Raw genomic sequence first — 72,089 nt, forward strand, 5'->3', positions numbered from 1 at the left:
CTTTGATAAATTTGGACAAATATGTACACTTGTATAAACAATCAATGTACAGAACATTTCTATGTTCCCCCAAAATTCCCTTGTTTCAGTCAACAAATCTCCCCAAACACACCCTTCCCTGGTTAGTCATTAATATGCTTACTGCCATTATAAATTAATGTTGCCCTTTGTGTTTGACTTCTTTTATTCAGCATACTGCTTGTAATAGTCATACATCTTCTGTGAATAAATAGTGTGTTATTTTTATTAGTAGTTGTGTTACACAATTGTGTTACACAATTAGTAGATGTGTAAGGATATGCCATAATGCTTTTTATCCATTCACTTGTTAATAGGCATTTACATTGTTTCCAGTTTGGTGTTGTTATGAATAAAGCTGCTATGAACATTTACCTGCAAGTCTTTGTCTGGACATATGCTTTTTTTTTTTTTTTTTTTTTTTTTTTTGCGGTACGCGGGCCTCTCACTGTGGCGGCCTCTCCCGTTGCGGAGCACAGGCTCCGGACGCGCAGGCTCAGCAGCCATGGCTCACGGGCCCAGCCACTCCACGACATGCGGGATCCCCCCAGACCGGGGCACGAACCCGTGTCCCCTGCATCGGCAGGTGGACTCTCAACCACTGCACCACCAGGGAAGCCCTGGACATATGCTTTTATTTCCCTTAGGTAAATCTAGGATTGGAATTACTGGGTTGTAGGGTTGATGCATATTTACATTATTAAAAAATGCCAAATAGTTTTCCAAAGTGGTTCTACCATTTCATATTGCTACTAGGTATGTATGAGAGTTAATGTTGCTCTTTTTAATTTTAGTCATTACAGTGGATGAGTAGTGGTACCTTATTGAGATTTCTATTTGCATTTCCCTGATGACTACTGATGGCGAACATCATTCCATGAGCTTAGTGGACATTTGTATATTGTATTTGTGGACAGTCTGTTCAAATTTTTGCCCATTTATAACTGGGTTGTTATTCTGCTTATTAAGTTTTAAGGGTTTTTCACATATAGTTGATACAAGTCCTTTGCCATGTATGTGTATTGGAGGTGAGTGTGCTTGCACCATTTTCCAACTGAATACAACTTCCACAAGTGTTATATACTAATGTTTTCTGTCAAGGGATCTGATATAAGGGTCTCTAACTGTCAGTGTCCTATAAAATCTAGGGAGTTTCCCAGGAAGAAAAGCAGTATAAAATGTTTCTCATCTAGTGGTTTTGTTCTTTCAAAATTTATATCTCTCCAGTTTCTGTCTGCTTCTGGTATCATCTGGTACCATCAAGTAGATTTTTTGTTTGTTTCTCTATTTTATCTGCAGTGTATATATATATATATTTTAAGGGATTCTGCCATTACCAGAATCAGAACTCTAAATAAACTTATAAATATCTTATGAATTCTATTTATATTCATGTTTTTAAATCTTACACTCAGGAGTGTGTCTTTTATTTTAGTCATATCTAATTTTAAGTTTTTTAATCATATACTATCTCTATAAATGTTTTCTATCTCAGCAGTTAAATTGTTATTTTTCATATTTTATAATTCTGTTACTACTTTAAATGGATTTTTGTGATGTTTATTTCTAGCTTTTTCAGCCAAAGTGGAAAAACATACTTATATTTTTACTGTTATGTTCAGTTGTCTTTACCATGTAATTCTAGTGAATTTTGGATCTTTTACAAGTGTGTCTTTCTAAGTACAGAATTATAGAATCTACAAACAAAAAATTATTTGCCTTATTCTAATGTAAATATGTTATTTTATTTTTCATTCATATTGCTTTTGCCAAAACTTCAAAGAATTCTTAATGAATTATCATATTAGTTAGCATCTCCATGAAATTCCAGTCTTTAACTGAAATGGTTTTACTGTTAACCATATCAGAAAACATTTTTCTTTTTTTTGGTAAATAATTGTTATTGAATTATTTTCTTTCTAACTCCATGTCACTTGTGTATTATTATTGTATTTTTACTGCTAAATTTTATAGGTTTTCTCATCATCCTGCTGATATATTTATATAATTTTGTTCTTTTTTCATAATTAGTTATTCCCTGTATTAAAAGATCACCATCAGAAACTTTAGGTATAAACTACTGACTGAGGCAAGGTACACTGTTAAAATGATTAAACTCATGCAGACATTATAGAATTAACAGAAAATTCTCAGGATGTTGATCCAGAATTTGCCAGAGATAACTACTTTATACATATGTTTTAATCCATTTTATATATGGTAGTGTGTACCTGTCAATCCCATATTCCTAATTTATGCCCCACCTTTGGTAACCATAAATTTGTTTTCCACGTCAGTGACTACTTTATATTTTTAATTAATGAAATCAACCACTTAAAAAAAGAATATTCTAAAGAACTTTCTATGGATTATTCAAGAATATTTTTGTAAGAAGTCTTAAAGTAACAGAGCTCTGGGGATCTAATGTACAGCATGATGACTGTAGTTAATAATACTGTGCCGTATACTTGAACTTTCCTAACAGAGTAGACTTTAGTGCTCTTACCACACACGCACACACAAAAGGTAACTATGTGAGGTGATGGATGTGTTAATTAACCTGATTTGCTCGGTTAATTTTATGATGTTATGGATTAGGTTAAAGGATTTCTTATCATCATCCTCCTTAAATTTCCTGCTTTGTTACAAAGTGTTATTATTTTAATAAATGCCTGGATTTGACTTGCTTTTATTAGTTTATACATTTTCACCCATTATCATAAGTGACATGAGCTTTAACTATTTTTTTAAATTCTTTGTTACGTTTTATGTTAAATTTAAACTGGGTTGTGATATGAAATGGGAAACTTTCTTCTGCATCTAATATGTGAAATAGTACAAATAACCTTAACGTTATTTATTTTTATCTAGCTTTATTGAGATGTAATTCACATACCCTACAATTCACCTAATTAAAGAATAAACTTCAATGGCTTTCAGTGTATTTACAGGGTTGTGGGACCATCATCACAGTTTTTTCTCTAAATATTATCTCTCTTTTTCCAGGTTCATGAATCCAAGGAAGCCAAATTCTGAGGATTCACTACCCCCTCTCTTACTCCATTTTGAGCTCCCGGCCTCTCTCACAGCTCTTTGTTATATTTTCCAGACTATGGAGGAGGAAACCCATGCCAGTTCCCACTTCAGATTCTCAACAGAGCTGTCTACCTGGCTTATTACTGGTACTGTGTAGATTTCACAGCTTTCTGTCTTAAGGGAGGCAAGTAGCTTAGAGTTGGAAGTGGATTGTTAATGTAAGCAAAGCACCCAGGATTAAGAACATAGATCTCAATTCACCTGCTGACTCTTTACTGCATGCCTCAAGAATTACACAATATTAATACCCATCATCTAAAATTTCACTATTTTATTCCTGTAATATTAAGTTCCAGAAATAAGTGTGGCTTTGATAATGTTTAAGAATATAGTTAGGCATTCCATGCTCTTTATGGGTATTTGGGTTTTTTCCTCTTTTTTTTCTTAATTTATTGCAGAATATAATATGTGAAAATACAAGAATTGAAACATATACAGACATATTTATGTTCAACAAAATCTGAATATATTAAACTGTGAATATATTGATGACCACCCACAGGATTACTCAATATTTAAATCAACAGTCTTGGAATCCATTACTGAATTCAGCCTAATTACATTCAAATTCAATATAACATTTTCTATTTGATTGAGATTCAAATTAGAGGAGACATAATTCATATCAAAGTCAATTAGAAGCTTTGCAGAAACCAGCTCAGAATATGCTGTTCCAACAAAAAGAGCCCTGGCAGTCTACCTGACAATGTGCCAAAGAGTAATTTAGAATTAGCACAACTAGATATTTACTACTACCGTGTAAAGGACTTATCAAAGACTGAAGAACAGACAGTATATTTAAGTCTCTGTAAGCGAATAACTAAGATTTCTGTTACTAGTTTGCACATTATAAAAGCAGAAAGATACCTCAAATTTGTTTTGAATTGTTAATTGTGTGTCTTTAGTGCTCACTGATCTTTAATGTTTCTAGTGGTCATTTATGTGCATATAAGGCTTTCCAATACGATGTCAGCTACACAATGTTTAATATTTTCCCAGGTAAGCAAATACTAGTAAACAGAAATATATTTTTAAAAAACTCACAAACATTAATCTTGTTTGGGGGAATGTGCTGTGAATACAGAAATAGACAGGTGTGTTAGTGTGTGTGCACATATGAGTCTGTATATACAGGTTAGTGGAGAGTCACTGGATGTGAGAATGCAGACCTATTAATAAAATATCTACCAGGGTAGAAAGAGCCTTGCTTCACTTGCCAGATAATCTGTTTTAAAAATGTATAGCTGAGCTAAGGTTTTGACTGCAGCAGCTCTTTTCATATATAGAGATACTGTTTGTTATAAAATAAAATAAAACCTCTAGTTTAGTAGTCTAGCTAGTCAACCACTAGTTGTTCATGGAGAACAAACCATCACTAAAATTACGAGTTAGTGCTGAAAATGTAATGTATCATCATTAATATGACACCTACATTTAGGTGGAACAGAAGTAAAATAAGAATACCAATAATGAATGTGTTTCCTAACTTACTGACAAGGAAAACAAAATTGGGGATAAGTATTAAAGGAGAAATAATCTTTATAAACCTGATAGACAAACATTTATTTTTCTATTAAAGTTTGTAGTTAATAGTGACAGAGATATCTGAAATTTCAGTTTGCAAAATCGGGAGAATGTGAATCATGAATGCTCATCCAACAGTGTGTATCTCAATCTGTGTTTTGAGAGCATTTGTTCTGTGAGACACTCTTTGAAAAAAGGTTAGTAGATACATAAGCTCGTGAATCAAACTTCCTGCCCACCCTCTTATTCATGTTCTTGATTTACATTTGTATAATGCAGACTGTAAGAAAGCTTACAGAAAAAAAATCTATTTAGCATCCCTTAATCACGTTTTAATCAATCAGCTTACATTTGATAGAACAAGTGTCACACAGACACATTTTTTGAAATATTATGATTGCAAAATTCTATAGCTTTATTACTTGTCATGTTTTGATTTTATGTGTTGAAAAAAATGGTGAAAGACATAAATATTTAACCATCAGTGAAATGGTAAATTGAGGGAAAGGGACATCAGACAATCCAACTTTCCTGATAAAGTGTCACATATTCTACATATTGTTTTGTAACAAATGATTTAATGCAAGTTCTCCTCTATTTTAGGAAGTCAGTTGTTTTATTCTAGAAGCTTTTAAAGAAGATTGTGTATAGCATTATTATAATATGTAGTACAACTTAATATAATACTTTAATGTGAAAAATAACACATCAATATTTTGAAGTATATACAAATACACACGACTTAATATTTTATAATTAATACCCATTGATTCATCAATCAGGTTAATTAATACAATTTATCATGACAGTATCTGAAAAGTTCTCTGTCCTCCCTCACTGATTGAGTTCCCCTCCATTCCTTTGTTAGAGTTAATCACTACAATGAGTTTTGATTTGTCATTTATTGGACACTTTTTTTTTTAACATCTTTATTGGGGTATAATTGCTTTACAATGGTGTGTTAGTTTCTGCTTTATAACAAATTGAATCAGCTATACGTATACATATATCCCCATATCTCCTCCCTCTTACTTCTCCTTCCCACCCTCCCTATCCCACGCCTCTAGGTGGTCACAAAGCACAGAGCTGATCTCCCTGTCCTATGCAGCTGCTTCCCACTAGCTGTCTATTTTACATTTGGTAGTGTCTATATGTCCATGCCACTCTCTCACTTTATCCCAGCTTAACCTTCCCCCTACCCGTGTCCTCAAGTCCATTCTCTATGTCTGCATCTTTATGCCTGTTCTGCCCCTAGGTTTGTCAGAACCTTTTTTTTTTTTTTTTAGATTCCATATATATGTGTTAGCATATGGTATTTGTTCTTCTCTTTCTGACTTATTTCATTCTGTATAACAAACTCTAGGTCCATCCTCCTCACTACAGATAACTCAATTTAGTTTCTTTTTATGGCTGAATAATATTCCATTGTATATATGTGCCACATCTTCTTTTTCCATTCATCTGTTGATGGACACTTAGGATGCTTCCATGTCCTGGCTACTGTAAATAGAGCTGCAATGAACATTGTGGTACATGTCTCTTTTTGATTATGGTTTTCTCAAGGCATATACCCAGTAGTGGGATTGCTGGGTCGTATGGTAGTTCCAGTTTTAGTTTTTAAAGTAACCTCCATACTGTTCTCCATAGTGGCCGTATCAATTTACATTCCCACCAACAGTGCAAGAGGGTTCCCTTTTCTCCACACCCTCTCCAGCATTTATTGTTTGTAAGTTTTTTGATGATGGCCATTCTGACTGGTGTGAGGTGATATCTCATTGTAAAAAAGTTCTAAGATACACTATGAAAAGGACATTTTTATAAAGATAATCTGCCAACCACTACATTAATAAATGTGGGCAGGGATATGGAGTGTTCTGATTGTCCTATTTTAGATCTTTCAGTGGAAATCAGAGAAAGAATAAAGGAAGCATGGATGCTAGAGATACAAGAGACATCCAATTCTCCCACTTAATCTGAGACAAGAGTGTATTCATTTAAAAAAAATTGCATAAATAGAAATGGTTCAGTCATTCTAAAAAGTGAAATATAGAACTCAAGGAAGGCTCTTTCTGATTATTACAACACCAAAGTTTCCCATATTCTTTCTGTAAGTAAATTATTATAACTTAATTATTTGGCAGTATGTTAATGAAATCAGGGTCATGGTGATATGCTACTTTTTCTATCTTAGGGAACCTAGAAGATGAACAGAATATGGGCTTCTTATAACAAGTGAGGCATTTCCCTGTAATTGTCAGGAAAATCTTAACTACTGTTGAAACCATAGTCCACTCACTATAAACTAATCAGTCTGTCAACATCTGTTAGTCCTTTAAATACATTTATATACATCCTTAAAATAGTTTGTATGTGCATCTTTAAAAGTTTTCTCTGTTATTTAAATGGCCATTATTTTGGTCTCTCTCTGAAACAGTCTATACAGTAAAGATTTTGAATTTTCTATGGCAGTCTATGCAGATTAATCACTATAATCAACAACAAAATCAACAAAAATTAACATCTTTTAGAATATTAAAAACTAAATTTAATCCATATCTGGGACTTTTATGTCTCTATAAAGTAGCATGAAATTCCAAAATATTTATTATGTTTTAGGGTATTTTCACTAATTCTACTTGAAATTCACATGATTCTGAACCCCAGAAAGGCAAAACCAAATATACATAATATTTAAAAAATTAAAGTCTGTATTTCATTTCCAAAACCTTGCCATTAAAATGAGTTTTAAAACCACTTATTACCTTTGAAGATTATTATTAGCCATCTACCAAATTAGTATGCAAAATGATAATACAAGGGAGGGCTTCCCTGGTGGCGCAGTGGTTGAGAGTCCGCCTGCCGATGCAGGGGACACGGGTTCGTGCACCAGTCCGGGAAGATCCCTCATGCCGCGGAGCGGCAGGGCCCGTGAGCCATGGCTGCTGAGCCTGCGCGTCCGGAGCCTGTGTTCCACAACGGGAGAGGCCACAACAGTGAGAGGCCCGCGTACCGCAAAAAAAAAAAAAAAAAAAAAAAAAAAAAAAAAAAAAAGATAATACAAGGGAAATTGATTTTGTTGTTTTTTAAATCAGGAATTAAAGTTTTCTCAGATTTCCTAGGGGGAAAACATAGTATTTGAAATCTCCTTATTAAGAAAGTTCAAAATCTTCCCTGTGGTAGTCCTCACAAACTGAGTGTAAAAAAGCTAATAACCACTATTACGGTAAAGTTTGTTTTGAAAGGACTAAAAAGGGAAAATTAAGGAAAAAAAAGTAAATATAAAACAATCTTTACTGCACAGAAATTTCGAAGTTAAAACAACACTCATCTATATCTACCTGTTCATTTCAATCAGTAATTATTTCAGTGGGAGAACTGAAATCTCTTATAAATTAAAAAAAATCTTCTAGGAATGGCTTATGATCATGATGACCTTGGGAGAAATGGCATATTTTTCTCATTTATTTTATCCTCATAAATTTAGTTACCTTTTCCTATATTTTTTAACCCACATGTTAGAAAGCGGACTGATCTGAATATTAATAACTTTGGTATTGAACACTTTTGGTAACATAGCACTTCATACTTAACAAAGAGCATTAATATAAATTGACTTAATGGTAGAACATATTTTTTTGTGGTAGATATTATCCCCATGATTCCTGCAGAGAAAGAAGAGCTGCAGTCTTGTTGAGTGAATCCATAGCTAGGATGGACTTAAATGAGTCAAGTTTACCTTAATTTATGAATGCCCAAATACACTTCATTGGCAGGAGTTTGACATATTAGACCATGGTCTCATTCAGGAGTAAACACATGTAGATTTTAATTCTGCTTGCACTGTCTTTGGCTGCGTGATCTTGCACGAGCCACTTACCCACACTGTGTTTCTGTTCTCTGGAGGAGCAGGATAGCAAAGCTGTAACAGCACAAACCTTAAAGCCAATCTGTCTGGATTTGAGTCCTAATTCTGTTGCCTTTTGCCCGGTTGACTTTGTGAAGTTTACTTAACCTCTTAAGCATCAATTTTCTCACCTGTAAAATAAAGCAAATAAAAGTATTAACTTGTCAGGACATTATGAGGATTAAAATGAATAAATGTAAAGTACTTAAAAACTTTGCCTGGTACTCTGTAAGAGCTATATTTGCACTTGCTAAATAAGTAGGCCAGATGCTTTGCACAAGTATTTTTAATTCTTATGAAAGTCTGACAGAGTCAATAGAATTTGCTTTTTCCAAGTAAGAAACTAAAGCTTAGGACTTCAAGAATTTACTGAAGGATATTCATTTAGTAAGTGGTAGAGCTGGGCTTTTAGCTCACGTCGGTTGCACTCCAAAGCCTGTGCTTTTTTCCATTATATGATCCATAGCCTCAGCAAGATCACTTTCTCATGGGAAAAACAAAAAGAGATAGGGTGCAACTAAAATACGATAAAATGTGTATCTGAATCTATTGTCTCAAATGTTAGCACTGCAAAGTGATATGGGATATTGAGAAATAAATAGTAAATAAACAAATGAGATAATATTTGAGTTATTTGTAGAAAAATAAATAGTCCTTAATCAGTGAAAAAGTGGCAGCTATATCTTACCAGTACAGAATTGCTTGTAAACTATTTTTCCATTGACTCAATATCTCAGAGGTGATTAAGGAGTGCTTGGGTTTCAGTGTGGAAGAAGTTCAGGGTACGTGAAAAGGATGATTTTTCTGTGTTTATCTTACAAATTTGTGAGGGGTATACTCCATGTAAAAGTGCTTTCCACGTTTCAAGCTGCATAAAATGACATTTTAAATTAGGGAAAACTAGCAGTCCAAGATGCTAAATCAATGTTTCCATTTTCACCAGGCTGTGTTTGAAAAGCTAACATTTGGAGCTACATTTGTGGTAAAACACTAACTATTAAAGACACATTTGATCAGCATCGTCGGTTTCTTCTTCCAAAAATCATATGCCTAAATTTTAGTATCAACCCACAGGAAGTCAAGTCTTATTATACTTTTCCAAATCTTAAGAAATTGCACTTGGATAACTTTGTGTACTTTATGATACCATGGCAGTTATATTGTAATATGAGTAATGTGCTTTCTCTTGGGCATTTCAAAATATTTTATGATAATATGTTGGTTTAACTTCTGGTTTTTCAGACTTCAATTTTATTAAGGTTCAGTTAACACTAAGATTAAAACAATTGTTGTCAGCCTATTCATGTATTTACTTAATCATTAAATACCCATTAGGTGCTTGTGACTGTTTGAGGGGCGTAGGGTATACCAGAGAACAAAATTGACAAAGCTGCTCTTTCAGAGTTTTCAATATAATGAGGGAAGAGGAAAAATAACAGAGGTGATAAATAGATGTATGTTAGAAGATGTTAGAAAATGATACAAGTTGTGAAAAAAATTAAGACACATAAGAGGAATTAGAAGAGCTGGTTAAAGGAGAAAGAGAGGTTGTAGTTTGAAATAGACAAGATAAGATTCACTGAAAAGGTGATATTTGAACTAAAACTTGAGGGGATGGTAGTCATGTAAATGTTTCGTAGAAGGCTTTCAGGAAGAGGTAACTAACAATGAAAGGTCTACAGTCATGTCGGAAGAACAGCTAGAAGCTAAATCCAGCTGAAGGAACTTAGGTAATGGGTATAAAAGTAGGGGATGATGTCAGAGGAGGAAAAAGGGACTGGATTATGTAGGGACTTGCAGGCATTTGCAGACTGGCTTTTACGATGAGATGGGAAGCCATTTTCAGGGGTTCACCAGAAAAGTGACATGATCTGATTTGTATTTTAAAGAGATGATCCTGGCAGCTGTGTTGAAAATAACCTATAGAGATCAAGAGCAGAAGCAGAGAACTGTTAGGCAGTTATATTCTAAAGAGAAACAACTGGCTTTTCACTCTCCCATATCTTCTTCTTGACTCTTTTTCTGGTTATCAATGTGACCTTGAGCAAATCACATCTCTCTGGGCATACATTTCCTTATTTATAAAAAGAGAAAATTTGTTCAAAGAGATTTTAACTCTCTTTCCAGCTCTGCCAATATGTGAACCATAAATCTGCACATTTTCATAAAAACCAATTTCCTTCAGTACTCAAGCAAGTACTGATTATTTTAAAGATCTTTGTTTAATTTTTTGGCAAGCAATCATTGATTTTCGATCAATAAAAACTTGAGAAATTGCTGAGAACCTATTTCTAATTTGACAAATACTTGCTAAGTTGAAATAATTTATCTGCTAAAAACTAGTCCCTGAGGGAACACAGGAAGGAAACAAAGAATACCTGCCATCTAGCAGCCATCAGACTGCAGCCATTCTGGACGGTGAGCCCTGAGGAAACTCAGGATGTGAAAACACAGGATACTGGCCCCAGGTAGCCAAGGTGCATATCAAAGGAATGATGTCAGTGAGCCCAGACTCTTGCCATACAGAGAAAAGTGCTAAATTCCTTAACTTGAAATACCTACTTTTTTTTTTTTAACAGTAATCTTTTGTTCCTCCTACCTGCCCTTTGTTGCAAAACTCCTATATATCCTGGCTCCCTAACTTGCCTCCTTGGAGCGGTTTTCTCAGGGTTACTTGAGATGCTGCCTCCTAGGCTTGAAGTCCTCAGTATGTCCACCAAATAAAACATAACTCTCAAAAAATAAACAAATAAAAATAAAAATAAATAAAAACTAGTATCATGTTTGTGGCTATTTTGCCAAAGGAAGAGAGGAAAGAGAAAAGCCAATTTGATGGTCAATGAAGAAACTTGAAAGAGCTCAGAAAAAGTAATAAAATGAACGTAAAATTAAAGCAGTAAATTAATTTCCTATAGGTAAAAAAAGACTTAGAGCAGATTCAAAAAAAGGAAATGTTAAAAATCTACATTTTAAAGGATTCAGGATCTATATAAACATTTTAGTATTAGAAATGATTCCAGAACCTGAGAGGTTACTGGGCTTTTTATTATAACAGTACTACATGCTTTACAAATTTATGGAATGTGTTACATATTTGTTTTATAATTTCTTAATTAATGTTAGAATATTCAGTAAGTCTTTGTAATTTTTTCAATAGGACCTATATGAAAAATAAGGTGACATCTGTCTTTGAGTTAAAAAAAATCCTATTATGTAAATTAAGTAAAGTTTTAAATGTACAAATTGTTGAACGTGTTGGATATTTCTCAGAAATCTAATGAAATCAAACATCTATTTGAGTAAAGAAAAAAAAAGTTTAGAAGAAATAGCCTAGGTGTTAGCTCAGGATCTGGGCCAGACAGATTTTAGCTTAAGTTATGATTCTAAGACTTACTTACTCTGTGACCTTAAAAAAACTTTTCTTTTCTTTGAAATTCCATTTCCCTCTAAGTTGATATAATAGTATTAAATGACATAATGTATTAAAGTGCTTAACAAAGTAGCCAAAAGACGCTGGAAAATGTTTCCTATTATACTTACTATTAACTCATTGAGATTCCTTCTTGACTTTCGTTGTTGCCTTTATTTCCACGGAAACTGGATCCTGGAAGAGATAAAAAAATTGCATGTAATTTGGTTCTGTGCATTACAAGGCTTATTCTGACCCCATAGGTGACAACTTAAATGAAGGTTTTTCCTATCACACATTGCTCTTGTCCAACAGTGGTGATGAGGAGTGCCTCTTTGCTCCCCTTTGTCATGTTAATGACATGTCATGAGTCTGAACAAATTTTTAAAATTATTTTTTCCTGCTAAATACTCAGGCTGAAGGTGTCCATGGACAAAAAGAGCTTAGAAGACTAATGTAATAATTTATATGAGATATGAAGATTTGGACCAGAGAAGTAGCAGGTGGGGAGATGAGAAGTGTTTGAATTCTTGGTATATTTCAAAGGCAGAACCAATATAGATTGCTGATTGATCAGGTTGAGGGGTAGAAGATAAACAGCACCTAGGAATGACACCAAGATTATTGGCCTGAGCAGGAAGAAGAGTAGAGTCACCATTAACTGAGATTGAAAAAAAAAAAAAAAAAAGAGCTACTAAAGAATCTTAGTGGTAGGATTAGATACTAGGCACTAAGTTTTAGATATTTTCATTTTGAGACATCCATTAGATACCTATGTGGAAATTACGGTAAGCATAAATCTGTAAAGCATGTTATGTTACAATGTAAAACCAGTAACAGCTCAAACTCTGGACATCTTTTCCATTGCCCTCAAATTTTAATTGGCCCAAATACTTTAAAATATAGAGTTCAGAGGAAAGGACTTGATTGAAGATGTAAATTGCAAATCATTACAATAAAGGTGGTATTTTTAAAAATGAGACTGGATGAGATCACTTTGCGATACAAACTGAAGTATATAAAAAAAGGAAAGGTCTGAAGGATTGAGCCCTGGGCACATGAAGCGTAGATATTTAAAAAGATTAAAAGAAAAACTTAATCAGATGCTTCAAAAATTATTTCTTTTGTTTACTGTTTGCTTCTAAAGATATTTTCCAAACTTAAGAGATAAAAAAACACTGATCAAAATGGAATATAGCATTCAATTCTTATTATTATTATTTTTTTGCGGTATGCGGGCCTCTCACTGCTGTGGCCTCCCCCGTTGCGGAGCACAGGCTCCGGACGCGCAGGCTCCGCAGCCATGGCCCACGGGCCCAGCCGCTCCGCGGCACATGGGATCCTCCCAGACCGGGGCACGAACCCGTATCCCCTGCATCGGCAGGCGGACTCCCAACCACTGCGCCACCAGGGAGGCCCTCAATTCTTATTTTTATACTCAGATATTACGTGTAGAACACATGTGGGTACTTTTTTGCACTTCTTTTTAAATTTTTTACATAGATATTTGTAGTAGTACTGAAGTAGCCATGATTCCCCACTGACTTTCTTTCAATACTGACCATAAAAGGACATAGAAATTAGCATTATTATGATGAAATTTAAACTAAAATTTCTCATAGGTTGAGACCTATGAAATACAATGATCATTGCAACAGTAAGCTTTTCTATCTCTTGGAGAAAGTTTTAAGTTGACACTTTAAAAAATATTTTATAGCATTCTGAAAAACACCTCCTTGGACATTTAAGACTGTCTTGTTCTTCATAACCTTTTGTGGTCATAGTCCTCAGTATTGAGAGAGATGGAGAGCACCTAACATTTATTCTACATGGACTATTTAGCAAGTTCTTGTACAGACACGACATCCTATGTCACAGCAACAACCCTATGTCTTGGTTTTACTTTCCACTTTATAGACGACAACGAGACAAATAGAGATGTTTAAAACATACAGAAGTCACATATCCAGTAAGTGCTGAGCAGAGATTTGAGCTCAGTTCTGCCACATTTCATGTGAATTCCACTCTGCCTTTGCTACTCTAAAAGTGATCCATGGACCAGCAACATTGGCATCACCTGAGAGCTTGGGAGAAACGCACAATCTTGGGTACTATCTGAGACCTACTGAATCAGAATTTGCATTTTAACAAGTTCTCTAGGTGATTTACATGCATATTAAATTTTAAAAAGCTATGCCTCGTGGCCTTTTACCACTACCAATAGCGTTTGTGTATTTGAAGGTCCTATGCTGGTCACTATTGAGATATTCTGAAATTTGCAGTACACTTCAAAATCAAGCTGATAAAATTCACCAGAAGACCTGATTATTAAGTATATACATATATAGTCACAGACACACAAACATGGACACATACACAGACACACACACCTTATGGAAGAGGAGAGATGAAGAAAGAGACAGACAGAGAGACAGAGACAGAGAGATAGAAACAGAGAGAGATAGAGAGAAGACCTTACTGGAAAATATAACAAAAATATAGATAACAGCATAGGAAAATTGATTTAACAATTTTTATAGAATTAAGTTATGCAATTCATTGCAATCAGAACAACCTGCAAACAACTTCCTAACACTCTTCCCACATGCAAGAAATGCAAGACCCACATACCACGAGAAGAGAAAATACAAAAAATTGTGAGTGTAGTTGCTTCTGTTTTCCCAGATTACTGGTTGCCACACTATTTGTTATTAAAACTCCAAAAATATTGAAAGCCTCCAGGCATCATTTACTCTGCATCTGGAAAGAGCCTCCAGTGTCAAAGTATTAAACATATTTGTCACTTCAAAGTCATTGTTCTGTGTTGTTTGCATGTTTTTAATAAAGCAATAAACCTTGTAGAAATGATGAGAAAAGTTTCTGTGCGGGACATAGGAAGCATTAAGCTAGGCCCTAGAAACTCATACCTAAAGAGAGTGTTTTGCTTTTTTTTTTTAACTGACGTATAGTGGATTTACAATGTTGTGTTAGTTTCAGGTGTAGAGAAAAGTGATTCAGTTATACATATATAGGCATATTCTTTTTAGTATTCTTTTCCATTATAGGTTATTACAAGATACTGAGTATAGTTCTCTGTGCTATACAGTAGGTCCTTGTTGGTTATCTATTTTATAAAGGGTGTTTTGATCATAAAAACAACTGGAGACTGGTACTGCTGCAGTATGCTTTCTGCAGCAGATTTCTTGCTCTTTGAGTTCCCTTTTATTTCTTTGTATTCTATTTCTGAAATATTTTATTTTATAACTTTGAGATTTTAAAAAAATAGTTGTATGTATCATTTTTGGAAAATATTCAAAAGTGTGGATCCATAATCCTGACACACTGTATATGCTGATGTGTGGATATGCCAGGCACTGGGCATGAAGCCACTGGCAACAAGTTTCCCCTTAAGCTTAAGTCCAAGTCCTACAGGGCAGTTGGTTGAGGTTAAGGTGACACTCAGGTGATGTAATTGAAACTGACTGCACTGCTGGGCATTGTCGTAGTCAGGGAGGACTGATCGAAAAAAAAGTCAGGCTTTATTTTGTTTACTGCCTGATATGACATGTTGACTAGCAGGTTGTCCTATGGAATCAATCTTCCTAATTCTAGCTGTGTCACTCTGAGCAAGATAGTTGACCTTTCTGTGTCTTGTTTTCTTCATCATTCAAGTGGGAATAATATATATATATATATATATATATATATATATATATATATATATATACATTACAAAAAAATATATGAAATCTGAGATTTCAGTTAAGGGTAGGAAAGATGTTTTTCACAAGGAGAGTTTAAATGGGCATGATGACAAGTATTAGAGTCATTTTAGCTTGTACCCTGCCATGTACAGCTCATTCAGAAAACTGGTTCAGGGGGTCACTAAATCTATATATTTGTTTTTAAAATAAAGAGCATATGTATCAAGGAAAAATAAAACCCATAACCAAATTAAAAGGAAAGTGATAAGAAATATTTATAACATACATAAGAGCAAAAATTTGTAGCAAGAGTATGTCAGTCATTTGCAAAGTAACTTTAAAAAGGCAGAGAATTCAATAAAAAAATGGACAAATTATTTGCATAAGCACTTCACACACACACAAAGAAAACTAAAAGTTAAATACATAAAAATACTCAACTTCCTTAGTAATCAGTGAAATGTAAATTAAAATATCAGTGATATACAATAGCTTCAATCAGATTGGCAAAATTAAATGCTTGATAACACTCAAGGTTGCTATAAACTCATTTATTGTACTGAAAGGTGTACAGCTACTTGGGAGAACAATTTGATATTATGTAATAAATTGAAGATTCTAAATTTCACTTCCTATTGTTTAAGTTTGAGATAGATTTCAACAGTGTGCTGAAATATACTTGTTAATTACACCATTGTTCATCAATAGAAAAAACATTTTTTAACATTATTTTTATCCAGCTAAGTATTATACAAATATGTCAGTCTGGGTCCAATCAGGGGAAAGAAACCACACAATAGGTAAGACAAGAGAAGTTTAATGTAAAGAATTATTAAACTGTGATTTAAAAAGTAACTGTAAAGTACAAGGAAACTCTAAATGGTACCCTAGGGCTGAAAGATAGTACCCAAGGAAAGACAAACTTGGAGTGTTTCAGACCTTGGAAAAGTATAGCTCATCCCACTGGATAATAGAGAAGTTGATTGGGTTGCTGGGCAAACAGGCAACAACCCTTCAGAGTGCAGGCAGGGAGCAGGCAACAGACCTGTGTGTGTGTGTGTGTGTGTGTGTGTGTGTGTGTGTGGTAGAGGGGGTGGGAACCCTCTGGGCTACAACTGAGTTGAAGAGGGAATAGGGGGGGACCCGGAGGAAGATGGCGGAAGAGTAAGACGCGGAGATCACCTTCCTCCCCACAGATACATCAGAAATTCATCTACACGTGGAACAACTCCTACAGAACACCTACTGAACGCTGACAGAAGACCTCAGACCCCCAAAAGGCAAGAAACTCCCCACATACCTGGGTAGGGCAAAAGAAAAAAAGAATAAACAGAGACAATAGGATAGGGACGGGACCTGCACCAGTGGGAGGGAGCCGTGAAGGAGGGAAGGTTTCCACACACTACAAGCCCCTTCGCGGGCGGAGACTGCAGGTGGCGGAGGGGGAAAGCTTCGGAGTAGCGGAGGAGAGCACAGCAACAGGGGTGTGGAGGGCAAAGCGGAGAGATTCCGGCACAGAGGATCGGTGCCCTCAGGCACACACCAGCCCGAGAGGCTTGTCTGCTTGGCCGCCGGGGCGGGCGGGGCTGGGAGCTGAAGCTCGGGTATCGGCTTTCAGTCGGAGCGCAGGGAGAGGACTGGGGCTGGAGGCAGGAAGAGAGCCTGAAGGGGTTAGTGCTCCACGGCTAGCCCGGAGGGAGTCCGGGGAAAGGGTCTGGAGCTGCCGAAGAGGCAAGAGACTTTTTTCCCTTTTGTTTCCTGGCGCGCGAGGAGAGGGCATTAAGAGGGCTGCTTGGGGAAGCGCCGGAGACAGGCGCGAGCCGCGGGTAAGGCGCGGACCTCGGAGACAGGTGTGGGATGCTGGGGCTGCTGCTGCCGCCGCCACAAGGCCTGTGTGCGAGCGCGGGTCACTGTCCGCCCCGCCTTCCGGGGGGTCTGTGCACCCCGCCACAGCCGGGGTCCCGGGACCCGGGGACGGCTTTCCCGGAAAAGCGCACGGAGCGCCGCGGGCTGCTGCAACGTCACGCCGGCCCCTGCCGCCGCAGGCCCGCCCCACACTGCGTGCCCCTCCCTCCCCTCTGCCTGAGTGAGCCAGAGCCCCCGAATCAGCGGCTCCTTTAAACCCGTCCTGTCTGAGCGAAGAACAGACGCCCTCCGGCGACCTACGCGCAGAGGCGGGGCCAGGTCCAAGGCTGAGACCCGGGAGCTGTGAGAGCAGAGACAGGGAAATCTCTCTGTGCAGCCTCGGAGGCAGCGGATTAAAGCTCCACGGTCCATTTGATGTGCCCTGCGTCTGTGGAGTGCATAAATGGACAGCGAATCATCCCAAATTGAGGAAGTGGACTTTGAGGACAAGATTTAAGACTCTCCCCCCTTTTCCTCTTTTTACAACGAATTATCCCAAATTAAGGAGGTGGACTTAGAGAGCAAGATTTCAGACTTCTCGCCCTTTTCCTCTTTTTACAACGAATTATCCCAAATTGAGGAGGTGGACTTGGAGAGCAAGATTTTTGATTTTTCCCCCTGCTCTCTTTTTGTGAATGTGTATGTGTAATCTTCTGTGTAAGATTCTCTCTGTATAGCTTTGCTTCCACCATATGTCCCAGGGTTCTATCTGTCCGTTTTTTTTCAATAATTACTTTTTAATTTTAATAACACTACTATATTTCATACTTTATTCTATTTTACTTTACCTGCTTTTTCTTTTTTTCCTACCTTCCCTTCCTCCCTCCCTCCTTCCGCTCCTCCTTTCCTTCTTTTTCTTTCCTCCCTCCCTCCCTCCCACCCTTCTTCTTTCCACTTTCTTTTTCTTTCCTCCCTCCCTCCCTCCCTCCTGTCTTTCTTTCTTTCTTTCCTTCCTCCCTCCCTCCCTTCTTCCATTCACTCTTCCTTTTGCTTTCATTCCTCCGTCCCTCCCTCCTCTCTTTCTTTCTTTCTTTCCATCCTTCCTCCCTCCCTCCCTCCTTTCTTTCTTTCTTCCTTCCTTCCCTCCTTTCTTCCCTTCTTCCTTTCTTTCCCTCTCTCTTTCTTTCTTCTACTAATTCTTTCTTACTACTTTTTCTCCCTGTTATTCTGAGCCGGGTGGATGAAAGGCTCTTGGTGCTGCAGCCAGGAGTCAGTGCTGTGCCTCTGAAGTGGGAGAGCCAACTTCAGGACACGGGTCCACAAGAGACCTCCCAGCTCCACATAATATCAAGCAGCGAAAATCTCCCAGACATCTCCATCTCAACACCAGCACCCAGCTTCAGTCAACGACCAGCAAGCTACAGTGCTGGTCACCCTATGCCAAGCAACTAGCAAGACAGGAACACAACCCCACCCATTAGCAGAGAGGCTACCTAAAAACATAATAAGGCCACAGGCACCCCAAAACACACAACCAGACGTGGACCTGTCCACCAGAAAGACAAGATCGAGCCTCAACCACCAGAACACAGGCATTAGTCCCCCCCCCACCAGGAAGCATACACAACCTACTGAAACAACCTTAGCCACTGGGGACAGACACCAAAAACAACGGGAACTACGAACCTGCAGCCTGCAAAAAGGAGACCCCAAACACAGTAACATAAGCAAAATGAGAAGACAGAAAAACACACAGCACGAGAAGGAGCAAGATAAAAACCTACCAGACCTAACAAATGAAGAGGTAATAGGCAGTCTACCTGAAAAAGAATTCAGAATAATGATAGTAAAGCTGATCCAAGATTCTATTTCCAAGATCCAAAATCTTGGAAATAGAATAGACAAAATGCAAGAAACAGTTAACAAGGACCTAGAAGAACTAAAGATGAATCAAGCATCGATTAAAAACACAATAAATGAAATGAAAAATACTCTAGATGGGATCAATAGCAGAATAACTGAGGCAGAAGAACGGATAAGTGAGGTGGAAGATAAAATAGTGGAAATAACTGCTGCAGAGCAAAATAAAGAAAAAAGAATGAAAAGAACAGAGGACAGTCTCAGAGACCTCTGGGACAACATTAAACGCACCAACATTCGAATTATAGGGGTTCCAGAAGAAGAAGAGAAAAAGAAAGGGACTGAGAAAATATTTGAAGAGATTATAGTTGAAAATTTCCCTAATATGGGAAAGGAAATAGTTAATCAAGTCCAGGAGGCACAGAGAGTCCCATACAGAATAACTCCAAGGAGAAATACGCCAAGACACATATTAATCAAACTGTCAAAAATTAAACACAAAGAAATCATATTAAAAGCAGCAAGGGAAAAACAACAAATAACACACAAGGGAATCCCCATCAGGTTAACAGCTGATCTCTCAGCAGAAATTCTACAAGCCAGAAGGGAGTGGCAGGACATAACTAAAGTGATGAAGGAGAGAAACCTGCAACCAAGATTACTCTACCCAGCAAGGATCTCATTCAGATTTGATGGAGAAATTAAAACGTTTACAGACAAGCAAAAGCTGAGAGAGTTCAGCACCACCAAACCAGCTTTACAACAAATGCTAAAGGAACTTCTCTAGGCAAGAAACACAACAGAAGGAATATACCTACAATAACGAACCCAAAGCAATTAAGGAAATGGGAATAGGAACATACATATCAATAATTACCTTAAATGTAAATGGACTAAATGCTCCCACCAAAAGACACAGAGTGGCTGAATGGATACAAAAACAAGACCCATATATATGCTGTCTACAAGAGACCCACTTCAGACCTAGAGACACATACAGACTGAAAGTAAGGGGATGGAAAAAGATATTCCATGCAAATGGAAATCAAAAGAAAGCTGGAGTAGCAATTCTTATATCAGACAAAATAGACTTTAAAATAAAGACTATTAGAAGAGACAAAGAAGGACACTACATAACGATAAAGGGATCAATCCAAGAAGAAGATATAACAATTGTAGATATTTATGCACCCAACATAGGAGCACCTCAATACATAAGGCAAATACTAACAGCCATAAAAGGGGAAATTGACAGTAACACAATCATAGTAGGGGACTTTAACACCCCACTTTCACCAATGGACAGATCATCCAAAATGAAAATAAATAAGGAAACACAAGCTTTAAATGATACATTAAACAAGATGGACTTAGTTGATATTTATAGGACATTCCATCCAAAAACAACAGAATACACATTTTTCTCAAGTGCTCATGGAACATTTTCCAGGATAGATCATATCTTGGGTCACAAATCAAGCCTTGGTAAATTTAAGAAAATTGAAATTGTATCAAGTATCTTTTCTGACCACAATGCTATGAGACTAGACATCAATTACAGGAAAAGATCTGTAAAAAATACAAACACATGGAGGCTAAACAATACACTACTTAATAACGAAGTGATCACTGAAGAAATCAAAGAGGAAATTAAAAAATACCTAGAAACAAATGACAATGGAGACACGACGACCCAAAACCTATGGGACGCAGCAAAAGCAGTTCTAAGGGGGAAGTTTATAGCAATACAATCCCACCTTAAGAAACAGGAAACATCTCGAGTAAACAACCTGACCCTGCACCTAAAGCAATTAGAGAAAGAAGAACAAAAAACCCCCAAAGTTAGCAGAAGGAAAGAAATCATAAAGATCAGATCAGAAATAAATGAAAAAGAAATGAAGGAAACGATAGCAAAGATCAACCAAACTAAAAGCTGGTTCTTTGAGAAGATAAACAAAATTGACAAACCATTAGCCAGACTCATCAAGAAAAGAAGGGAGAAGACTCAAATCAATAGAATTAGAAATGAAAAAGGAGAAGTATCAACTGACACTGCAGAAATACAAAAGATCATGAGAGATTACTACAAGCAACTCTATGCCAATAAAATGGACAACCTGGAAGAAATGGACAAATTCTTAGAAATGCACAACCTGCCAAGACTGAATCAGGAAGAAATAGAAAATATGAATAGACCAATCACAAGCACTGAAATTGAAACTGTGATTAAAAATCTTCCAACAAACAAAAGCCCAGGACCAGATGGCTTCACAGGCAAATTCTATCAAACATTTAGAGAAGAGCTAACACCCATCCTTCTCAAACTCTTCCAAACAATATCAGAGGAAGGAACACTCCCAAACTCATTCTACGAGGCCACCATCACCTTGATACCAAAACCTGGCAAGGATGTCACAAAGAAAGAAAACTACCGGCCAATATCACTGATGAACATAGATGCAAAAATCCTCAACAAAATACTAGCAAACAGAATCCAACAGCACATTAAAAGGATCATACACCATGATCAAGTGGGGTTTATTCCAGGAATGCAAGGATTCTTCAATATAGGCAAATCAATCAATGTGATACACCATATTAACAAATTGAAGGAGAAAAACCATATGATCATCTCAACAGATGCAGAGAAAGCTTTCGACAAAATTCAATACCCATTTATGATAAAAACCCTGCAGAAAGTAGGCATAGAGGGAACTTTCCTCAACATAATAAAGGCCATATATGACAAACCCACAGCCAGCATCGTCCTCAATGGCGAAAAACTGAAACCATTTCCACTAAGATCAGGAAGAAGACAAGGTTGCCCACTCTCACCACTCTTATTCAACCTAGTTTTGGAAGTTTTAGCCACAGCAATCAGAGAAGAAAAGGAAATAAAAGGAATCCAAGTCGGAAAAGAAGAAGTAAAGCTGTCACTGTTTGCAGATGACATGATACTATATATAGAGAATCCTAAAGATGCTACCAGAAAACTACTAGAGCTAATCAATGTATTTGGTAAAGTTGCAGGATACAAAATTAATGCACAGAAATCTCTGGCATTCCTATATACTAATGATGAAAAATCTGAAAGTGAAATCAAGGAAACACTCCCATTTACCATTGCAACAAAAAGAATAAAATATCTAGGAATAAACCTATCTAAGGAGACAAAAGACCTGTATGCAGAAAATTATAAGACACTGATGAAAGAAATTAAAGATGATACAAAGAGATGGAGAGATGTACCATGTTCTTGGATTGGAAGAATCAACATTGTGAAAATGACTCTACTACCCAAAGCAATCTACAGATTCAATGCAATCCCTATCAAACTACCACTGGCATTTTTCACAGAACTAGACCAAAAAATTTCAAAATTTGTTTGGAGAAACAAAGGACCCCGAATAGCCAAAGCAATCTTGAGAACAAAAAACGGAGCTGGAGGAATCAGGCTCCCTGACTTCAGACTATACTACAAAGCTACAGTAATCAAGACAGTGTGGTACTGGCACAAAAACAGAAAGATAGATCAATGGAACAGGATAGAAAGCCCAGAGATAATCCCACGCACATATGGTCAACTTATCTTTGATAAAGGAGGCAGGAATGTACAGTGGAGAAAGGACAGCCTCTTCAACAAGTGGTGCTGGGAAAACTGGACAGGGACATGTAAAAGTATGAGATTAGATCATTCCCTAACACCATACACAAAAATAAGCTCAAAATGGATTAAAGACCTAAATGTAAGGCCAGAAACTGTCAAACTCTTAGAGGAAAACATAGGCAGAACACTCTATGACATAAATCACAGCAAGATCCTTTTGGACCCACCTCCTAGAGAAATGGAAATAAAAACAAAGATAAACAAATGAGACCTAATGAAACTTCAAAGCTTTTGCACAGCAAAGGAGACCATAAACAAGAACAAAAGACAACCCTCAGAATGGGAGAAAATATTTGCAAATGAAGCAACTGACAAAGGATTAATCTCCAAAATTTATAAACAGCTCATGCAGCTCAATAGCAAAAAAACAAACAACCCAATCCAAAAATGGGCAGAAGACTTAAATAGGCATTTCTCCGAAGAAGATATACAGACTGCCAACAAACACATGAAAGAATGCTCAACATCATTAATCATTAGAGAAATGCAAATCAAAACTACAATGAGATATCATCTCACACCAGTCAGAATGGCCATCATCAAGAAATCTAGAAACAATAAATGCTGGAGAGGGTGTGGAGAAAAGGGAACACTCTTGCACTGCTGGTGGGAATGTGAATTGGTACAGCCGCTATAGAGAACGGTATGGAGGTTCCTTAAAAAACTAAAAATAGAACTACCATATGACCCAGCAATCCCACTACTGGGCATATACCCTGAGAAAACCATAATTCAAAAAGAGACATGTACCAAAATGTTCATTGCAGCTCTATTCACAATAGCCCAGAGCTGGAAACAACCTAAGTGTCCATCATTGGATGAATGGGTAAAGAGGATGTGGCACATATATACAATGGAATATTACTCAGCCATAAAAAGAAACGAAACTGAGCTATTTGTAATGAGGTGGATAGACCTAGAGGCTGTCATACAGAGTGAAGTAAGTCAGAAAGAGAAAGACAAATACCATATGCTAACACATATATATGGAATTAAAAAAAAAATGTCATGAAGAACCTAGGGGTAAAACAGGAATAAAGACACAGACCTACTTGAGAATGGACTTGAGGATATGGGGAGGGGGAAGGGTAAGCTGTGACATACGAAAGAGAGGCATGGACATATATACACTACCAAACGTAAGGTAGATAGATAGTGGGAAGCAGCCGCAGAGCACAGGGAGATCAGCTCGGTGCTTTGTGACCGCCTGGAGGGGTGGGATGGGGAGGGTGGGAGGGAGGGAGATGCATGAGGGAAGGGATGTGGGAACAGATGTATATGTATGACTGATTCACTTTGTTATAAAGCAGAAACTAATAAAATAATAAAAATAAAAATAAAAATAAGAAAATTAAAAAAAAAAAAAAAAAAGAGGGAATAGGAATGCCAGAGCAGACAGGAGACCTTCAAATGCCTATGCAGACAAGAATCTTTCAGGTCACCAGTTTCTGTGTCCACTGGAAGCTTATCATCAGACCAAAGTTGCAAAATCAGTGGGGACCTCACATGTATGTCCTTCCATACATACTACTGACTCGCCATGCAGCAGCCCATACTGTAGAAGAGCCCCTATTTCCACAATGTCCTTCCCGGGCTCTCTACTGAGAAAGCTGAATATGGTGCTCACTTTAAGAAAGAAATGCTTAAAGGAGTTCTATTATCACAGCATGTATTAAACGGAACATTCGGAGCAGAGAGGCAATAAATTGGTAACTGGAACAGCAAAATAGTGAAATGAATCAGCATAAATAAGTTCCCAAGAGCCTGAATTTTGCTGCACATTAGGTGTGCCCATGATCTTTAGGAGCTCAAAGTCTAGAGTAAGAAGGCAACAAACAGACAATAAATAAAATTTATAATTGGAATTGTAATATGGGATAGACTAAAAAATATATATTTTTTCCTCTGTAGGAGAATAGCAGGGTCCCTTTTTCAGACGGGATAAGAAATAAGCCTTTCTTTCTTGGAAATGGTAACACGGAAAGTGGAGACATGAGAATAAAAAGGAGAGGCTCTTTCACGAATTAGAAAATGGTCATTGGTGTCTAATCTGCCGAAAAGTTTCGTGAAACGGGGATTATTTGGTGTTCATTTATTTTAGCAAGAAGGCAGCAATTAGTATTCTGAGCAAGAGCAGTTTTCAGTGGGAAGAAGCTAGACCGAAAAGTCTTTCTCTATCCCCATGGCCACGTCATAGACGCCCACAAACCAGATCCCATGTCTTTGTATTCCCCCATCCTCTCACTCTTCTGCCTAGCCTTGTGGTACTTCTCACCAGACTTCAAATTCAGTGCGATGGATTTTGCCTTTTTTTGTTCAGGCTGAATGAAATGCTAGAGAAGAACATGAGCTGTTTGCCTAAATCCAGAGGAACTAACTCTATTTTCAATTTTATGCAATAATAAAGCTAATATTGATTTCAAAGTATGATTTCAAAATTTCTCCAATATATTCCACACATATTAATATTGATCAGACTTGTTTGGCCACAAAAGTGAGGAAAATATTTTACCATCCCTAAATCCTAGATTAAAGTTTTCAAAACTAATTAAAAATATTGTTTTGTGGAATATTTTCAGTTTCCTTAAAAAAATTATTTTGATTCTTTCTATCATGCTTAACCTCTTAATAGGAAAGAAAGAAGATGGTTTGACAGAGGTAATAAAGTTATTTTAGTATACTTATGAATCGAGATGTTACTGTTTTCAGCTCTTGATCTTCCATAAAATTAAATGTATCTTTTAGGACTTCATAAAGGGCAAAGTTTCATTATAATATGTGCTGAGACAGTGAAATGACAGGTATTTATCCAATATAATTACATATACTACTTATGTGGTATTTAGTTACCATCACTTGTAACTGTAATGAGGTAAGGAAGAAATATTCATATTTTTGTTGGCTTTAAGCCTTCATCACTGTCCCACTTCATATTAATTACTTGGATATGTGGTAACATTTACTACCTCTCAGCATTCAACTATGATCTGATAAACAGATGAAGCATATTCTGGTTGTCATGGATGCCAGTGCAAGGATTTGGATAAAGAAAGCTGAGGACATTTTATGCAGAGCAGTTATATGAAATCAACATTAGTATGGTGAATATAATCTCTCCCTCACTGAGGACTCTTAAAATAATCTAGTTAAAAAATGAAGAGTTTTAAAAATTGCTACCAAATATGCTTCTCTACAAGTGCCTGAAGCAGTAACAAACTATATTTTACCTGGATCTATTCCCCTCAACCTCTGGCTTAAACTATAAATGCATCCACATAGTGATTTTTCTGCTCATTAAAAAAAAAAGAAGAATGTATTATTTAAGTATTCTAATATGAGTGTATAGAACATATAAGTAGAGTTTATAAGATAAAAATGAATGTGTATGTACTCACCACAGGGCTTAAGAAATAAAAACCTTATACTATAGAGTACCACATGTGCCGAAACCAATAAAATGTGTTTATCTGATCTTTAAAGTACTACCCAAATATTACGTTAATCATTCTCTGCTTTCCTTTAAAGTTTTACCATCAATGTACATATTAGTAAATAATATTTTTTATTATTGCCTATACTTTGCCATGCTTTTAGTTTTATGTCCCAAATTATATTTTTGAGAAATATATATTAATGATATGGATGCAGTTAATTTGTTTTCACTGTGGTATATTATTGTATTGCTTAAACAACCACAATTTGCTTAGCCATTCTCCTGTTGATGGACATTTATACCACTTTTAGTTTTCTGCTCTTGCAAACTATATATGTGTGTGTGTGTTTATATATATATATATATATATATATATATATATATATATATATATATATATAATGATGCCTGGCTTCTTTCACTTAGCATAATGGTTTCAATATTAATTCATGTTGAAGCATATATCAAAACTTCATTCCTTTTTAGTGCCAAACAATATTCCATTGCATGGATATCCCACATTTTGTTTATTCATTCATCTGTTCATGGATATTTGAGTTGTTTCCACTTTTTTTATCTTATGAATAATGCTACTCTGGGAAACTCCCTGATGGTCCAGTGGTTAGGACCCTGCGCTTCCAAGGGCAGGGTGCCACGGGTTCTCCCTGGTCAGGGAACTAGACAACTAAAATCCCACATGCTGTACAGCCTAAATAAATAAATGAACCATTAAAAAAAGAAAAGAAAGAAAAACAAGCTAGTATAACGCAGGCAATGGAGAGGTTGGCAAAGAGACCACATCTCCTGAGCCCTGCTAAGAATCTTAAAAAGTAATGATAATAATAATGCTGCTCTGAATATTCATGTACAAATATTTGTGTAGACATATATTATCATTTCTCTTAGATATACCCCAAAGAATGGAATTGCTCAGTCATATAGAAACTCTATGTTTAGCATTTTGAAGAACTGCTTCTGTCAGAATGTTTTCAAAAGTGGCTGTGTCATTTTAGAAAGTTATTGGCCATTGTAACTTCAAATATGTCCTCTCTTTATTCTCCATCTGGTATTCCAGTTACGTATGTGTTTCACTTTTTGAAATTGGCCCACAGTCCTTTGATGCTCTGTTCTGTTTTTCATTCTCTTTTTTCTTTGCATTTCAGCATGGAAAGTTTCCATGAACAAATCCTCCACATCACTAAATCCTTTCTTGGTTGTGTCTTCTCTACTGATGAATCCATCAAGGACATTCTTCATTTCTATTACAGTGTTTATGATTGATGTCTTGCATTTCCTTTCTATTCTTTCTTAGAATTTCTTTCTGCTTCTGTTACTCATCTCTTCTTGCATCATCTCTGCATTCTCCATTAGAACTCATCATATTACTCCCATATATATTTCAACTTCCCTCTCTGAAGATTCTAAAATCTGTGTTGTTTCTGAGTCTGGTTGTGATGCTTGCTTTGTCTCTTCATACTTTTTTTCTTCTTCTCTTCTTTCATGGCTTGTAATTTTTGGTGATTGCTGAACATATTGTATCTGGTAATAGAAAGTGAAGTAAATAAGTTTGTGTGAGGATTATGTCACTCTGGCTAGGAGTTGAGCTATATTTAATGTTCCTTTCAGCTATATGTATCATAGACTTGAAATTCCTCTAGAGTCCTTGCTTTTGTCTCTCCTCTTAATTTTAGAATTCTCTTAGCACCCCTCCTCAGAAAGAGTCTGTGTTTTTAACTCTTTCAGCTGTGATTTACTGTTATCATGATGAAGACTTGTTGATGTGGGGGTAATGTATGTGAGAAAGGGACAATATTCTATATAATCTTCCAATTAAATCACTCGTCTTTTTTTTTTTTTTTTTTTTTTGCTGTACGCGGGCCTCTCACTGTTGTGGCCTCTCCCGTTGCAGAGCACAGGCTCCAGATGTGCAGGCTCAGCAGCCATGGCTCACGGGTCCAGCCACTCCGTGGCATGTGGGATCTTCATGGACCGGGGCACGAACCCGTGTCCCCTGCATCAGCAGGCGGACTCTCAACCACTGCGCCACCAGGGAAGCCCAAATCACTCGTCTTTTAATGAGCCTGTGTGTCTGGGATGTGACCTTCACAACTTTTTCCCTAGTGGATAGATTTTTACCCCCAGCTCCTTAGTCTCTTCCTTAACTGCAACCTTCCAAACTATTTCTTTGAATCCCTGACCCCTGTTGATTTTTTTTTCTTGTTTATGTGAGGAAGAAAGGCTAGAGGGAGCTAGCATGAGAAGAATTCTCTTCCCTTAGCTAGGATAAGGCTTTGACCTTCCTCTGGAGAACAGGACTTTGTTACAGAGAAAGCTCTAGGCATATTTCACAAAGATCAGGCTTCACTTCTTTCTACCTAAGTCATCAGCAGATCTTAATCCAATCTTCACCATGAGAACCTGGTGAGTTTCCTGAAGGTAAAGCATACCAAAGTATAGGAGGCTCCCGGAAGACTGTAGCCCCCAGTAATTTCTTGATCTCATGCTAGTTCATAAAAATTACAATTTATCAACATCAAAAACCCAAACAACTCAGTTGAAAAGTAGACAAAGGACTTAACTAGTCATTTCTCCAAAGAAGATACACAGATGGCCAGTAAGCAATAAAAAGATGCTCAATATCAATCATCAGGGAAATGCAAATCAAAACCACAATTCCATACCACTTCATACCCATTAGGATGATGGTGTGAACAAACAAACCAAAAAACAGAAAATAATGAGAGTTGGTTAAGATGTAGAAAAATTAGAACCTTTGTGCATTGCTCGTGGGGATGTAAAACGTTACATCCAGTATGGAAAACAGTATGGTGGTCCTCAAGAAAATTAAACATAGCACTACCATAATTCAGCAATTCCACTTCTGTATATATACCCCCAAAAATTGAAAGTAAGAACTCAAACAAGTATTTGTACACCAGTGTGCACAGCAGCATTATTCACACTAGCCAAAAGGTGAAAACAGCCCAATGCCTGTCAATGGATAAATGGATAAACCAATGTGGTATAAACACACAGTGGACTTTATTCAGCCTGAGAAGGAAGGAAATTCTGACATATGCTACAACATGAATGGAACTTGTAAACATGTTAAGTGAAATAAACTGGAAATAAAAGAACACATACTGTATAATTCCACTTACATGAGATACCTAGAATTGTCAAAATATAGAAACAAAAAGTAGAATGGTGATTGCAAGAGGCTGGGTTGAGGGGCAAATGTGGAGTTATTGTTTAATGGATACAGTGTTTCAGTTTGGGAGGATAAAAATTTTCTGGAGATGGATGGCAGTGATGGTGGCACAACAGTGTGAATACTGGATGCCAAAAACCGTATGCTTAAAAAAGTTAAATATGGTAAATTTTATGTTATTTACATTTTACCACAGTTTTTAAAAACTACCATATGTGTGTTCCCATCAGTTCATGGCTACAGTGGCTATTGTTCCAGGTAAGTGATCTCAGCTTTTTCTCTCGAAATTTACCTTTCTCTCCAGATTTCAGGGTAGTGGTTTGCCCTGGGGTGCCAGTTCTCCAATGGGTCCAAAAAAATTTTTGCTGATTTTCAATTTGTCCAGATTTTTCTTGTACACACAGGAATGATGATTTACAAGTAGTTTACATGTCAAAGCTAAAATTTTACATTTTTTTCAGCAATGTATGACAATTCCAATTTCTCTACATTCTTGCCCTTTCAGATTCTGAATCCTCTCCCTGCCATATCTTACTGCAATAGTTAAGATCTCCATTGTAATATAAATATAAATAGTGTAGCAGCATTGACTTAGTAGTGAACTAAAGAGAATGTGTTCAACATTTCTCTATTATGTATAATTCTTGTGGATAATTTTGGGAAAGCATCACACTTAATGGAATAGTTTTAGAATGATAAATTTCATGGAAAGATTTATCTCTGTCATACCCGACTAACTTATCCCAAACATTAGTCATTCTATGGTTGATTTTTAAAATGAGAATTTGAACTAAAATTTTATGGAATTGGTAGGGTTTTTATGGTTTTTTTTGTATTTCCTTTGTTTTTTAAATTTTTTATTAGAGTATATTTGCTTTACAATATTGTGTTAGTTTATACTGTACAGCAAAGTGAATCAGCTCTCTCTCTATATATACATATATCCCCTCTTTTTTGAATTTCCTTCTCGTTTAGGTCATCACAGTGCACTGAATAGAGTTCCCTGTGCTATACAGTAGGTTCTCATTAGTTATCTATTTTATGCATAGTATCAATAGTGTATATAGGTCAATCCCAATATCCCAGTTTATCCCACCCCCCTTCTCCCTTGGTATCCATATGTTTGTTCTCTACGTCTGTCTCTATTTCTGCTTTGTAAATAAGACTGTCTATACCAATTTTTTCAGATTCCACATATATGCATTAATATGCAATATTTATTTTTCTCTTTCTGACTTACTTCACTCTGTATGACAGTTTCTAGGTCCATCCTTGTCTCTACAAATGATGCAGTTTTGTTCCTTTTTATGGCTAAGTAATATTCCATTGTATACATGTACCACATCTTCTCTATCCATTCCTCTATTGATGGACATTTTGGTTGCTTCCATGTCTTGGCTATTGTAAATAGTGCTGCAATGAACATTGGGGTGTATATGTCTTTTTGAATTATGGTTTTCTCTGGGTATATGCCCAGTAGTAGGATTGCTGGGTCATATGGAATTGGGAAAGTTTTTATGAGTTTAATTGCCCCATTTTCCCAAAGAAAGTGTAGAATAAATAGCTTTAAGATATTTTCTGCTCTAATACTTTAAAAATAATTCTTACTAAGGGTATAGAAATTTTAAAACATGAGAATCTTCTTTCATTTACATAATCACTTAACACCCACTGCAGAATGCATAAAAAGTTCTTATAGCCATGATTATTTCAAAAATTCCAGTGGAGGGGAACATTTTAAAAGTGCCTTCATTGTTTATTTTAAAAAAATCTATTTCCAAAACAGAAAGGCATATACAGAAATGTTAAAATATTGTTAGATTGGGCTTCCCTGGTGGCACAGTGGTTGAGAGTCCGCCTGCCGATGCAGGGGACACTGGTTCGTGCCCCGGTCTGGGAGGATCCCACATGCCGCGGAGCGGCTGGGCCCGTGAGCCATGGCCGCTGGGCCTGAGCGTCCGGAGCCTGTGCTCCGCAACGGGAGAGGCCACAGCAGTGAGAGGCCCATGTACTGCAAAAAAAAAAAAAAAAAAAAAAATATTGTTAGATTACAACTATATATTAATTTATGGTGGCATTTGAGTGGATGCCTTTTAAACTATGGTTATTACCAAGGCACTTACAGTAACAATTTTAGCAGCACAAATTTTAAATTATAAAAATATCATCCTATGACTAAAACTACTATACTTTTTTAAAAGAAGATGATTGTGAAACTACACAAGTAGGCTGGAAGCAATATAATCCAAACTGTTTTTATTAAATTGTCTTTGTAGCTCATAATAATGTGGAAAATTACTAGTTTATTAGATCATTTTGTTGTAGTGCACAATTCACCACTGTGATTTACCAGCTCTACTTCCTGTGCTCTGGAGTACTTTCATCTCTTCAGCTTAGTGGGTTTAGCTTTAAGGTAAATTGAACTCCTAATCAAATCTCCTTCTTTCTGAAACAGTTTTCTCCTCAACTGACTTCATTTACATCCTTTCACACTCTTCACTGACTGTTTACATTTTGTATTTGTTGGCAGAATATGATTAATCACATCAATATTTATATGGGCACATTATTTTCCTTTTTCTCTGGTTGGTTAAATAACAAGAAATTGCAATTCATACTGTGCCTATTTAACAGTAGCTGAGTGGAGAAAAAAATCCTTGTACAAGATGCATAGTTTTATTTAATCAATAAATATATGCTGGATGCATCCTATGTTTCAGAATGTACTGGCTCTAAAAATTCAATATTAGGTTGGACAGATACAATCTAACACTTTAATAACACAATTTACATACTATATCATATCGATTTAGATTAGCTCTCATATGATTGTGGTAGAAATTCTATTTTCATTAAGTATTTCAAAGTCAAAGATTTTTATATGTTACCAATATAAAAGTGCATATTTTTTCTAGAGAATGATAATATCTAAATAATAATGATAATATAATGATAATATCTAATAATGATAATATCTAAAAGACAAAAAATTAAACAAAACATACTTGAACAAAATAGCTTTATTGTGTTTTAAGTTTTCTCTCATAATAGCTTTATTGTGTTTTAAGTTTTCTCTAAGTTCTTTTTTTTTTTTTCCTGTAGTACACCACGGGCCTCTCACTGTTGTGACCTCTCCCGTTGCAGAGAACAGGCTCCAGACGTTCAGGCTCAGTGGCCATGGCTCACGGTCCCAGCCCCTCCGCGGCATGTGGGATCTTCCCGGACCGGGGCACGAGCCCTTGTCCCCTGCATCGGCAGGCGGACTCTCAACCACTGCACCACCAGGGAAGCCCTCGTCTTTTCTTTTGAATACTTACTCCTCACTTTTTATCTTTCCTCAAAGAAATAGCTAGAAATTCTGATATTATGTTAAAGAGTAATGGTAATAATGGACATCTCTCTTTCTTTGTATTAAAATCTTTAAAGATTTTTGATTTGGAGTAAAGTATGGTGTTTACTTGAGGTTTTTGTTGTTTAAAACTTACCAGCTTCTAGGAGTTCCATTTTATTTCCGGTAGCTAAGAGTTTTTCTTTTTAAAATCATAAATAGGTATTGAATGTTATCAAATACTTTTTTTCTGCATACATATGGATAGCTGTTTCAGGTTTCCCCTTTAGTTTAGTAATTTGGTATAGAACAAAAATAAGTTACCTGATATTGGATCACTAATAAATTCTGAGATTAAATTTCTTGTTATTATGACATATAATTTTTATATTTATTGGATTTGATTAACTATTATTTTACTTATATTTTTGCATCATCCTTTGTAAATGAAATGAGTACATTATCTTTTTCTTGTATTGCCTTCCTGATTTTGGAATCCAGATTTCATTAACTTTATAAAGTGATCTATGTGGTAAGCAGAATGTCACCCCCCCTTCCTTCCTTCCTCCCTCCCTCTCTTCCTCCCTTCCCTCCTTCCTTCCATCCTTCCTCCCCCTTTTCTTCATTTTGCTTCCTGAATTGTACAGTTGAGTGACAATACCACACTAGACTCCTACAAGCAAAGTCCCTGCCTTAGGCTAATGCTTCAGGAAGCCCAACATTTTAGAAAGTCTTATTCAAAATATTCTAAACCCTGGGTTATAGTGCAAGGAATAGCCAGGACCACAGTGCCATGTGGGCAGTACTGTCTGGGTCTTGCAGCACCATCCTAGGCAGGGACTCTTGTGGTGCCGGTTGTCTCTTTTCCCCTTTGTGGAGCTCCCTAAATCTATGCCCACATGTACAACATTGACAGCCCCACAGAGCTTCAAGACTTCTGCAGATGGGGCCATCTGCGGATCCCTTTGCTGGTTCTTCTTCTAAGAGGGCAGCTTGGATAGTGGATCACTTCTGCTGGTTGGTTTGATATTTCTTTCTCTTGAATGGGAGATTAGGTGTCACCAGAAAGATGCTGACATACATTGGACACAGGATGAATTTGGGTGTCTGGGGTACCTCTAACCCACTGTCAGCCCTTGGACTTGAGTCTCCATTGTGGACCTATGAGTCAGCTCCTACTCAATTGAGTTCAACCATAGAGGTTTCTTTGGATACAGAACCTGAGGGCAATGTGGTGGCAACAAGTATCCTTTACCCAGTACATCACCACTTGATGGTACCCAGAGATAGTCATCCCATTTCTTCAGCAAGCTCCACACACTTACCGGGAGCTGTGCCTATTTCTTCCAAGGGCTTTCAAGTCCTGCTCCACAATGCTAATGCCCTTCTAATTAATGTCCTTTCTTGCCTTTGATTGGCATGGTGATGTTGTGTTCTTCCAGGTCAATTTTAAACAACGCCTAAGGAGGAGCAGATATTTCACACTCAAATAGGCCTGACTGCCCCTGGGTCTCTTATCTACCTTCCCAGCTGGTGGAGGCATGTGGATGGCAGGAGTAAGGACCACAAAAGTAGGATTGGAAGATGTTTTGTTCTATGTTTACACTATAAAATTCTGAATGATAAGTTTACTGTGACCAGAAAATGAATTTTGATTCACATTTTTCTCCATGAATCTTGATTCAAATTTTTCTCCATACTTTAGTTGAGACTTGTATTTTTAATCATCTTTGAAGCACCATATCAGCCTTTCAGAGCCATAGGAGGCCAACATTCATGGGCTTCATGTGCATGATGCAGTGTCTTGAGTAATAATGTGCCCAGCATTAAATAAATGGTATTAGAGAACTGCAGAGACAAGAATAACTATGCTGGTTTAATACCAGCAGGCTCTGAAGAGCAATGACGTTGCCAGTTACACCAGCATGATTACCCTTTATTCATGGAAAATATATAAAATTAGCCAAGAATGATGCATTTGAAATAAAGAAGGAAGAATTGGTTCCTGGAAGTGAACAGGAAGAGATGTTACTTACAGCCTATGAAGAATCTTATGTGCACTTAGTAAAAATAAACAATTAGGTATGTACCTCTTCTTCTCCCATTTTCCTAATCTTCAGGAATAAACCACTGAATCTCACATGGAGCCAAGGATTTTATAATACATTTTTAAATCAAATTGTTTGTATAGAGAAGCCCCTCCCCACAAAACATTTGCCCAGGGCCCTGCACATGAAAAGGGCAGCCCTGCTTGAGGATGATGGAGATTGTTTTCCTCTGAACTCAATAAAATTATCATAACTGGAAAATTTATTATGCATATCTCTTAAGTCTAATTATTTCACTAATGAAAATGGCATTAAGTTAACTGTCATTGCATTTAGAAAATATTTTTTACTTCAGGTTTAAAGTTTTTTTCTTAAATAAATTTTAATGCATATTTTAAGAAACTGTGAATGTGTGATCACAATATTAATATTTATAGAGACTACTTACTTTAAAATTATAAAAAGTTGTGGAGTAGATTATACTGTATTTGGTATACTACAGGTATAAAAGTGATGAAATTAATTATTTACAAGTACTAATTATGTAGTAACATAGACCTATAATAATTATAAGATTTATCTTCAATTTCAAATACAAATTAATAATTGATATTATGCAATGACATTTATTATTTCAGTTTTGAAAATGTTACTTATTAGTCTTTTGATAAATACTGCCCTTGATATTTTATTAAAGATATCTCTAGAGGTTTTATAATATCAAAAGAGATGAAAATTTTATTTTCTTTCGATTTTTTTCAAGATGGAATAACAATGAAAAAGCAATTGGCTTTCAAAAAATATAAAATGAATAACAGATTTCAAGTTGCTAAAAATTTATTTTAGCTATTTGAGAAAAAATAAAATGTGATTCACTTTGGTCCTTTAGATATAAATTTGAACTAGTTGATAGCAAAAGGATTTCGTTTTTGGTGATGGTTTTTGTTTTGTTTTGTTTTTCTTGTTTCTAAAGTGAATCTAAAACAGTTCCTAAAGCTAATCACAGGCAAATTCAAGGCAAATGCATTCCAGAATTTATTCAAGAATTTTCAGAATTGCTGACTTTTTCATCCCCCAAACAAAGTGGAATTATTTTTGTGTGTTTTACTGGAAACTTTTTATTCACTGACAAAAAAGAAAAAATCAGAAGAGTACACTAGAACCTTTCTCTTTTATATTTAACAGACACATTTACAAGGTCAGTTCAGATGTGTGTAATGAACTATTCAAAGCATGGATAAATGCAGGCGAAATGCAGATTACTCTAGAGAAAAGTCTGATGATTTAATCTCCAGGAAGGGCAGAGCAAACAAATAGATGATGGTCTGAAAAATGGTCATGAATAAAGGAATTCAAATCATAGGTTGTCAAATCGTTATTCTCACAAGTTTTAGAGTGAAAAATTATCAGACTCAGAAGAAAATATTTATCTTAAAATATTGCCCTTTATGTAGAAATAACGACTTCTCTGATCTTGAAAATATATAAAGTCTTGTAGTAAGTAGGGGGCACATATTGTAATTTATACTAGAAATAATTATATCCAATATTATAAAATAGTAACATAATTATTCTTTATCTGAAAATATGAAAACATATCTTCATTTGGGTTAGTAGATCATATATACATATAAATTATATATATTATAATATACTTTTTTATATATATGTGATTACTGCGCTGTGTTTTTCAGTATTTCCTAGATGAAAAGCTATATTATATTGGAATTCACAAGATGGCTTGGCAAGCAATCAAATACACTCATTTTCAAGGTCAATATTTCCCTTTTTTCTAGTTGTATTTCACTGTACTTTGACTTATTTATATTACTAATCCTAATTTTCATCACTTCTTGCTAAAATACCCATGTAGGTATTTTCATATTCCTTCAGAATTTATTCTCTCATCTTTGTTTCAATGTGCAAATAGTTTCTGTGTTTCTGCTGGTCACATTAAGCCCTGCCTGGCCTTTCATGCCTGTTTGATTCTAAGACATTTCATTATCAATTTAATCATCCTACTACTGATGTTTTTTGTTTTTTTGCAGTAACTATGTGCCAGGCAATCTTTTGAGTACTTTATGTATCCATTTGATCATCACAATTGGTCTATGAGGTATATACTTCTCACTTTCAGTTACAGATTAGGAAATTGAAGAAACTAAATGCATTGTCCAAGACTGCATAGCTCATGGTAGAGATGCCGGGATTCAGAGCCAGACAATCTGTTTACAGGACTCATGGCTTTAACTATTGACTCATGGCTTTAACTATCATTGGCACTCTGGTCCAGAGGGGTGTCAGGTCTTCTGCTGGCTAATAACCAGAGGGGTTTTTAGTTCTTAGGTGAAGTCTCACCCAAGATTTAATCTTTGATATTAAGTAAAGTCACATGGGGTACAGATGGAATATTTCCAGGGACACTAGCAGTATTTTCCCCATCATGATAAGCATGAGACTTACATTTGCCTTGTATATAAATAATTACAGTGTGCACAGGCTTAATGCAGTCTGTCTTTTTCTTGTAAATGCTGTACAACATGCCAAAGAAAGTTATAAGCAGTGTCCTAGAATTGTAATATTAAATGCCAACTTCCCAAGGCAACATTAAAGGCTTAAGAGAACTTAAGATGATGGATGGGTTTCTTACCCATGGAAGAACATGTAAGATTGAACAAAACATCAATTGTGCACTAATATAGAAACTCCTTCGAACCCACCTCAATATTTTTTTTTTTTTTTTTTTTGCTGTACGCGGGCCTCTCACTGCTGTGGCCTCTCCCGTTGCGGAGCACAGGCTCCGGACACACAGGCTCCGCGGCCATGGCTCGCGGGCCCAGCCGCTCGGCGGCATGTGGGATCTTCCGGGATCGGGGCACGAACCCGTGTCCCCTGCATCGGCAGGCGGACTCTCAACCACTGCGCCACCAGGGAAGCCCACCCACCTCAATATTGAATGTCTTTTTCAAATATACCCAGGGCTATTAGATAACTTTAAGGAAAATAAGCTATCTGGATTTTCTACTTTATAAATTTAGGACAAAGGAAATGGTTTTTGACAATGCAATATTTTAAGAAAAGCAGGACAGGGGAAAACTCATCTAAGGAACCTACTTCTCTTTTACCCTGATTGAAAGATTATGCATAAGTAGGTTAAAATGATTCTGATACAAATGGTCTGAGACCACACATTTGAAAATAGTGTTTTAGAAGTATTTTCACCAATCTCACTTCATCTGATTTTCTTAATAATTCTCGGGAAGGGCCAAATAACTTCCTATCATATATATGAATAAACTGACTTTTGGAAAGTGTACCATAATCCTACAATAAAGGATAAGAATTGGGATAAGAATTAGAAGCCAGTTCTAATATGTTGCCCAATTATTGTGTAGTTACAGCCTACCAAACCAAGTATATGGGCAACTTCCATGTAAATCCCTGCTTTTTTATTTAACTATGCTTTAGTATTATAAAATATTTTATAAATGCAAAAATTTACACTGAAAAATTTAAGTCTCTCTTTCACTCAGTCTTTAGATCTATGGATAATATTACTTTATATATTTCTGATTATATTGTACACATATATATCCAGATTATATTATACATGTATATATATAATTCACTAGTTATATGCACATGTTGGGAGGGGAAAATTTCCTCCTCTACCCCTTTTGAGTTCTAGTAGCTAGACTAGTAATAAAATTTACACAAGACAGATTAACAGTAGAAAAAGAAACAAATTTTAATTTGTGTGCACAGAGGTCTCATAGAAATAGGAAAAAAGCTTTGTACGAAACAGAACAGTTATGTAGTAATACATTTCCTGAGAGAGATTAGTAGGGAAATTCACTTAGTCTGAAACACTCTAAATATTTGGGGACTGAAAATTTTTGACTTATTATGATTTAAGTTTTTAAATTTTGTATTCAGTAATTATATAAAGTAATGCTCAGTCTTCATTAATTTTGGTTTAATTACTCCATTATAAACATCTGTAGTTCTGAGATGTCCATGGTTTTCTACAAAGAAAGTCACGTTTATTTGCTACCTAAATAAAAATATAGTAATGCAACTGCACTGTTTTACTTGATATTAATTTAGCTGATAGCAATTAAGATACATCCAGGAAGAAAACAGCCCCATTTTGAAGCCTCTAAATTTTTGATAAGCGAATTCTAAACTTGCTTTTTTATTTTTTATGTAAATGATTTTGTTGTTATTGACTTTGATTTGTTTTTACCTTTTAGTCATTGGGTTCAACTACAGCAAGAGAGAAAAATAAGGTGGTTGGGAAAAAACACATTTCCTGGTCACAATTAAAGTTTTGTGGAGAGGGGAAAATAAGAGAAAAGTAAATTTTCTGAGCCAAATGCATTTACTATTTAATGGTACAGCATTCAGTTCTTCTTTACCAAATAATGATCTTAAACCCTGAAAATACTGTTCCTCTGAAAACAAAATTCATCATGAAATCCAAAGCGTTCTGCAGGGAACAAGACAACCAGGGAAGCAGCAAGAATACATTTTATATAAGAGTGTGGTAAATTAATCCAGATTTTGTAATATTCTAGTCAACAGGAGACCAAGAAACTTGAACTCTCAGACAATGGCAGCTCAAAATGATCAGAAACAGAAAATTCTGACTTTTCCTCTGAAGAACTTGTAAGTAAGAGGTAGTCTTTTCAACTTTAAGCAAGCCAAAAATATTCAGTTAGATTGGAGTTGTCACTTCCCATCACAGAATAGTTTTGGAAGGGGATAACAGAAGAGAGAACTATAATTATGTCTAAACATATATACACATATATTCATAAGCCATTAGAAATCATATCTGAATATTGGGGCAGAGACCCATCCTCTGATTGGATTTTAGGGTTGAGATCGAATAATTCTCAGAGGAAAAGAACAATAATTTGGTGGAAAGAAGTATTAGTTAAGTCTATTGGGCACAGGGTTACAATATCCCCCTGCAGTATGAATGGCATGTTATTAGATATATATAAAAACAAATCCAGTCTTTGCCTCTGGTAGCTTTCTGACTCACTTAGTCTCTCTGAGCCTCACACTTTTTTATAATAATGTGAGATTTTTGTGTGAAGTATAAAATACTAATAGGGAATTTAAATCTTTAGAAAATACAATAATGTAATTAATTCTTGTTTTTTATTACATACACATATAGGTATACATTTACTTCTAAGTATAATTTTTGTTCCATATCACTTGCTTTTATATATGACTATTTGAGTTAGGTGTATATATTTCGTAATTGTACATAATTTCTTTACATGACTTTATATTGTCACATGCAATGATCAATTCTAAGTTAAAATCAACGTTTGACAAAAGTGATTCTTCTCATTGATTTTATGGTTTTATTTTAACTTTTTTTTCTTTAGCATTCATTCTATTGTGCTCTGACTTCCAGTGCTGTGGTTGGTAAATTTGTTATATATCTAATTTCCTTTCCCTTGTAAGTAATTGGTCTTTTTCTCTGTGGTGGCTGTTAATATCAATCAGGGAGAAAAGTAGAAAAATTTTAAGTGGGCCTCAGTATAAGTTATGGAAAAGTTTTGCTTGATGGTCTAAATAATCACTTTATAACTTTTTTAACTACTAAACTTTTCAAGGGTTAGTTTCAAACATTTGATTTACATATAAGTTTACAGGAACATATTTATACTGCACAAAATGAAGAAAAATTGTGTGCTTAATATTGCCATTTCTTGAAATGATTAAACTTAGATGATGAAACACAATTTTTAGAATAAAAAATCTTTTAACCTTAAAAGTAAATTGAAAGAATAAAATGCACAAGCAATCGGCAGACGTAAGTAAATATTGGATATGGCTTGAGCTAAAATGTAAGTATAAGTTTTTATTTTGTACAGAGGTGTGTCCCCAAAAAACAATGTTAATAAGAAGAGCAATAAAAATGATAAACACTAACATTAGTTGAATGCTTAACAGTAACATACAGTGTGAATGACATCTCTGAGACAGTACAAAAGGACATTCCTGCTGACTATTTATAAAACACTGTGCTAAGTGCAGCACATATACTATTTTATTGAATAATTAAAATGCTAAGTAGTAAGTATTTTTATTATCCTCATGTTAAAAATGAGCAATATGAGGGATAGTTTAGGCAATTTCTTTAATTTTCTAGAAATAGTAAGTGAAAGAGGCAGATTTCAGTCACATCAGTAATGATTCAATTTCAGTAAACTGCTGTATGATACCACTTTCATAAGCTCAAGGCAATAATTTCCTTACCAAACCATTAATTCTATTTACAAAATATATGGTAAACTGAACCAAATTTTAAAATCAAATTGAACACCAAAGCAATTAGAATAGAAATTGTAAAACTAAATCTTGGCTTTCAAATATCGCTATAGAGGAAATCAGTAGGCGGACATGAATAAATTTGTACACTAAGTTTTAAAACATAAGTCCAAATGGACTCCAGAATATATATGTTTGAAAACATGTTTTCTGAAAAGGACCGCAGTTTCAGAATCTTTTTTTGACCTTGATGAACCAGAGACAATATTTGTAAAGACTGAAATAAATCTTCAGCTATTTCTTCTATTAGTCGTCCCCCACTTTTCATACACTCAGGATAGATATATTTCCTTCCTTTGTGAAAAGTGACAGCTTTTACTAAATATATTTTGAAAAGCCTTATTTCTTTGGGGACGTATTTAAAGCAAACCATTGTTTTCCATCTTTAGAGTTTTAGAGATGAGCTATCAACTGAAGAACACAATATAACTATCATTACTAAGACAGTACATAACCAAAAATATGCTTGTCCAAGGTACTTAAATAAAAAAGAAACCTCTGTTGCTGGCTTGCTAATATCTAGGCAGTCACAGTGCATTTACAAGAAACTTTGGGCCTAGAAATGATTCAAAATATTACTCATTTGGTTTATAACTTTGAGGTTGAAAATGAATATGAGAGGTTGAAAGTAGTGTAATAATTCAACTTAGAAACATGAAGGAAAATATTAAAGAATGTTTTGCAATGATTATATAAGTACAGTTTCTAAAACTAAATGTATATTCTATTCACATATTAGTCATTTTTGATAGTTTATAGATATACTTCTATATTTACTGGTAATATACACACTTACTGAATAAAGTATTGAAATCTTTCCCCAAATAGTGAATAGTGTAGTATGAATAATCTAATAAAGAGGTATATTAGATAGCAAACAATCAGTCATCAACTTATGAGTTTTTGTAATAGGATATATCACTTTGGATGTAGTGGATGATAATTGAGCAGATAAGATGAATTTTTGTAGACATGACATACTAGGACAAAAGGTTGGCTGTCACCTTTTATATAATGTGTCATTGGCATTGAGTGTTAGTTATCACTCAATATCTGTTCTTTCATTCTTCCAGCTTTTTGTTTGGCACACAGTTTCCTAAAATAACAAACACAAATTCCAATCTCCTTTGAATCTAGGTACAACCAGGATAGTGCAAATATACAAGTATACAAAATCCCTCATTTTTCAGAAGACTAATAGCATAGCTTTCTGCTAGAATCTATAATTTATGATTATCAGTTTAATATCATTGTTCTTACCTTTTCCCCAATTTGCTGAGCCCTAGAATAAATTTGAGGGTTTTAGGGGGGAGGTCAAAGGGAAGGGGAACAAGTGTTAAGACCCTGATGCAGAAAAGTGCCTGAAATGTTCAAGAAATAGCACAGAAGTCAGAATAATTGAAGCAGAATGATCTGGGGAAGAGAGATAAAGCATGAGATTAGAACACTGAAAGACCCTTTCAGACCATTGTAAAGCATTTCACACTGAGACAGAAAGCCATTGGGAGGCTCTAAGGCAAGGAACGAACTGTTCTGAATTGCTCTGAACAAACACACAAAAAAGTGAGGAGTAAGAATTCATTTGAGGACTGCTGTAGAATTCTAGTTATCGGACTTTAACTTTCAAAAAATTTTAATTGTGATTAAAATACACATAACATAAAAATGTCCATCTTTATCATTTTTTTTTGGTTTTTTTTTTGTTTTGTCTTTTGCGGTACGCGGGCCTCTCACTGTTGTGGCCTCTCCCGTTGCGGAGCACAGGCTCCGGACGCGCAGGCTCAGTGGCCATGGCTCACGGGCCTAGCCGCTCCACGGCATGTGGGATCTTCCCGGACCGGGGCACGAACCTGTGTCCCCTGCATCGGCAGGCGGACTCTCAACCACTGCGCCACCAGGGAAGCCCCATCTTTATCATTTTTAAGTATACAGTTCAGTAGTGTTAAGTACATTCACACTGTTGAGAAACCAATCCTCAGAACTTTTGCATCTTGCTAAACTGAAACTCTGTATCCATTAAACAGTAATCCCCTGTTCCCCCATCCCTCCCAGCTCCTGGCAACTCCTCATTCTACTTTCTGTTTCTTCAAGTATGACTACTCTGGATACCTCATATAGGTAGGATCATTCAATGTTTCTCTATTTGTGATTGGCTTCTTTCAAAATTTGTTTATTCTACATTGTGTTTATCCATTCATTTGGGGTGCTTCCACCTTTTGGATATGTGAATAATGATTCTATGAATATGGGCATCCAGATATTTCTTTGAGACCCAGCTTTCAACTATTTTGGATACATACCCAGAAATGGAGTTGCTGGATCATATGGGAATTCTATTTTTAATTTTTTTGAGGAACAGTCATACTATTTTCTGTAGTGGCTGCACCATTTTACATTCCATGCAACAGTACATAAGAGTTCCAGTTTCTCTTCATAGTCAACAACTCATTATTTTCTGGTTTTCTAATTTTGTTTGTTTTTGTTTTCGTTTTACTAAGTAGCTGTTTTAATGGGTGTGATAAATTACTTTTTAACAGGATTATTCTGACTGCTCTAGGGGGAAGAATAGGCTAGGAAAGAAAAATGTGTTTATATCATAATCCATTTACACACACACACACAGAAATAAAAGAAAATAATAAATACCCTTTCTACCTGAAGATTGCTTTAATTTATTTCATTTTGTTTTAAAAGAATTAGAAACAATTTTTTGACCCACTAGTGGATCTCCGTCACTGCTGTAAAATACTGTTTGGCCTTTGAGAGTAGTTCAGCATGGTGTTTAAGAGCATCAGCTCTGGAGGCTGACAGCTGGTATTGACTTCGGGCTTTTCCACTTAAAGATATGTGTCCTTCATAAAGTTATTTAATCTTGCTGTGCCTCAGTTTCCTCATCTGTAAAGCAAGAATAATAATAGTACTTGCCTCATAGAGACTTTTTAAGGGTTAATTAATTAACACAAGAAATCACTTAGAACATTGTTTAGCATATAAGAACATATTTAGTGGTTGCTTTATCTATAAATTATTGTTAGTAGTAGTATTAATGAACATTATCTTTTGCCTTTGGAGTAGCATTCAGAAACTTAAATACGGGTAGAGGAAATACAATAATTATAAATATGAGAACTATAGTGGATATATGACAATAAAAACTAAGATGCTGATATTGTGACCTTCATAATTCATTGCTACCTAAAACACTGGGCTGGGTGTAATGATATAACAAAACAAAATATGTGTAAGAGTCATTATTGCCAGTAGACACCAATTAATTACTCTTGGTATAGATATAATCATTAATTTAGCACAGTAATCAATCAGCCTAACAAATGTAGCTCTGACAGATGTTAGAGTTTTAATTCTATTAAATACTTACAGCAAGTCCACATTAAAACTAATTTTATAATTTGAAATCTCATTATTAAGATTTAAGACAAGTTAGTAATGAAGTGTGTGTGTATACATATATATATATATATATATATATATGCACACATATATGCCTATATATTTTAAACAATTTTTGCACATATATTTACATACATACATATATTTTTTAAACACAGCTATGCAACAGTGCTTTTCTTTGAAAGACTGATAAGGATCTACTTTTTTCATAATTAAAAAAATAGTACTTAATGGAAATTCCTAATATCTAATTAACTGGTACATTTTAGGTATAAAGTGTTTTATCTTGTCACACCGTTTTGTACTCAAGAGAGAGTTTCTAAATTAGAAGTTTTCCAGAAAAATATTAGTGAATAGGCAATTCTATTGACATTCTTTGTCTTGCAATTTGACACAAATAGTTAAATGCAAACACTTTTCCCCTTGATTTAGTAACAAAATAATTTTAATTTGCTTTCACTGTAATTGCTATTGAATTTCTATTCATTTAAAGGTGTCTTGTTATTATAATGGCTATTTTCTGTTTCTTATTTACAAAAGTCACAGCAATTTTTAAAAATAAATACTGCTTAATTAATTTATAAAATCCTATACTATTATATTTCAGCCACCTTGGAGTAAAGAAAGAGTTAGTAAATAGTATTGGAAAAGAAAACTAAGGAGCGGTGTGGTGGTGTTTTGATATGTCACCTTGGTTAATGAAACACTAAGTATTGCTGGGAAGGTATTTTTCAGATTAAAGTCCATAATCAATTGACTTAATAAGGGAGATTATTCTAAATAAGCAATTTTAGATAATTTGGGTGGGCCTGATTCAATTAGTTGAAAGACTTTTAGAGCCGGCTGATTATTCCCGGATGAAGATGAAATTCCACCTGTGGACAGCTACTTCGACATGCACTCAAAAGTTCTAGTCTGCCCTTCCTGATGGCACGTTTTGTGTTTCAGATTTGCCTAGCCAGTCCCCACAATCGTGTTAGGCAATTCCTTGTAATAAGTCCCTTAATATTTATCTCCTACTGGTTCTGCCTCTCAGGTTGAACTCTGACTTGCAGAGGGTTATTTTTTACTTGCTTTACCAGATATTAAAGCATATTTTAAAGTTACAGTTATCAGAATGATGTGTTACCTGTCCAGGAATCAATAGATAAATCAATGGAGGTAAGTAAATGATATATCAATGCAAGACGTGAAAAAGTGGAATTCTAAATTAGTGGAACTTGTAAGGAGATACAACAAAATACTATTTTTTTCTGTCAGAAATATTTTTAAATGTTATAAAATAGCGTTATATAAAAAGAAAAGAAATAGTTGCAATAGGAAAAGGCTTCTCAATTTTATTATTTTTATTTTTTTTTGCTTTTTAAATTTTTTTACAACTTTATTGGAGTATAATTGCTTCACAATGGTGTATTAGTTTCTGCTTTATAACAAAGTGAATCAGTTATACATATACATCTGTTCCCATATCCCTTCCCTCTTGCGTCTCCCTCCCTCCCACCCTCCTTATCCCACCCCTCCAGGAGGTCACAAAGCACCAAGCTGATCTCCCTGTGCTATGCGGCTGCTTCCCACTAGCTATCTACCTTACATTTGGTAGTGTATATATGTCCATTCCTCTCTCTCGCTTTGTCACAGCTTACCCTTCCCCCTCCCCATATCCTCAAGTCTATTCTCAAGTAGGTCTGTGTCTTTATTCCTGTTTTACCCCTAGGTTCTTCATGACATTTTTTTTCTTAAATTCCTTATATATATGCTTTAGCATACGGTATTTGTCTTTCTCTTTCTGACTTACTTCACTCTGTGTGACAGACTCTAGGTCTATCCACCTCATTACAAATAGCTTAATTTCATTTCTTTTTATGGCTGAGTAATATTCCATTGTATATATGTGCCACATCTTCTTTATCCATTCATCGGATGATGGACACAATGGAATCTTGCTCAGCCGTAAAACAAAACAAAACAAGACAAAATTGAGTTATTTGTAGTGAGGTGGATGGACCTAGATAGAGTCTGTCATACAGAATGAAGTAAGTCAGAAAGAGAAAAACAAATACCATGTGCTAACACATATATATGGAATATAAAAAAAATGGTTCTGATGAACCTAGGGGCAGGACAGGAATAAAGATGTAGACGTAGACAATGGACTTGAGGGCACAGAGGGGGGAAGGGCCAATTGGGATGAAGTGAGAGAGTGGTATTGGCATATATACACTACCAAATGTAAAATAGATAGCTAGTGGGAAGCAGCCACATAGCACAAGGAGATCAGCTCTGTTCTTTGTGACCACCTAGAGGGGTGGGATAGGGAATGTGGGAGGGAGATGCAAGAGGGAGAGGATATGGGGATATATGTATACATATAGCTGATTCACTTTGTTATACAGCAGAGACTAACCTAACATTGTAAAGCAATTATACTCCAATAAAGATGTCAAAAACAAATAAAATAAAATAAAATAAAATAAAATAAAATTCCATCTAAATTTTCTAGAACTTAAGTCTTCAATGTGTTATTTTCTATTCCATCCTTGTTTTTAATTTAGAAATGTTAATGTGAGGGTTTTGAAGGAAATTTGGTTTATAAATCTCATAAATATTCATGTAATTCACAGCCCAGGAGATACATGACATCGCTTTGAGATGATTAAATATTTTCCATCATTAAATGCTCCAAAGAGCAAATTTCACAGAAATAAAGCCTTTGTATTAAATAGTGTTTTAAACCACACAATAATAATTAAGCCCCCTGTGTTCAAAACCGCAAGTTGTTAGTAGGTATATTAAATAAAATTATCACACAGTATTCTTGACATAAGATTCATAATCAAATTATTATTTTTGTCTTCTGAATTCCCACAATAAGAGCATATGAAATTTATTGGTTCCTGAAAGGTAAGAGCTTATATAACAGAATCATTTTATTCTCACATGTACTTTTCAAAGGCAATTAAAAAAGGTTTTATTTCAATTACTACTATATTTTAAAAGATTTTAAAGCTTTATTTAGAAGTTCTCTGTTTTCTGATGGTTAGACAAAATCTGATGCATCGTGCCTTTCTCAGTAGAAAATACTTTTTAGATCCTGTCTCTTCCTCACGGTTGGCTCTGACTCCAGCCCTTTTTTCATAAAAGACATGGAGTATAGAGTTTATACTCTTTACTTCTACTGTATTCACCATTCAGAAAACCAACATTCCTTGAACGGCTACCCTGTAGGAATACAGGGTTGCATTAGATATGTTGCTTACCTTAACTTATGCTTAAAGAAATGATAACAATACATTGCCATAGAGGTTATTAGAGTTATAGTTAGTATTAATGACCCCTCAATCCAGTGGTATGTGACTTTTACTCCACTCCATTGCAGACTAAGCTCATATAATGATCTCAAATATTTTACAATTAATAGGATCCGCTGGTATCTACTTAATCTTCTCTTTCTAAGTTTTCTACAGCTTTTGACAAGTATCAACACTAAGGTTCAGCATGTAAAATGGGTAGCATGGACAGAAAGTTTCATTCATCTCTCTTTAAAAGGATCTCTGTAATAGTAACACTTTGTTCTCCAAAATTAAACAAGGTTGCTCCCATCTCCATATCCTTTGCCTCCTGTGACCTCTTTTTCTCTTGCGTGTTCATGATGTGACTCTTGCTCAGGACTTTCATCTGATGTGTGAATTCCTAAGTCTTTCCTCTTTTGTCAGTCTTTGTCCATGTTTGCTGCTGCACCATTTTTTTGAATGCTGCTGACACAAATGTCTCCATCTCTCCTGGTTAATCTCACTGCATGAGTTCAAGGTTCACTTTACATTGACTTCTAGATCTACATCTCTAGCCATAACTTCTACCTTATACATTCTAAATATGTTTTTCCAGCTGTCTGCAATTTGTTTCAACCTGAAAGGCTTTGCAATTATTTTAATGTTAAGTCAAAGGTATTTCTTCCATATTATGAGTTCATGATATAACTATGTTGTGGCTTTGAGCAAGTTAATTAAATTTTCCTTTGGTTTCCTCATCCCTAGTTATTTATTTAATTAATTTATTTTTTGCTGTGTTGGGTCTTCATTGCTATGCTCGAGCTTTCTCTAGTTTCAGTGAGCAGGGGCTACTCTTCGTTGCAGTGCACAGGCTTCTCATTGCGGTGGCTTCTCTTGCTGTGGAGCATGGGCTCTAGGCATGCAGGCTTCAGTAGTTGTGGCACATGGGCTCAGTAGTTGTGGCTCGTGGGCTCTAGAGTGCAAGCTCAGTAGTTGTGGTGCACGGGCTTAATTGCTCTGCGGCATGTGGGATCTTCCCAGACCAGGGCTCGAACCTGTGTCCCCTGCATTGGCAGGAGGATTCTTAATCACTGTGCCACTAAGGAAGCCCAACCCTAGTTATTTAATTTGAGGAAATAGAAATATCCTCACAGTCTGGCCATTTTTAAAGGTCAATTTGCATATTTCTCCCTTAGACTCATCTGTCCTCAATCATCCATTCTTTGTTTCAGCTTAGTTTATTGGGCATGGAGCAGGGTAGGAAAGACTTAAGAAAAGATATAGAGGAGAAACGGATGATATCTACAGTTTTTCTTGGCCAAGACTGTCAGTTTATATATATATATATATATATATATATATATATATATATATATATATATATATATATATATGGCTCATTTTCAATATTAACATATGACACAACTAAAACAAAATCCTGACTTGAGGTTCAAAGAATTCATTTTTAATAGAGATTTCATAAAACAGCTTCATGTGTATGATGTTCCATTCTGTTAAACACATATTTTTTTTCTAGCTTATATGTGATAAGGACTAAGAAAATAGAATAACTAAGAAATGGAGATATTGATAGCTTATTCTCAAAGAATTTGCAGAAATGGCTGCAGGGGAAATACCACAGTTTTCCTGGGAGAAATGACTGCTAAAGAGTGAAAGAAACTTCAAGAAATAAAATAGCTTTTTATTTCATAAGTCAAATTGGAAACTCCCTGACATATTTATTTATTCATTTATTTTAAAACGACATTTGTTAAATAACTGTTTCAGGAAAATAAAGTGTCTGTAACTAACAGATGGACAAGTGCAAATTTTAGTGCAAAACTCATTAAATGCTTTATTAATAGGCTGGTGTTGAGAACTGCTGTACAGGAATGCTAGGTTTTCCCTCTGCATGCTCTATATTTTGGGATATTAAGGGACATCATGGGCCAGAAAGAAGAGCAGAATAGAAACTAGAAGTTTTCTCTTTAGGGTAGCAGATACATACAAAGGTTTAAACAGCACACATTTGACTAGGGGGAGGCTTTCAGCTCATGCTTGAAAGATAAGAGATTATATAATATAAAAGGTAAGAGCTTATATAATATAAAAGGTAAGAGCTTATATAATTCCTCCTGAAAAGGAGGAATTCGATAACAATTATGATACCACTAGGATGCATCAATAAAGATTCATTTTGGAAGACAGAAGATTGCATAAAATTAAAGTTTGTGTTCTCAGTCCAAAATAAGGGAAAATGAAAGTGAAAAACAAAATGTTGAAATAATACATTGAGAAAAGGAAAGCTTAAATGCATAATTAAAAAGAAAACCTACAATTAAGGTTTTAAAACTCTATTAAAACAGCCTTATAGAAAACTGATTCAATGATGTTGTGGAAACATATAAGAAAACCATTCAGAATTCAGATTAAAATATGACCAATGAAGAGATAACAAATAACAAGAAAGAATAAAAATTCAACATAAATACAATTGAATTTCCTTAAGAGGGTAGGAGTAATGGCTTAGAAATAAAAATTGAAGAAATAATAGAAGAATGTTTTCCTTTGATGAAGAAAAATAAGAAACTATATAATGAAAGAACTCACTACACACCTAGAGACCAAAAACATCCACAGTTTCTAAGGCAAACTGCCACTGACAGTTGTTCCTTCAGACATACAGTCCCAAGTTCCAGTGGCATACGGCAGTAAGAAATTTTTTCTTACGCCTCTGCAGATCCATTGGTGCTGCTCTGTGATCTCAGCCGGGGTCACTCAAAGTCTGGGAGTCTGATGGGCGGTGGCTGATGGAGGCGGGACTAGGCAGGATGACTCTGCTTCGAGCTGCAGACTTGTCCGTCAGGGGTCAACTCCATATCCTGTTCTGAGACCCAGACTGAAGGGTAGAAGTTCCTGGGCTAGCCCTTCTCATGGCAATAGCAAAGGCACAAAGGGCAAGTCCAAATATACAAGGACACACCAAAGCCCTGCTGCATCACACCACTTAACAGTCCACCCTCCAAAGAAAATCACATGGCTGAGCTACTTCAGGGAAATGTTGTAAGCAAATCAGGTCCATCTAGTGAAGCCACAAAGAATTGTTATTTCTCATAGCAATTCTTTGAGAAATGTTTTTAAAAGGTTAGTAGCAACTAGAAGAGAATGCCTACTTTCTTCTTTGCTGTGATGAAAGATATGCATTCATGTACTCATGGATTCAGTTCATAACTATCAAGTTATTGTTTGTGTAGTTCCTTTATAATTTATAATCCTGTTTCTAAATTAAGTATAACCTACAGATCACTTACAAAGAATACAGTTTGAATTTTGTCCTCATTGAACAAGAGGAAAAAACTTTAGTGTTGTTGTTCTAAAAACATATTATTTCTCCTTTTCCTGGTGATTCATTTATATCTAAATATAAAAGTACACAGTTTTACTTTGGTGAGATTTAGAAGTATATCACCTCTATGATTCATCACTCATTTTGGTTAAATCACTCCCAAAGCAATAAGCCTAAAGTCTTCTTTTCCAGCTTTCACAAACTCTAAAGAGGGTTGACCTACTAACAGAATACCATTTATGTAACAATCCCTGGGTCTTTTGTGAGTGTTTCCAATAAATCAAATTCAATGGAATTACAAAATGGAAAGTACTATTGGAAAAAAAAAAACATGTTAAGGATTCCAAATGTGAGATTATGTGTGAGCATATATGTTTGTGTGTTTGTGTGTGTGTGTTGCATTTGCTTACAATAATTATTGGGGATGGGTAGACAATTTTATATTTTTAAAAAAGTAATAACTTGTAGGAAGTGTTGGTCAGAAGAGGAGACGTAGGAATATAGACACTTTTGTGCACTGTTAGTATCAACTGGTACAGCCCTTCTGGAGAGAAATCTGACAGTGCATAGTAAAATTATGTATGTATTGTTTTTATTTAAATATGGAGTTATAAAATTGAAAAAGACGTGCAAGTGAGAGAGGGTTAGGTTGTATTGATCATAAATGAAATGCATTATGTTCAATAAGTAAAATTATTATATTCTAAAATAAAGATTATTCCCAATAACTCTAGTTACTATAGCCACTCCTTGTGGGTACACCACATAGTAGTAAGAAATATTTGCAAATGAAATAAATAACACTTAAAGCCAAAAGTGAGGTTCTCTTATGAACTCTGAATTGGAGGCAATATTAAGGTGGATAACAAAATTGTAGGCAAAGGGCTTGGATAATAAATAAAAATAATTGACTGAACCTAAATGCACAAGAGAACCTTGAACATGATATATTCTGATCAATTCTGTAAATCCAAGTTCATGTTTTATTTATCGGTTTCTTTTTGTGTTTAATTATATTTTACTTTTAATCTAATTTAATTATTTAACTTCATTTTATTAACCCCTTCATTCTTACTTTGGGCACACCTTTACACTCTTTTTGTATTTCTCTAATGTTTTGGTATATGGCTGTGGTGCACATTGTTATAAAATACATAAATATTTATAAAATATGTAGTGTACTGTTCGTGTATTTTTAAAATTTTACTTGAAGTGGTATTGGGCTATTGACCATTTTTAGCATTTCAAGCTCAATATTATATTTTTAATCAACATTAGCACTCCTTTGAAACGTCTTCTATGTTTTAGTCATTTATATCCCTATTGGTAGTGTTCTGGGTTAAATTGCGTCCCCCAAAAGAGGATACATTGACGTTCTGACCCTCAAAAAGTGGCTTCATTTCGAAATATGGTTGTTGCAGATTTAACCAAGTTAAGATGAGATCATTAGGGTGGGCTCTAATCAAATATGTTTTATATCTTTATAAAAGGGGATGTTTGGGGGCTTCCCTGGTGGCACAGTGGTTGAGAGTCCGCCTGCCTATGCAGGGGACATGGGTTCCTGCCCCGGTCTGGGAAGATCCCACATGCCGTGGAGCGGCTGGGCCCGTGAGCCATGGCCGCTGAGCCTGTAAGTCCGGAGCCTGTGCTCCGCAATGGGAGAGGCCACAACAGTGAGAGGCCCGAGTATCGCAAAAAAACAAAACAAAAACAAAAAAAACAAGGGGATGTTTGGACACAGAGATACACACATGGGTAGAACAGTTTATGGAGATGGAGCAGAGATCCAGGGGATGATCCTACAAAGCCAAGGAATGCAACAGATTACCAGTAACCACCAGACGCTAGAAGAGAGGCATGGGACAGATCCTCCCTCACAGTTCTCAGAAGGAAGCCATCCTGTCGATACCCTGATTGGGGACTTCTAGCCTCCAGAACTGTGAGACAGTACATTTCTGTAATGTAAGCCACCCAATTTGTGGTACTTGGCTATAGCAGCCCTAGCAAACTAATACAGCTAGCTATTTAGATTGTCTACTGACCCCACTATGATAAATAATATTCTGATAAACATGTTCATATATGTCCCTCTAGGGATGTGTGATAGCCTTTTCTGAGTTATATGTCATAGAATAGGACGATAGCTGCATTATATGGTATATACATGATTAATTTCACTAAATACTGCCAGATTTCTCTCCAGCAGTGTTCTACCAGTTTATACTTCCACTACAGTTCAGTAAAGGCAACTATTGTTCTGCTTCCTAAGTGTTTTTTTGATTTGTCAGACTTTTGTCATGTGCTTTTAATCTACACTGCATTTCCCCCTTTCCGGGAATTACCTATTCATAACATTGAGTCTTTTTCTAATTGAAGAGTGGGATGATTCTTTTCTTTTAATATTTAGAAACTGCGTTCATTTTAAGTACTTTCTCCCACTCTTTCGCTATTTTTAATTTTGTATCTTGTCTTTTGATGAATGTAAATTTTTTCCTTTAGAAAAAATTCATTAATTTTCTCCCCAATGGCTTGTGCATAAAAATATATAGTTTAAGACTTTTCTCTTTACCATGAAATTACAGCACTAATTCCTCCTGCCCCTCAAATTTGCTTCAAAAATTCTAAGGTTTTATTTACACATTAAAGTCTCTGATTCACATGGAACTGATTTTTCTGGATGGTGTGCGGTAAAAACAACACATTTTCCCATGCTTCAGAAACGTTTATTGTCTGATCCATTCTTTCCCACTGGTATGCAATGCCAGGTGTCACACATCATACCTCCATGTATTCATATCTCTATTTCTAGGTTATTGATTTTTCCATTCAACTATTTTTATATCCATGGACGAATGTCACATAGCCTTAAGCACATTTAATCTACAACAACATATGGTAAAACAACATCTTTATCATTCTACATAAATTGAAAAAACAGTTTAATTTTTAAAAATGTTTATTGGAATTGCACTGAATTATAAATTTATTTCAGCAGGACTTATATAATGGAAGAACCTTAAAATCTATTGTCAACATAAGGACATATTTAGAAAAATACCTGTTTGTGATTTTTTAATGTATTGAACAAATGAATATAAAAACTTTCTTGTGATATTTGAAAATGGTGTGCGCTATGCTTTGGAGAGCTGAAGAGTTGCTTACAAAATAACCTTAAGTATATAAACACACTGGATATTAGACAATGACATTTTTCTTTAGAAACTCTCTGGTAGACTTATACTTTGTAGTCCATGATCACATATGCGTGTGTTCCTTGCTGCAACATGGCCTTTTATAATTCTTAAAATCATTTTTCTATTTCTTCTGTGTTAAGAAGCTTAAGATTCCATAGTGATATAATTATGATAATTTCATGCATCAGGTCATTAACCAGTGAGATGCTTTATTGTTTTCATTAATCTGAACATGCATTTTGGTGTTTATATTAATGTCTGTCAGCTGATTCTAATTAAAGAAGTGTTCATGGGCAAAAGAAGGAAACATTTATAATACATAATCTATCTCTTGTTACTTAAGCATTTATTTTCTTGATGGTATAAATAGTTTTAACATGTACAGCAATATTTTTAAATTGAAATTGATATATATTCCATATATGGAATAATTACCAAGACTGCAGCTCTTGGAGACAGTACGATTTACTATCCAAGAACTCACAGAGTGTCTGATTTATGAATGTGAATATGAATTTATGAATATTGCCTCAACTTGAGTGACTCTCTTTATGGTAAAAGAATTGCAGCAATAGACAGATGGCAATGAAATCCATTCATATACCATATCAGCCAGTACCTGTTTGCTTGTGTACATAATGAATTGATCTTTTAAAAGCAGAGTTATTGGTGTCAGCTTGGGAAGAAAATCTGTATTAGTCAGGGTTCTCCAGAGAAACAGAACCAATAGGAGATGATAGATAGATAGATAGATGATACGTAGATAGATAGATAGATAGATATTTATCACAGGAGGAATTGGCTCATGCAGTTATGGAAGCTGCGATATGCCTCAATATACCACCTGCAAGCTGGAGAACCAGGAAAGCCAGGGGTATCATTCAGTCTGAGTCCAAAGGCCTGAGAACCAGGAGCATCAATGTCTGACAGCAGAATATGGATGTACCTCTTCAAGGAGAGAAAGAGAGAATAAGCCATATCTCTGCCTTTTTGTTCTATTCAGGCTCTCAATGGATTGGATGATGTCTGCCCACATTGGTGAGGGTAATCTTCTTTACTCAGTCTACTGACTCAAATGCTAATCTCTTCTGGAAACACCCTCACAGACACATCCAAAAATAATGTTTTACCAGCTGTCTGGACATCCCTTAACCCAGTCAAGTCAACATGTAAAATTAACCATCACAACACATTTAGGCTCTGCTGAATTAGTGGTCTTTGTCTCTAGAGCTGGGACATTTATACCAGGTAGTAGCTACGTTGTTGCATGGTTACTTTGGAGTACTCATCCTGGTTTCTTTACCTAATATTCAGCAGGCAAAGAAAGGAGCTAATATACTAGCAGCAGTAATTCATATTTATTAGCATAAGAAGAGAGGTACAGTTATATAATGGAGCAGTGGGGGAGTTCGTCTAGAACTCTAGTTACATACTGGATGCCTCTTGCTAGTTCTCACCTGATTATTGCCAGAATAAGCAATTGAAGCAACCATGATATGACACGGTCATCGTAGTCAGTAATTCAGACACATCATGGTGCATGTTGGTGTATCCATGTGCAAGCAGGCAACACTAGCAGAACTATTGGATAAGGGTGAGGAGAATCTGGAAGTGTGTAGAGGAGGGAAGTCATGAATATTAACCACAGCTTCAGGACCAAATGCAGAAGTGGAGAATGCTGCTTGTTCCACTCATCCTCTCTTTGAAGTCTTGGGAATTGTGAGAAGCCACCACCTTGAAAATCAGTTTCAGAAGAGAGTGAAGAGGGGGCTTCCCTGGTGGCACAGTGGTTAAGAATCCACCTGCCAGTGCAGGGGGCACGGGTTCGAGCCCTGGTCTGGGAAGATTCCACATGCAGTGGAGCAACTAAGCCCGTGTGCCACAACTACCGAGCCCTCGTGCCACAACTACTAAAGCCTACATGCCACAACTACTGAAGCCCACGTGCCTAGAGCTCATGCTCTGCAACAAGAGAAGCCACCGCAATGAGAAGCCCGTGCACCACAACAAAGAGTAGCCCCCGCTCGCCGCAGCTAGAGAAAGCCCACACACAGCAGCAAAGACCCAATGCAGCCAAAATAAAATAATAAAGTAAAATAAAATAAAATGCCTTTAAAAAATTTATGTCTTACTTATGTAAAACTAATTGGCATGAAGGAATGGAGATTGCTCAAGCCATTCAAGGAGGCAAGCTAATGGAGTCTTGAACAATTTTCAGCCCATGGCTTTCAAAGGGGTCCTTAGCATTCACACACAACAAGCAGGTGAAAAATGAGAAGACAAAAAGTCATGCATGTGATGTTTATTGTCTAGACATGGAAGTGGCCAGAATTCAGTCATGTAGGTGTACTTAACTGCAAACGTGGCTGGAAATTGAATTATAGCTTTGTGCCCAGGAGGAAAGAATTGAGTGAAAAACCAGCTGGACTCAGTCATAGATAGTACTTCCAGTGACCACATACTGGTGTTCATCTTCTGATAAAACACAGCCACCTACTGCCCAAAGAGAAAGCCTTAGCTCTATCTCCTGAGATGTACAAGACTAGGATTTTCACACAATTCACTTTCCTTTACTTATGTCCAGCTGTGATCCATGCTATGGTGATCTATAAAATAAAAATGGCAACACTGCCCCACTCCTACCCTCCCATATAACCAATAAGAACAAACACAGCTATAGAAACTCACAGTCAGAAGGAAGCAACAGAAAGACACAGTAATGTCAGGACATAGTAACTTGGAAGTATTGTGGCAAGCCTTGTGAAGTTCCTGGACCCAGGAAGAGTTCACTAAATGACTCCAGTTCTGCTCTCTGGAAGGAATAAGATCCCATGTCCATTGTTCTCTGTGGCCCCTGATTCCACCTTATGTGAGCTTCTTTGTGTCCATTTTCCTTCATGGACACATCTGAAGTTGGTTTTGAAAACTTTGCCCTGATTGTGATCTATATAGCTTTCATAGTCTACATCCTACTTGTGCATATTTGACAGTCTACAATTTGTTTTAGAACTTGAATCGTCAAAACCTTTGAAAAAAATTGGTCTTATTTCATCAACTGCTTAATAGTCTTCTGATGTGTATATTTTTAATCATTTCATTTGCCAATAACCACACTTAAAGGTGTTTTTTCTTTTCCCCTAGAAATAATTATCAAGCTCAAACTGGTTTTTACCACCTTGCTCTATTCCATTCTCTTTAACTTTATAGCAGCAGTCTTGAGAAATTTAAGCTTGAGTGGGAAGATCTTTGTCATTCAAAGTTATTTCAATCTTACTTCCTACTGTTTGTGGTTTTTCTAACTCTTTGAAGCCCCATATTTCTGGAATCACTCTATTCACAACCTTTTTGCCTACACCAGCCAACGGTTACTTAAGCCCATCTTTTTCATCATTTCCTTGTTACACTCAACTAATATCAACCAAAATGCACTACAAATATTCTATTTAAATTTGTTCTCTTAGAATTCTAGGTTTGACAGGTATTATGAGTTGACTTGTGTTCCCACAAAATTCATACATTGAAGGCTTTGACCCCAGTACCTTGGAATGTGATCTTATTTGGAAATAGATATAATTCATTAAGTTGAGGGCTTACTAGATAGGGTGGGCCCCTAATCCAATATAACTGGTGTTCTTATAAAAAGAGAAAATTAAGACACAGAGACATACACACAAGGAGAACACTATATGAAGATGAAAACCAAGATTGGATGGTGCTTCCACAAGTCACAGAAGAGCAAAGGTGGCCAGCAAACCATCAGAAGCTAGAGGAAAAGCATAAGACAGATTCTTCTTCACACCCCTCATAAGGAATCAACTCTGACAGCACCTTGATCTTGAACTTCTAGCCTCCAGAACTATGAGACAATAATTTCTGTTATGTAAGTCACACTATTTGTGGTATTTTGTTACAGCAGCCCTAGCGAATTAATACACTTATGGTTGGCCTTCCATATTATCACAGGTAACAATTTCCTAACTCTTTTGCCACTACAGAATATGGCTTTCCATCATTCTATCTTTTTTTAATATACAATTTTATAGAGAAGTTTTAAGTCCACAGCAAAATTGAATGGAGAGTACAGAGAGTTTCCATATTATCACCCCTCCCTTCACCCTCCCACCACCCATCAACACACACAAACCTCCCTCACTACCAATATCTGGCCCCAAGTGCTACATTTGTTGTAATCAGTGAACCTGAATTGACACATTATTATCATCCGAAGTCCATAACTATTTACATTAGGGCTCACTCTTGATATTGTACACTCTCTGACTTTGGACAATGTATAATAATATGTATCCACCACTGGGTTATCATACAGAATAGTTTCACTACCCTAAAAATCCTCTGTGCTCTGTCTGTTAATCCCTCTCTCCCTCAACCCCTGGCAACCACTGATTTTTTTACTGGCTCCATAGTTTTGTCCCTTCCAGAATTTTATATAGTTGGGACTCCACAGTTTTCAGTTTTTTGATATTGGCTTCTTTCACTTAGTAATATGCCTTTAAGTTTCCACCCAGTCTTTTCCTGGCTTGATAGCTCATTTCATTTAGTGCTAAATAGTATTCCATTTTCTGGATGTATCATACTTTATTTATCCATTCACCTACTGAAGGACATCTTGGTTGCTTTCAAAAACAAAGCTTCTATAAATATAAACACCTGTGTCCAGGTTTTTGTACAGACATAAATTTTCAACTCTAAATACTAAGCAGCATGATTGTTGGATCATAAAATAAGAATATATTTCGTTTTGTAAGAAACTGCCAAACTGTCTTCCAAAGTGAATGTATAATTTTCTTTCCCACCAGCAATGCCATCTACCTTTTTTACATCACTTTCATTACTTCCTGCCTCCAAATTATCAAGCCAATGACACACATTTAGATTTTTGTCATGGCAGCACTTCACTTTAAGATAACACTTTTGTATTAATCAAGATAAATTTAACTACTGTTACAAATAATGCTGCCAAATCTCAGTAGTGTAGCAATATTAGGTATTTATTTCTTACTCACATAAAGCCTAAGTAGAGATGGTGTGAGGGAGAGGGAGTATCTACTCCATGAAGCCATTCAGGGTTCCAGGCTAATAATGCAATGTTTGCCGCCTTCAGCATATGGTTTCCATGGTGTCACTGGGCATTCTCTTTCAATCCAGCCTACAGGGAAGAGAGAAATCAGAATATATGATCAGGCATGGTAGTGGCACTAATTAGTTCCACTTGCAATTATTGGCCTGACATGAATCACACAATCACATTTAACTGTAAGAGAGGCTAAGAAAAGTAGTCTAGCTATGAACTCAGAAGGAAAGGTAAATGGATTTAATGCCCATCAAACAGTTTCTGCATTCTATTAAGCATAAATGCCCTGTAAAATCTTAAGTAATTTCTCTTTTAGTGAAATAACTATACATGAGATTACTAAAATGTTGAACATTAAAAATGAATCAGGGTGGAATTCATTTATTTATTTTACAAATGTTCATCCCCCAATATGCCAGGAGCTGAGCTAAGTGCTTGGCATATAGGAATAGACAAAGCAAACAAAAATCCTATCTTATATGGAACTTGTATTAATGGTAACAATTTAATTGACTGCTTAAGATAAAAATTTGATGCTAGAAATTCAAAATCATTAATTTCTACATTTTACTCAGTTATAAAGTCTATTGTCTCCCTAGTAGAATAAAATCAGTTTTCACAAAAATCATAGATGCTATATTGGACAGTCTCACTAATGTATTCCTTTTAGGGCAGATCCCTGAAGATATGTAAGTGATGAGCATAACTTTAATATCAAAGAAATTACTAGAGAAGCAAAGCAGGAAAATTCACATTTAGTCAATTTAAATTATAAGCTGTGGTAGCAAAATGAGTTTTAAAAGATCAAATGGGCAAACATGCAGAGAAAGCTGGTTCTAAAGTTATTAAAACAAACAAGAACAGCAGAACAAAATTCACTCCTAACTCATTTACTTGAGTTTTTTATAAGAAAAGCCAGGGCTTTCCTGGTGGCGCAGTGGTTGAGAGTCCGCCTGCCAATGCAGGGAACACCGGTTCGTGCCCTGGTCCATGAAAATCCCACATGCCGCGGAGCGGCTGGGCCCATGAGCCATGGCCGCTGAGCCTGTGCATCCGGAGCCTGTACTCCGCAATGGGAGAGGCCACAACAGTGAGAGGCCTGTGTACGGCAAAAAAAAAAAAAAAAAAAGAAAAGCCATAAAAGTCATAGATGGATAGGTAGATAGATAAGTAGATTAGGTCATTGAAAACAGAATTTATTGTAAGAATCAAAGATTAATCGTATGGAATATTTTAAGATAAATATTTTGTTATTCATAACAGCATTTCACTGTTTCTCTAAACTTGTACCCAAAGAATTTAAGTATTATTGTACACTTGTAGAATTTGACATGATTCTAAAATTTATATACAGTACAAAGCATGTAGAATAGCCAAGATCTTGAAAAAGAAAAACCAAGATTGAAAATCTTAACCAGCATGGTTTCAAGATTTACTATAAAGCTACAGCAATTATGACAATATAAATTGGAATAAAGTTTGAAAAAGTAGAGAAATAAAACAGAGTAGAATATCCAGATATCAACCCAAATGTATTTGATAATTGGTTTTTTGATAAAGATGATAAGATAATCCAATTAGAATTAAAAGACTTTTCAATAAATGTTACTAGAAAAAGTGAATATTCAAATGAGGGGAAAAAATTAACCTCACTCATTATCTTGCAACATACACAAAAAATATTGTAAGATAGATCATAAGCTTAAATGTACAAACTACAGCTATAAAGTTTTGAAAAGAAAACATAGAAGGGGCTTCCCTGGTGGTTCAGTGGTTTAGAGTCTGCCTGCTGATTCAGGGGACACGGGTTCGTGCCCTGGTCTGGAAGATCCCACATGCCACGGAGCGGCTGGGCCCGTGAGCCATGGCCGCTGAGCCTGCATGTCCGGAGCCTGTGCTCCACAATGGGAGAGGTCACAACAGTGAGAGGCCCGCGTACCGCAAAAAAAAAAAAAAAAAAAAAAAAGAAAGAAAAAGAAAACATAGGAAAAGGACTCTCTCTCTCTCTTTCTCTTGCTCTCTTCCCAACTATATCTGCCCTGCTTTTAAAACCTAATTGATTCAGTCAGGTCCACCTTGATTTTCCAGAATAATTTTCTTAACTTATATCTGAAAAATATCTTCACAGTGATACTTAGTCTAGTGTTGACTGAAAAACTAGAAACTGGTGCCTAATGAAATTGACAAATCTAAAAATCCTATTTGAAGAATCAAATGCACAAAATGGATTTCATCAAAATTAAATTTTTTGCTCATTGAAAATCATAGTTAAGAGAATGAAAAGTTAATCCACAGACAGGTAGGACATAATCACTATACTTTAATCTGACTAAGGACTCATATCAAGCATGTACAAAGAATTCCTACAAATGTGAAAGACAAAACTGAATAAAAATGGGCAAAAACTTTAATGGACAGATTTTAGGTAGGATAGATAAGGGCCAATAAGCACGTGAAAAGGTGTTCAACATCTTTAATTATCAGAAAAATGCAAGTAAAAGCAAAATGAAATATTTTCGCTCCTCACTAGAATAGCTAAAATTAAATAGACTCATTACCAAGAGGGGAGGGCATGGAGCAATATCGCTTGTGTGAGTGAAAAACGGCACAACCACTTTGGAATATTCTTTGGTAGTTTCTACTAAAATGATGAGTACACTTATGCTGACCCAACAAATCTATATTAGGTATTTACCCAAGAAAATGAACACATAAAGTCTTGTCAAAAATGGTACCAGCTTTGTTATTAAATTCACAGGATCATTGGATTTTTAACCTTGTTCTTCTGAATAATTTTAAAAAATTGTTTATAAATCTGTTACATTCTTATAGTAGAAAAAGTCACTTAAATTCCAGTCTCCAAACATTAGGACTGTCATATTTTGTTCATGCTTCTGCTAGAGACACATACACTACATACATATGATTCTGTAAAAATGAGGATGTGAAACAAAAAACATACTCTTTATGATAAAGCAAAACACAACATAGAACTTTTATAAATTCCGAAGTGACTGAATTGGTAATAGGAAAATCTACATGATACAGAAAATATTGTACAAATTATAGTGTATTATAGAATTATCTAAGATCTTAAATGGTTAAATTTTCATTCTGTCACATTCAATTTCTCCTTCTTCTCCTCCTGCATTTACAGAGTACGACTTTGGACAAAATATACTGTCTGTCATTTTGAGAAAGTGTATCAACTTTGCCTTCACAGAACTGAGAACAGAAGCCAAGAGATAGTGTTTTACCACAAATGAATTAAGCAAACACAGAAGGACAGAAACTAAATTCAAAACCGAGATATTTGCATATAGATAGGAATGAAGGAATGAGAAAATGTGGCATTTTCCCAGGAATTATGAGGTAAGCATCTTACCAGGCTTTAGGACAAGTGGTTGGATAAGCAGCCAATATGAGATTTACTCATAACTAAAACGTTCACAACTTCAAGGAAAAATATTTCCTATGGATTTTAACTACTCTACACTCCAGAACACAGAGAACAGGTGAAAATTTAAATATAACATTAATACAGTCCTTTAAGAAGAGATGTTACCTAAAAAGAAAGCTCACAGACCAATGGAAAATACATGCAAAATTCCATATAACATACTCGCTGAATCTAGTGTTCATTAAAAGTATAACACAGAATCGCCAAAGGAGAGTTTTCCGAGAAGTAGTAAATGTATTTTATTAATAAATTTTAAAATGAGTATAATGGCAATAGATGCCTAAATGATACTTATTAAAATTTAAGATATATTACTGATGAATCAAAAACTATAATAAAATAAGAATATGAGACTATTACTGAAACCAAAAGAAGTTCATAATTTCACAAACACACATTAAAAAAGAGTCATGGGTCAGAGGCAATCAAGACATGATAGTCTAAGAGTGGTTAAGAGCATCCACTCTGCAGCCAGACTGCTTGGGGGCAATTCCTAGCTCTTGCAATTTGATTGTGACCTTGGGCAAGTTAAGTAACTCTCTGTACATCAAGCCTTCATGTACAAAATGGGAGTAAAAATAGTACAAACTCTATAGGATTGTGCTGAACATTAAATGAGTTAATGTTAAACAGACAAGTATCTGACTCTCAGCAAACACTGTGTTAGAATTTATTATTACTATTATCCTTATTATTATTTATATCAAATTGAAAGAAAATATAGAGAACATATCCAAGTCCTGTTCTAAAGTCTGCCATAGATTTAATTAAAAATAAATTGAGGAAACCCTGACATTGCCTTGGTTGGCTCCTCTTTTGGGTAGGCAGTGACGGAAATTGGGTGGGATGATTGGAAAGAGAAAGGGTAGCAAAGCCAGTACTCCTTTCCCTCCAACCCTGGTTAATCAGCCCTGAGACCATGACTCAAACAGCTAATAAGCCTGACTAGTTTTCCTATCTGAAGATGAATCTAAGCATTCCCTAAACACACATAATATTCAACACCAGAGAGAAAAATGTAAAACATCAATATATAGCCTTATCTGAAAAAGGAAAACCACATATAGTACAAAATATTTTGTCTCTTAGCAACAAATCTTAGTTGCTATGCCACCTTCACCTTGCACACTGCCAGCGACCCTAAAACAAAACCCAATTTGCCCAATCCTGAGAAGTTCCCAAATTAGGAACTGTTCTCTCTGCCAGAGTTACCACCCTGAACAAACAGACAAAAAGCCCTGCCTTCAGAAAACTTAGGTTTTGCTCCAGCTGGCAAAAAATTTCAATATGAAGAATGCTGTATAAGTCCTAAGGATTAAAACAGAAGCAAGAAGAGTGGTGGGACGTGGTGGGCTTGGGTGTGAGGCTCTTGTAGACAGGGCAGTGAGGCAAGTCTTCTCTGAGAAGCAAGATTTGAATAATGACCTGAAGGAAGAGAAAGGAGAGCAGTCAAGACATCAACAGAGAACATGATAGAGGAGGAACAGCTAGACAGCGAGGTAAGAACAGTGTGTCCAAGTGAGAAAGCAGGAGTGGCTGGAGCAAAGTGGGGCTGAAACAAAGCAAGTGGAGTGAGGTCAGATATGAGGGGGCCAGACCAGGAGGAGCTGGAGCGTTGTGAGAAATTCAGAATGATTTAAGGCATGATCTGCTTTGTTCTTAAAAGATCACTCTTGTTGTTTAATTGAGAATGAAGTGGAATCAAAATTATATTGACAAAACAGACTGTGGGTAGATATTGTTTTATAATTGTTGCTGAAACCCAGCCTCTGTACACCGGCACTAAATTGAATCTCAGAGATAGAGTTTTGGGTGAAAAGTAGAAAAGAATAGCTTTATTGCAGGGCGCCAACCAAGGAGTCCAGGGCAGTTAGCACTTAAAAGACCCAAACTCCCCCGAGGGCTTTCAGGAAAGGTTTATAAAGACAGGGTGAGGGAGGGGATTGTGGGGTGTGTGATCAGCTCGTGGATATTCTTCTGATTGGTTGGTGGCGAGGTAATCGGAAGTCGGCATCATCAACCTTCTGGTTCCAACCGGTCTGAGGTCTACGTGCTTATGGGCAGCATACAGTTAACTTCTTCCACCTGGAGGGGGTTTCAGTATCTGCGAAACGGCTCAAAGGACATGGCTCAGAATACTATCTATGGTTCTTGAGGAAGAACTACATGTCCTTGACTTTGTTGAATGGCTAAAGTATTATTATTTTGTCTTGCTTGACTATTTTTCTTTCTTTCTGCATTTTCTCACTTCTCTGATTAAATTTATTCTTTGACTCAAGTTTTTCTACAGACAAAAGGCAAGTGGAGGACATGGGTGTGGATCTATTCTGGGAAGGCCCCGTATGGTCCTGCTTGGTTACAAAATGGATTATCCTTCTGGAGGTGTTGAGGGAATCTTGGGATGCTATGCTTCCTCCATTTCCCAAACTCTTCTTGTATCTCAGCATTATTTCATTGACTTTCTTTGTGGAGTAAAGAGATAGATGTTTGAATTTTCATATTATCCCATAGGAGGGATATCTGATTTTAAATTACCTAGGATTTTTAGCTATGGGCCAAAAAGATCACTTTATTAAAAAAACAACCCAATGAACATGTCATATCAGAGAAAGAATCTGGGCCACCATGACAGTTCGTACTTGTTAGTCCACCCTGTGGTTACACTTTCAATTCTCATGAAGAAAAGGAAGAAAGAAAGAAAGAAAGAAAGGGAGAGAGAAAGAAAAAAGAAAGAAAGAAAGAAAGGGAGGAAGGAAGAAAGAAAGAAAGAGAAAGAAGAGGATGGAAAGAAGGAAGGAAGGAAGGAAGGGAGGGAGGGAGGGAGGGAGGGAAGGAAGAAAGAAAATCTATATTCTCAGGATTTAAACCACTTGTAGTTGGCGTTTGTATACTCAGAGTTGTAAACATTACTAACATATGTAAACTTTTCTACTCTTTGATCTTTAACCAAGTGCATTCAATATTTTATTAAAAGTTTAAATATTAAAGTGAAGAAGTACAAATTCAGTAATCTGGAGAATCCCTGCCTATGGAAAGTTTACAACCTAAAGATGAAGCTCAAAAACCCCTTTTCAGCCCTAAGAGACCATGGAGTATCAGTAGAAAAGCTCCTTATAAGAATTATAAATGGTTAGTATAAAATATAAAGGTTTTCATTTTTGTATGTCCAGTGATAACAGCTTGAGGAAAGTAATTCCATTTAATTGTATTCATTGCTAAAGAAAGGACTTATGCTATTTTTTATGAACAACAATGTGAGGGTTTTGCATTTTTCATCAATTTTTTATTTGCTATATTAGAACACTAGCTATAAAAGAACACGTAATATTAATAATACACTAATTTGAAAAAATCTCTAATTATATTAGGAGAAACAGAGATAAAAAGGCAGGGCAGAATTATTGTTATTAAGATCAGTATGTTAGAGGTGAAGAGGTGATTTCTGGGGGGAAAATGAGTTCTGGATAATTTAGTTGTTTGTCTCTGAATTTCTCAATAAAGAGTAGTTGATAGGGCTTCCCTGGTGGCGCAGTGGGTGAGAGTCCGCCTGCCGATGCAGGCGACGTGGGTTCGTGCCCCGGTCCGGGAAGATCCCACATGCCGCAGAGCAGCTGGGCCCGTGAGCCATGACCGTTGAGCCTGTGTGTCTGGAGCCTGTGCTCCGCAACGGGAGAGGCCACAACAGTGAGAGGCCCACATACTGCAAAAAAAAAAAAAAAAAAAAAAAAAAGAAGAGTAGTTGATAAATTAGCACATAGATATTGAATGTCCATGATTAATATATTCCTCTCCTTGTAAGTATTTCTAAGGGACATGTAGAAAATACTTTTAACTATACTCACTAAAAGTGAAACTTATGACAGTAAAAACTCTAAATCTAATAGATGTTACACTTCTATATATTTTCCAATTCTTTCAAAAAAATACTAAAGAGATAGACAAATACCCCAACCACACATGATAACTGAGTTTCAGGGACAGTAGCAGTAGAAGAAGCTGAAGGAAACTTCAATTCAGGAATTTAAAAACTACTGTAAAGATGGAATATCATTTGAAAAACCCAACCAGTAAAGAATTATTAGCTTCACATTAAATCTGAAAGGCTTTTGGACTGGGCAGCCTACTATAATGCATCTTTACTTGAATGCTTTCTCTCAAATTGAATTTTAGACCCTTTAAAGTGAGATATCAAGATTCTGGGAAAAAAAAACAAACCAACAACAATCTGATATATATCAATCCAATAGTGTCCTCTCTAACCTTGAAGAAAGTAGTATATTCAGCTCCTTTCTTCTGCTTTTATATTTTTTCCTAAAATAACTTATTTTTCCTATGAATCACTTTTCTACTTGACAAGGTCTAAATGCCTGTTTTCCACTAGGAAACACTGGGATTGATATTTGAATTCCCTATTGCACTTCAAACCCGTGAATCATTTCAGAGATTCTTCCTGTGCCCTTGTTTTATCTTCTTTCAGATGGAATGAGTCATACACAGTAGCTGATAACAGTTAATTGCATAATATTTAAAACACTCCTCATCTTGAAGGAGGGCAGAGTGCTTGGCAAAGAGTATTATGCAAATAATTGCATCGTCTCTAAAAAATATCACCTTCTGCACTCTGGGAAGTCACAACACGGCATACCATGACAAAAAGCATAGCCTCTTTTACTTATTGCTGGCATAGCTGAAGCACGGAGTTTAACGCAGAAATTTCTGAAAGTAGAAATTTAAAATTTAGATAATTAGCGCCTACCCACACTTCCTTTATTTGCTCATTTTGTGGCTCAGAAATTTAGAACCCTATTTTTGGGTACCTACTGATAATCATCAGCATGTGTGTAAGTACTGATTACATAAAGGGTAAATCAATTACACATTCCAGATTTGTGTAAGGAAGATGGCTGGGTCGTGTGCTTTAACTCAGGAGGATGGCTCCTGCATACCACCTACTGTAGAAGAGAACTGGTCTCAGAAGCAGGGATCTGGTTTTGTCAGGTCTGCTGTGTGTCATCTCAGACGTTACCCTGCACATCCCAAGCAACCACCATAGTTGTGCAATGTAGAGGCACCACATCTGGTCCCAGAAATGCTACACATTAACTCTCACCTTCAAAGTCACTTCAGCTCTTGGAGCTTCACTATGTTCTTCCCAAAAAGTACAGTTTTGCCTTTGGTGATCTTTAAAGAAACTTCTAACTATATAAATCCACAGTTAAAAAAATTCTCAGATGATTAGTCTCTGAATAAAAATTAACCTATTATGAATCATGTGAATATTTATTTAAAAACCAGAATGTATAATCAAGAACTTCCAAAAGAAAAAAATAATAAGGTGTAGGAAAAGGTATTTTTTTTTGAAGAAAAAGTCAAAAAGCAAGACATAATGTGGATATAATATCCTAAAGTAGAGGATTTAACCAACAATTGCTGCTAGCTCCAAATATTAGGAAAACAAAATAAAAAGTTTCACAACTTTTTAAATTAAAAAATTTGTTCACATTTAATTAGAGTCTGTCCATGAAAGTAAAGTAATTTTTTAAGCCATGAGACCCAGATTGCTTATTCTCCTGTGGATTACCCTTCATTTCTCTCTTGGAAAAAGAAAAATGGTCTCTGACTTTCTGAATATAAGGTGGATTTTTCACCAAATGGGATGAAAACTTGAAAGTTTACTTTTCTCTTCTCATTCATCTGGTTAGAATAGGCTGACATTTTGTCACTGTGCAGTCAAACTGTTAAATTAGCTACTGGCCTTTTGTCCATAGCCACTACAATCCAGACAAACAAAATGTACCACCCAGATCTGTCTAGGTGATTTCAGGGAAATGCCTTTTAATTATGAATTACTTTAGATGGTCTCAATATAGGTTTTATCTCCTCTCCATCTCTTCTGTCACCTCTAAGTCTAATCTATCATTTCTGAGTTATTCGTGGGTGATTTTTTTAAATAAAAACTGATCATGCTGTTGCCACCATCTGCCCCTTACAATGGCACCCTAGCATTTAGAGTTAGGATATGTATGGTTTTGCATAATCCAGACCTTGCTTGATGATTACGACTCAATGCTGAGCTCAGTCATACTGGGTTCTTTCAGTTCCTTGAGTAAACATGCTCTCTCACCAAAGGGCTGATTCCATAGGTCTGGGATGATATAGCCGCTCTTGTTCAATCTTATTGAAAACTACTCCACTTTTTTGCCCCTATTTTATTTATTTATTTATAATTAAAGAATAGTTGATGTCCAATATTATATTAGTTTCAGGTGTACATCATAGTGATTCAATATTTTTGTAGATTATATGCCACTTAAAGTTATAAAATATTGGCTATATTCCCTGTATAATATAGTCTTGTAGCTTTTTAATTTTGTACATAGTAGTTTGTACATTTTAATCCTCTACTGCTATCTTGTCCCTCCTCCCTCCCCTCTCCCCACTTGTAACCACTAATTTGTTCCCTATGTCTGTGAATTCATTCCTGTTTTGTTATATTCGTTCATACTGTTTCATTTTTTGTATATTCCACATGTAAGTGATAACGTACAGTATTTGTTTTTCTCTGACTGATTTACTTCACTTAGCATAATACCCTCCAGGTTGATTCATGTTGTTGCAAATGGAAAAATTTCATTCTTTTCAGGGCTGAGTAATTTCCATTTTGTATATGTGTGTGTGTGTGTGTGTGTGTGTGTGTGTATATATATATATCACATCTTTTTTATCCATTCATGTGTTAATGGACACTTAGAATGCCACCATATCTTGGTTATTGTAATTAATGCTGCTATGAACATTAGGGCACATGTACCTTTTCAAATTAGAAAACTACTCTACTTTTAAACATTACCTTTTTTTTTAATTGGAGTATAATTGCCTTATAATGTTGTGTTAGTTTCTGCTGTAGAACAAAGTGAGTCAGGTATATATACACATATATCCCCTCCCTCTTGGACCTCCCTCCCATCCCCCCATCCCACCCATCTAGGTCATCACAAGAGTACCAAGTTGAGCTCCCTGTTCTATACCATAGATGAATTGGGAGATTAGGTTTGACATAAATACACTACCATGTGTAAAATAGCTAGCTAGTGGGAACCTGCAGTATAAACATTACCTTTAACACTACACCATAGCCTCAGGAATGTCCCCCCGACTGTCCACTGTATCTGCCATCTCCCAAAACAATAAAAACATACACTTACCTAATACCAACTGCTTCTCTTGCATAACACTTACCTTAACTGTAATCTTATATGTAAATTTGATTCTTGTTAGTAGTTGGTAGTTATGTTCTATAAAGTTGCCATGAACACTAAATTAGCAAATACTGAACCATTGCTCCTAAGGAAAATACAGGGTTATGTTTTTCATGAACCTCTAGTGACAACGTTTTCATCATCCGATCAAAATATAACCTTCCTTGTTTTATATGTACTTCTGTTTAAATATACCTTATTTAGTATGGATTGTTGATTCAACAACATTGAACTCACGTCCAACAGTACTATAACTTTTGCCTGAACAAAGTTTATTTAACACTTGTATATTCTACTTGAGGCACGTGGGACACTGGACAGCACTTCAACACAACACTTGGGGGCTGTTTTAAACAGCAAAATTACCAAAAAAAGCATAAAAATGCAAAAAACATGGCACTGCATAGACCATGGAAAGACACCTGTTCACAGTAGAGAACTGAAACGGGAACCAGAGCATTGCCAAGTCCATCTGAGCCTGGAATACACACATCAGGAGACCAACAGCTTTCACTGTTCTACACATGCACATGTCCACAAGTAACCCCAAAAGCACAGTGAGTATTGATTTGGAGTTACAAAGAAATTTAGCTACTAGGTGAATTTGTAAGTACAGAATCTGCAAGGATTAATTTTATTTATATAAGCATGTGGTTAATGTGTATTTCTCCCGCTGCACTCTAAACTCCATGAAAACAAGAATCATTTCTCACCACCGTGTCCCCAGCCCCTAAACCACACACACACACACGCACACCCCACGATACATATTTATAATAATGAATCAGCCCTAGATATTGTGAGCAGGACAGTGTTTCCCATATTGAAAATTTTCACTTGGTTTTCAAACCCTATCATTGAAAATTCAAACAGTTCATATTTTGTTTCAAATACTTCGAACAATTTTTGTTCTATGAAAGAATGATACAGCAAAACCTAAAAAAAGAATTAGTCACAGGAAAGGTAGTGAGGCCAATACTTAAAAAAGAAAAAGAAATTCAGAAAACTTTATGTTCCACCTAGAGAAATCCTCAGAACACAAGGTTGCTTTTTACCTCAAATTAATATAAACAACCTTGAATACAACATCTTTCCTCCCAAACCATCCCAGCTGTCTACATCAGAAGGTGCAAGTAAACACTGTTTTTTTTCTACTTTAATTTTGATCATCAGTTGATCTTAAATGACAGTCTAGATTATTTTAACTTTCTATTGCTAGCATTCACATTTAACCCTGGTTTATCTCTTCCATCTTATCCCCTGGCAAAATCCTCTCACTGTATTCCCGAGGTATACTGTGTTTTCTTGTGTGTCCCTGCTCTTATAAAGCAAGCTGCTTCCCCAAGAGAGATCCTCTGACTTCCTTCACCAGACTAATTTCTTACTTGTCTGTCAAACTGCCCAAGCATCATCTTTTACCTCCAATCCTCCTATCCCTGGGGTTAATTTTGCCTATATACGTTCCTGTGTCAACATGACAATGCTTAAAACCTTTGCTGTTTTAATGATCAATTCTCTGTCTGTCTCTTCTCTAAGGATGGGATTTTGTTTGACTTTTCCTCATAGCTCTTATTTCTATCATGAGCTCTGACTTACAGTGAGAGATTTGTTAGTGTTTGTAGAATAAATGCCTCTTCAATGAACTTGTTCAGTGAAT

Source organism: Mesoplodon mirus (genome assembly GCF_964341445.2).
Source record: "Mesoplodon mirus genome assembly, chromosome: 10".
NCBI lineage: Eukaryota > Metazoa > Chordata > Mammalia > Artiodactyla > Ziphiidae > Mesoplodon > Mesoplodon mirus.